This window comes from Sebastes umbrosus, chromosome 2 (genome assembly GCF_015220745.1).
Source record: "Sebastes umbrosus isolate fSebUmb1 chromosome 2, fSebUmb1.pri, whole genome shotgun sequence".
Lineage (NCBI taxonomy): Eukaryota > Metazoa > Chordata > Actinopteri > Perciformes > Sebastidae > Sebastes > Sebastes umbrosus.
In genome coordinates this window covers 31,152,647-31,224,735 of record NC_051270.1, presented here as the reverse complement: position 1 = coordinate 31,224,735, position 72,089 = coordinate 31,152,647, and the positions used below count along the sequence as shown (strand labels likewise).

At 43.0% G+C, this 72,089-nt stretch overlaps 1 protein-coding gene and 1 long non-coding RNA gene across 2 annotated transcripts; one reads left to right on the top strand and one right to left on the bottom strand.

Moving 5' to 3' along the window:
• Positions 1 to 11,864: 11,864 nt before the first annotated feature.
• On the bottom strand, positions 11,865 to 33,839 carry sema6dl (sema domain, transmembrane domain (TM), and cytoplasmic domain, (semaphorin) 6D, like). Its single transcript, XM_037749818.1, is given in 21 exon segments — positions 11,865 to 14,139; positions 14,240 to 14,481; positions 16,228 to 16,410; positions 16,930 to 16,986; positions 17,549 to 17,607; positions 17,720 to 17,797; positions 18,009 to 18,149; positions 18,493 to 18,666; positions 18,926 to 19,081; positions 19,683 to 19,814; positions 19,904 to 20,121; positions 20,883 to 20,971; positions 22,526 to 22,645; positions 22,882 to 22,972; positions 24,270 to 24,371; positions 24,479 to 24,541; positions 24,752 to 24,812; positions 25,929 to 26,040; positions 26,568 to 26,609; positions 26,612 to 26,738; positions 33,490 to 33,839. Coding segments are annotated over 20 exon segments (3,333 nt in total). The 5' UTR covers positions 26,691 to 26,738; positions 33,490 to 33,839; the 3' UTR covers positions 11,865 to 13,005.
• A 31,345-nt stretch (positions 33,840 to 65,184) lies between these two features.
• Positions 65,185 to 69,093, top strand: LOC119482397. Its single transcript, XR_005205418.1, has 3 exons — positions 65,185 to 65,197; positions 68,442 to 68,443; positions 68,923 to 69,093. It is a non-coding gene; the product is annotated as an uncharacterized LOC119482397 (long non-coding RNA).
• The last annotated feature ends 2,996 nt before the right edge of the window (positions 69,094 to 72,089 follow it).

Below are 72,089 nucleotides of genomic sequence, written 5' to 3'. Positions count from 1 at the left end.
GGCGAGGGCACGTTTGTGTTTGTGTCTATATAGATGAAAAAGAGGGAAACAACATGAGAAAGTTGTGGCCTTGGTGTGTTGATCTGATTTCTTCTCAATGATAAACAAGGTTGGTTGGGGGATGGCTGTGGAGTAGAGGCAGAAAATTAGGCGGCTGATACAGCAGCGTGCTTGTGAAATCTCTCTGCGCTGATGTGTACGGACTATAAGCCCATTGATCTGTAGGGAGAATTAATTTGCTCTGGCACTAATGCAGGAGGGAGCTAACTTCATGTTGTTAGCCAACGTCAGATCCAAGCTATGTTCAATTAAGCCCAGTAACAAAAGGAGAGTGCTGCACTTACAACTGCCCCACATAATCTGATCCATGGGTAGGGGGATGCATCGGATCACAAAACTCACAGTTCGGATCGTATCACAGTTTTGAGTCACGGATCGGATCAGCAGAAAAAAAGGGAGCAAACTTTTAGAGATGCTCCGATCACATTTTTTGCCGCAGATACAGATTGCCGATCGTCGATGAGTCATATCGGCTGATACGGATCATTTTTGTTGTTGTTTTTAAATTAAAATGTGTTTTTTTAGGGGTGCCTCGATAGCTCACCTGGTAGAGCGGGCGCCCCATGTACCAAGGCTGAGTCCTTACCACAGTGGCCAGGGGTTTGAGTCTGAACTGTGGCCTTTTGCTGCATGTCATCCCCTCTCTCACCCCCTTTCATATCTATCACTGTCGTTATCCAATAAAGGCAAAAAAGAAAGAAAAAATGTTGTTTTTCAATGTTATAATCATATATAGTGTTGATTTGCATAAAAACACAATTCAAACGATTAGGAAATAAAAGATTGTATTTTTATTGATAAAAAAATATTGCCATTAGTAGTTCCAGGTCATTATTCCCTCTCTATTATCTATTTTATATTGCTGTAAAAACATCTCCTTCAAACAACTGGATTTTTTCAAGTTTCTCACCAAAAACTATATTTTACAAGATTACATTTTACCACATCATTATAACATTAGAATATAACAAATTGACTTTTGCCCAATACTCATTTTTGATGACTGAACGCACCATAATGTAACTCAATGGAACCTCCGTACGTCAGCTGCTCCGATGCTGCCAACGTGAACGAGCTCTCCTCCTGCTGATTTCAACATGGATTTGTTGTTCACAATGTTGCATCATCAGGGATCGGCGACTAAAGCGTTCATGCCGATCTCCCGATCGCATATTTTTACTGAATATTGTCCGATAACGATCGGCAGTAAAACGTCATTTCACACTATGATGGTTAAACTGTGTAATCAATCCACGGTTCACATGCGTGCTGAACCGTGGGTGGGGATTCCATACGGATCACGGATCAACTATGGTCCGTTACACCACTTGTGATTCATTGTCTTCGTGCAGGTGTGCTCTGATCGGTAATTTCTGTCTGATTGTATTATTCTGATCTGAGCAGCAATTAAAAGGGCTTTATTATGTGAAGAAATATTGCTGCACATGGCGCAAGCTTTTTATCATTATTACAGCATCCTGCTCATTCAGCTCCAGTATTTGCCCGAGGGTAGTACATCTACGCAACGGCTGCTTCTTATGTGCTGTTTGTATATGTTTGTGCATCGGGGGCTTTCCCAGGCACAGGGTTTTAGCAGGTGATGAGGGCCCCGTCGGCTGTGATGTGTACGTTCTCGTCAACCCTCGGGGATAGGGTGTGTGTGTATGTCGGGGTCTGTCTGGGAACATGTGATTTCTTCATGACAAAGCACCGTAATAGCAGGCTAGGCTTTAGTCATAAAGCAATTGGGATAATCCACTGGTTTACCAACAAAGCTCCCAGAACACCCACACTGTAAAGGGCCTGAGTCAGGCTTCAGGGGGTGGGGCGGATAAAGAGAGTGGAAAAAAACAAAGAAAAAAAGAGAAATAAAATAATTGTTTATTTCCACATAGACAAAGCAGGTTGAGGGTTACATAACTATCAGATGCTTTGTTGTGATGATCCTTAACCTGAACGCGAGATACCCTCGCAACAAGAATTAGACTGTTTACAGTCTCAGTTAGTGAATATGCGCTGATAGGCTTGCTGCAACTTGCCCAACTCACCCACCCCTTCTCCAAAACACTCTTTTTACTCACACACACACACTCACACACACACGGCCCGGTGAGCAGATGAAACCTGACAGATAAGCACCTTTACTTGCAGGTGCTGGAGCGTGGTCCGTGCATCTTAAAGAACCACATTGGACAGATATTATCGCACTCTCTCCTGCTGCTCTTAACACTGTTCTCTATCTGTGTCTCTTGACTCTTTCTCTCAGACAGGCCTGTATCAGCGGGTTGATGCTATGCATGGTAATACTGCGTGCCACTCTTATTTCACATAGGACTGCCTGTTACCAAGTTTAGAGGGAAAGTTTATTTTCCGACATATTTCCAGCAGTGGGTGGTTTCTTCGAAGGTATCCGTGATATCATAGATGTGTGCAGACTAGCAGGAATGATCAAATGTTTGCCTGGGGAAAACTTTAGTTTGTGCCAAATTTTGTATTAACGTTCAATAACTACAATCGTAAAGGTGCTAAATGCGAGATAGGGAAGCTGATTGTGTGACAAAGGAATTGTGCCGCTGTAATGATGAGTCTATGCTGACTACTAACTGAAAAATTGAAGCGCTCCTCCGGTCACGGCGGTCCCGTGCCCCTCCACACCACTTGCCCCACCCCGGCCGAAGCTTAGAATATTCCCTGTTGATTACTACCGAAGCTCCGGGGCCCAAATTAACGTATTCGGGACAGCCCTATTGGTGTGTTCAAGTGCTTGTGATAAAAGATAGAAGATAGAAAATTCATTATTCTAAGAGTGCACATTATGTGTTAACTTGAGGCAACAGAGCTAGTGTGTTCAGACGGCAAGAGAAAAAAACTGATGAGTAACACCGATGTCGATGTTCTATTTTTTTTGTTAAAGTCATTTCTGGACTTCATTGCATAATATAATGCATTGCCTTTGTGGACTCAGCATAATTATTTCCATATGTCTCCCATTCCATTTTCCTCCTTAACAATAATGTCTCGTGATAAAACACAGGTGGCAGTGCAGATGCAGGCATAAAAAGAGGTTGTCCTGTCATTTTCCTGGAGGTTATCTTGGAACACAGCAGCCATTCACTGCAGGGAAATCTTAGCAGCCATTATATAATATACCGATGAATTAAAATGTCTGCAGCCTAGTTCTTTCCCTCCCAGCCGTCTCTCTCGCTGTCTCTCTCTGTGTTGTCAAAGTAGCTGATAGTAGAGCGTGGCTGGAACTCAGTTAGGGTGAACTGGGAAAACTCTCTGTACTGTATGTGCTCTTTTCTCTCATTAAGCTGTTTTGTTTATAGTTTATCCACAAACCAAATGTCTGAATGTGCTCATAAAGGCTACTAGTCCCTTCCTGTCTTCACTTCCATTCCTCATATCTCAACAATCCCTTTCTCTTCCTTGCTTCTACTTGCCTGCCTTTTAAGTCACTTTTCAAAGCAATGTGTGCCATTAACCAACTGTCAACGTAAGGGTACTTGGCACATGGATTAGACTTTGATGGCTTTTCCCGACTGTAGACTGTGCTGCAAAAGCACACTACAAAACTTTTTTTTTCTCCAATCCAACTCAATTTCGGCTTCTTCCCTGTCATTTAATTCCGCTTTCAAATGAAGCATTACCCGGACACTCTGTCAGATTTTTAATGCATCAGAGAGAGCACATATACTTGAAAAAAGCCCACAAAGAAACCCTCTCAGCACCTTTCCATGACCGAGGCTTGTAAATGTAATTGCTGGTTTCACCTCCAGGCTTTTAAGAAAAGACGACAGGAAGGAGTACAGATGGATGATTTTCAGTCTAATCGCTGTCCTTAAATTTCTAAAGAGATGCTGCAGAGGAAGCTGAGCAGAGCGCAGAGAAATGGACCAAATCACTCTCTCTGTGTTAGTATGTATTAGTATCGTGTGTGTGTGTGTGTTTATGTATTTTCTGCTTGCAAGTGTTGCCGTTTCAAAGCAAAAAATCTGTACTTTCAATTTAAAGGGATAGTTTGGGTTTTTTGAAGTGGGGTTGTATGAGGTATTTACCCATAGTAGGTGTATTACCTACAGTAGATGACGGTCGACACGCCCCCAGCGTGGAGAAACATATAGACCCCTTTTCTGTTAGTAAACATGGTGAAGTATTTTGTGGGCGGAGCTTTAAGTGGAGGTAAATTAATTATCTGAACACGTTAGTTAACACTGGCCAGCAAGTATTGTTGGCTTGTTTTGTTTTTTTTACAATGGCAGAATAAAATTCTCCAGGATAGTGAGTGTTAGTTGAGAAAGTTAACGCTGGCAGACTACTTCCGGAGGAGTAAACGGCTGGCTAACGTTAGATAGCTAGCTAGATTGTGTGTCTCCAGAACTGGCTAGTTAGCTAGAAAAAAGAGAGTCGTACAATATTGGCGAAGCGTTTCAGAAATTAAATGATTGCTAATAGTTTAGCCGTGAGCCACTGTGTGGTTAGCAGAAGGCTAAATATTAGCAACATTTACTCTCCATCTCTGAAACGTTTCACTGATATCGTAGCTCACTAGAGCCTCCAATCACAGTTCTTCATCTCAAATGTATGTGATATCTCGATTCTGGCACCAAGCAACACAGCAAGATGACATTTTCGATGTGTAACTTTAACCCACTGCTAGTGTTAGCCTCCAGTCTTTCCTTTGTTTTGCCTCCAGCTAACACCATGACGTAATCATGACCTCAACACAAAAAAGGGTCAAAGCAATAAACTGCTGTGGAAGGAGATAGCAGAAAAACTTATTTTAGCCATTTAAAAGAAAAGCCCACCTAATAAAATGGATATTTATTTAACTGTACGCTATATTTAGAATATTTTCAGACGCAAACTGAACTGTAAGTGAAATGTATCTATACTGTTTTTTGTCATCTGAGCCTGCTGGCTTTGGAGAGAGCAGAGATAAGTTTCACTTTCAGTTCACTTCCCCGTTGGAAAGGAGAAGGAAAGGGCTGTCTGAGATAAAGCAGTGAAAATAATCTAAATATAGCGTTAGGTGGCTAAAATGTGTTTTTCTGCCCTTCCTGTCAATACAGCACTGTATTTTGCTTTGCTCCGGTGTCGGTACTCCTGTCTGCTTCTCCAAGCTTGGGGCGTGCCGACCGCCATCTACTGTAGGTAATACACCTACTATGGACAAGTACCTCATACAACCCCACTTCAAAACACCCAAACTATCCCTTTAAGAAATGTACTTTCATCTTCCTGTTTCTAGATGAGTGACCTTGCAGTGTTCCACTTAACTAAGAGATGTGGGTTTTTTTAGCATCTGCTTCCTCTATCCCTTGTGAAGTGAAATAAACACACACACATGTGCACAGACACACACAGACACGTTTGTATGACAAGAAACGAATGCTTTTTGTCCGGGAACAGTCGGTGCTACTAGTAATGAGGCTAAGTGTGGCCAGGCGGAGGGACAAGTGAATGAAACAGCTACAGAATCACTAGATGTGTTTGATTTGCCTCCACTAATTCAAAGAGACCATCTGATAAATTGAGAGGATGGGATGTACATCAGAATAGCAAGAGGCGCCTCTTTGTTGTTCCCCATTCCCAACCAAATCACACCCCAACCCCCGTCAGAACACCCCGAGGGGAGAATGTTTCCCTTGTGTGTGTGTGTGTGTGTGTGTGTGTGTGTGTGTGTGTGTGTGTGTGTGTGTGTGTGTGTGTGTGTGTGTGTGTGTGTGTGTGTGTGTGTGTGTGTGTGTGTGTGTGTGTGTGTGTGTGCGCGTGTGTGCGCGTGTGTGCGCGTGTGTGCGTGTGTGTGTGTGTGAGAGCCGGGTTGCTAGGAGGTGCGAGTTTTCAGGAGGTCCTGCTGAAAGCAAATGAAGGAGCACTTGTGTCAACATTCTGACGGCAGCGATGAGCCACAAAGCCTCCTGGCCAAACAGCCAAAGGGCTGCATAACCTCCCTGCAGAAAAGCAGGAGGCGTGCTCTCTGAGCCCCGCTGCACTTATTCTTTATGTGCAGATCAGTGAGATGAAAATAACCTTTTGCTGTCAATCTCAATATTTGACTGTAAAGGGGGGTCCATTATTTGTTTTTTCTTTAGGTTTTTATATCTTTCTGTAGCTTTTGTTCCTTATGTATTCAAATCTGAATCTTTGGTCAAAGTATGTATGTTTTAGCATCAAATTGCTGTTTTCCCAAGCCCTCCTAAAAACTTTTTCCCACATGACCTGAGGTAAGTTTCTGCATGATGACGCTGCTACATGTACAGTATATATACATCCTTAGGCTGCGTTCACACAAGATCAGGCGTTGCAGCGATTCAAGTACTAATAGCCCAATGAACTGCGACGATAAACATCTTTGGTTCCCACATGTCTGGGTTGTACAGCTCTGGATTGCTGGTTACGTGATTGGCCACCGCAGCGTGACATCAGGTTGCGTTTCTCCAAAAGTTGATTCTGTTTCTACTTTTCCGCTGCAGGCCGCTGCGTTTTTTCGGCATCCCCTGCCGCAGCCCATACGCACTACCCCCATTGAAAATGAAAGTGCGTTTTCGCTGCACCGTCTGATCTTGTGTGAATGCCGCCTTATAGTCAATGTATTAACATTACATACAGTAACTTAGATGGCGGTCGGCTTGCTCCCAGTTTGGAGAAGCAGACAGGAGTACCGTACTGGCACGCAAGCTAAGAAATGTACTGCTGTGGATGCCACGTTAGTTCGGATCCTAAAATCACACAATAACACAAAGAAACTAACAGATCGATGCAGCGGTAGACCAGCAACTCTTGTGTTCTGCGAGGTAAAATTATATGTTTTTGTGAATGGAGTCTGGTCTGGTGGCTTTGAAGACAGCGATGTAACGTCTTCAGTTCCTTGTCGGAAAGGGCTGTCTGATGGCGAGGTAAAGCTGTGAAAATATTCTAAGTATAGCGTACACTTAGATTGACATTGATTTTTTTAAGTGGCTAAAATTATATTTAAATATATTATATGAAGTTATATCGCTCTCTTCAAAGCCACCAGACTACATTCACAAAGGCAGTAATTTACTCGCAGAACGTGAGAGTATACATACAACCCCACCTCAAAAAATCGGAACCAACCCTTTCAGTTATTTCCAAACTTAGCCCAGCTGACTTTAACTCAGCTAGTGCTAGCGTTCATATTATTCATAACCTTATTGATTAGCTTACTTTGGTAACCTACGTCACTGCTTTTTTGCCATGGCTGAGTGGGCGTTTCCATTTAAAAAAACAAAACAAAAAAACAAAACAGAGAACACAGATGGACCTGCCCTTTAAATGTTTTCCGCTGTTGTTGACTTGAGCTTCGGCAAAAAGTTAGCATTTCAAATTATGATTATATATGATGGTCAAAAGTTGTTTGTGATGCTTTTTAAGATCATGTTTTGTTTTCATTTTTTGCTTGATTTGATAGTAAACAGTGAAGAGGCGTACAGGAAATGTTGCAATGATGCAACAAAGGTCCCCGGCTGGATTGAAACCGGGGATGCTTCTGTTATGTGGTATGCGTTTTTAGACCGCTAAGCCACCGTGACATCCCGTCTTTGTGATATGGACATCTGCTTTCCTATTGTCATGTTTTGACACTAAATCCTGTTTATATGATATACTATTCTGCATGTTTCTGTGTGAACTTTATAAATGCCTATCAGAAGTTCAGTACTACAGCATGTGCATGCATTTGTCTTTTTGATAGAGGGGTGAGTGGTCATTCTTCAATGGGCAATTTAATTACTCTCCACTCTGCAAATTGGAAACACATGAAAAATGAGTCTCCTTCATCCAACCATTACTCCTTTATTCTTTGTTGTTGACAGCTAATCTTATCACAAGACTATCTGTGCGTAACATCATTGGATGTTTATGCTGCACGCATCTAAATGTATTCATGTGCTAGTGTGTGTGCATTCTTCCACAGCTCATTGGTGGCTCAGATCTTATGCCTTGAAGCAGTAGTTAGTCCAGATGTTTGGTGTCCAAAGGAACATACTACTTTGGAAACTTTCCCACATGCTATCTGGTGTGGTTGACTCCGCGCTGGCCCCAAACTTCAAAACAACCCAGCTCTAAAAATAGTCTGAAGCTCTTAATCATTCTGCAGACTCCTCATGTCTCTGATAGTCAGCTCACAGAACTAGGACACATACAGTATTACCCACCCAGGTCATGCTGTAAGTACCGAATGCATCTCATGGCTTTTAGGCTGAGTTCACAAGACACTAAGCATTTGATTGCTAACTCTTTGCAGCTCTCGTCATGCTCTCTCACACCAGAAACACATGACATAACATAGCCGACTTATGAAACCCAACAAGGCTAAATTCTAGAGGTGGGAATCACCAGAGGCCCCACAATACAATATTATCCCTATACGATCTTACTGCAATTTTAAACATTTTGCAATATGCTGAGTTTTGTGATAAGATATACTGCGATTTATGACCTTTTTTCAACCGCAAATTATGCTTTTTGTCAACATCTGTTTTATCTAATAAGATACAGTTTTCACTCTGTTCATCTCAGAGTTTTCATTCACATATCTTGAGGTCAGAGGTCAAGGGACCCCTTTGAAAATGGTTTTAATGTCAGTCATTTCTTTAATGCAACTTGCAATTTTTAGGGTGTAGCGGAATCACTTTTAAAGCTAGAGTGAAGATACAGATATCATATATAAGCTAGAAGAACCTAAGGAATCCACTGGTACCAACCATGTCATACTAGCTTGTCGAGAAGGAGCCTGAATAACACTCCAAACTTGTGCTAAATTTTGGTGAGGAAAAACTGTCATGGCCATTTTCATAGGGGTCCCTTTACCTCTGACCTCAAGATATGTGAATGAAAATGGGTTCTATGGGTACCCACGAGTCTCGCCTTTACAGACATGCCCACTTCATGATAATCACATGCAGTTTAGGTCAAGTCATAGTCAAGTCAGCACACTGACACACTGACAGCTGTTGTTGCCTGTTGGGATTGAGTTTGTCATGTTATGATTTAAGCATATTTTTCATGCTAAATGCAGTACCTGTGAGGGTTTCTGGACAATATCTGTCATTGTTTTGTGTTGTTAGTTGATTTCCAATAATAAATATATACATACGTTTGCATAGAGCAAGCATATTTGCCCACTCCCACGTTGATAAGAATATTAAATACTTGACAAATCTCCCTTTAAGATACATTTTGAACAGATAAAAAATGTACGATTAATTTACAATTAATTGTGATTAACTATGGACAATCGTGCGATTAATCGCGATTAAATCTTTTAGTCGATTGACAGCCCTAGTTAAAAGTTTATGTGGGAAAAGATCAATACATGACGTCTGTGTATCAATACAATATTGCCACGCAAAATATTGCGATACTATGTTGTATCGATTTTTTTCCCCCACCTATACTAAATTCCATGTTTTTCACATGAAAATACCCCAAAACCACTCTTTCTGTGCCATAATGTTTTATTTCAACTATACATGCCGTGTTAAAAAAATCAACAAAAAATATCATGAAACAAAGACCATCATTATTATTTACACATTCACAGTACAACTTTACAACATATTTACACGCTGAAATACTCTGGAGATCATATATACAGCTGGCCTGGCATCACCATGTTGCACAGTATTTAAATCAAAATTACATGACAAAATCCGGTTCATCTGCACGTACACAGAGCTCAGACTGAAATATAAAGGCTTCAATTTAGATTGCAACAGAAAGACCCAGTTCATATTGCAATGTACAAGGCAGTTGAGCAGTGTATGTCGAGTGTATGTTTGTGATGTCAGTGTGCATGTGTGGAGTAGAAAAGAGAGCCCAAACACTGGTTAGATGACAGGCAGAAAGTCTTTACATACAATCATCACTTGTAAACAAAATGTGGCTTTGGGCTAAACAGGCAACTGACACTCGGATAGGATTCACCCAAATAATGTACCCAAGAGAAAAATGATCCCTCAGTCGTCATTACTGGCCAATAGAAACAATTCCTGTCACTGCAATCCTGGGGAATTACGGACTCTGTGTGACCACCGCCCGTGCCAACAGACGGCTTTCATGTGAACACTGTGTTAATACGTTGGCTGTGGGGCAGGATGTGCTGCGTTGAGCCGACTGCTCCACAGTGCAAGATCTCACCAGCCTACATCCCACTGTCAAGGAAATACATTCACTGCATGGCACCTCTATGTGGTGGATTAACACCATTCGTTTCAACACCGGCAGTAAAGGACAAAAATTGATTGATACCCCAAATAAATGTTGTTGACTGCCCTTTAATGCCTAGTTCACACTACACAACTTTAGCCCTGATTTCCAGCTCCCAGACAGTTTTTGGAGCTCCATGATCGGAGGCAAATCGGCGTTGGCTGGCCGCTCGTACATCAGCACTCAAGCGTCGTATGTGAGCTGCTCAAAGATGCAAGCCAAGAGGCTCACCAACGCTCGCAGACACATTCCAGATGTCTAGCATGATAATTATTTGGACCTGTCGGGGACTCCGGCCACGACCTACAGCCAATGAGAGCGCGAGACACGGGTTGAGGGGAAACCTGGTTGACTGTATGTGTTGCATTTGCAACACGGAGCAAAGTTGTTGTTGCACCTAGAGGAATAAATAGTAAAAAATAGTGTGGAAACCGGTGGAAAACAGGCTATTTTGTGAACATGTGCCAACGACAACATCAGCAATGTGTCTCGCGTATGGTATCACGCCATTTACCGTGTATTTCTCACATGTTGTCAAGACATAAAAAGTAAGTTTGGAAACCTTATCGGGGATTCCTCCAGATGAAAGACCTTGTAGTGTGTGACATCCTGTCTCCAGTCAGTCATAGTGTGAAAACCACAACGACTTAAAGACTCCTGATTACAAGACAGCAAGTTGTGTAGTGTGAACAGCACAGCGATCTGACGACTTTGAAAGTTGTGTAGTGCGAACTTAAGTCAGAAACTTAAACTTTAAAGTTAAATTTAAGACTAGCATTCATAAGTTCAATGTATATCAATTTCTTTTCCACTTCTTTTCCCTTCAGTTTGGATTAGGTTGTGATTTTTCAACACATCCTGCTGATTTTCAAATAAAAACTTGTTTATATAGTATAATATGACAATAACATACAGAGGACCAATTGACATTGCCAATAGTATATACTGTAGTAGTTCATTTTGTGAATAAGGCACACAATGCACAGATTCAGGTTCACTTGCCTAAAAATATTTATACTCCTTATTTATAGTATTTAAGTATATATACAGGACCTTGTCATTCCCAGCATGACTCATTTGGACACATTGGTAAATTGTTGTGTTGATTGTACACTGGCCACTCGCAGGGAAGCTGCACAGGGATCACGGGCTGCAGAACCAGCACGGCAGATGACAGAGGTGTTACATCCATGTATTGTTCTAGGGTCAGTTTAATATACCTTTTTAATAGGATTAATGTAGAAGGAAAAGACTAGTCTTGTTCTATTAGGGGACACACAAGTTTAACGGAACAGAAGTGCCCTGAAATGTTGAATTCATATACATGGGCTAAACCATTGGTGTTGCTTTAGTTTCATATGGTAAATTCTTTAAATAACACAGTAAAACATTATAAAGGCAAATCATTTTTGTTTCAAAATTCATTTATAGAATGAGATGAGAAATGTATGTTTTGTTCTTAATACCATTGCTACATAAAGAAAGAAGTCTCCTGAACCACCAGTATAAATCCTACAAAGGGGCAGTGGAGGCTAGGGGAGGTTTCTGTTCTGGAGAGAAGCGTTTTTTTCCCCCCATGTATCAGTTTTAACAGTGCGTTTGGTTGCTGAAAACTTCTTGGCCTCTGTCTGCGATATAACACACACACACACACACACACACACACACTCACAAGCAGATATGCACACACATATCAAGGGCTATCTCGGTTTGGTAGAGAAAACAATGCACCAAAGACAAACGTCTGTGTATAAAACCAATAGCAGCAAATACTATGTAAAATTTCCCAGTGAGTTACAGAGTTCCTGTCCCAGTATACACCCAGCATGACCAACTTCACCTCATCCTAACGTAATTACCAAAAAGAATGACACAAATTTATGGTTAAGACTTGGTTCAGATGGGTTCAAACAAGACCAAAGAAGAGATAATATTATTGAAATGAGAGACAGTGATTTAGGTCTTAAGACAGGTCTTAAGGTGCATCCTCTGGCAAGTGGCCACTCTTGATGAACAAGTGTGAAGGCCTAATATCTGCTTCTCCAATCAACCAACACACACACACACACACACTCACGCACACATTCATTTGCACTCTTTTCCTCTGTTTGCTTGCTGCTTGATTCAGCTGCTCGCGGTCATATACATCTTAAGCAACACGCACACTTATGATGTTTGAGTTTCCTCTCTGCTGCCCCCAGCCATCTTACAAACAAAGGCGTGGCCTACCTCTCCTCTTTGTTCAGTTCACATTAGTGGGAAGACAGTGCTCAAGGGCAGTGACAAATGAGACCCATTCTTCAAGTATTCCACGGTTTTTAAACCTGGCACCACACGCCAAAAGGCCGTAGCGGCCCCGGCTGGCGTCCTAAACCTCGTACCTAATATGGGAACGGGTGACACCCAAGCCCAGATATAACGGGGAGCAGCAGATTCACCACTGTTCCACTCTTCCTATCCTGTGGCTACCGTGACAAGGGAGGGAGATGGAGATGTAGGGAGCGAAAAAGCCCCAAGGAGTATCTTTGGCCACGTGTGATTTTCCCTTTTTAGTGTGAGTGAATGTGCATATCATTTAAAGGGGGAACACACCTCAAATCGATACACAAACACACACTAGGCCCCACCCCATCCGTAGCCGCCCCCCAAGCCCTCAGGGCTCAAAGCTCTACAGTCAAGGCCAAGAGCTCACTCAGAAGTGTCCATGCTCTTTTAATAACTGTACTTATTGACCACTCGCATCTGTGGAGTCTGTGGTGAAAACCCATTGGGTTTAGGGGGCACATCTGGCTTTAGCGATGGGGTCCGTTTAAGCCCTGTGCGAGGGAGTGAGCCATACCCACTGTAGCTGCTCTGTCGGGATGCAGAGGATGAGTGGGATGAGTGGGATGAGTGCATACCTGCCCCCATCACTCCACCTTGGGAGTCAAGTCTGGAGGGGGGTATTGGGGGCATGTATCCCCCTCTGTTCATACTGTGTTGGCGAGACACAGACACCCCCATGGTTACCCCATTTGGCGAGGTGGATAAGGAGTGCCTGTGAGAGGCACTCCGGTGGAGTTGATACCCTCCTCTTTGCCTCTCCAGGGTGCCCCCCATGCTCAGGCTTCCCGTTGGTGTCGTGGGAGTGCTGGGCATGGGCACATCAACCCTCTTGGTGGGGCTGTGCCTCGGCAGGGAGGAGGAGGGAGAGTACAGGGAAGCCTCACGGCTGGGCACCTTGGGCGGTAATTCAGTCAATTCCTCCATGGGCTCCAGTGTGAGATGTTGCCTTGGGCGAGGCCCTGATCCCTCTTGAAGAATGGCCTTGGGGTTGGCCACTGAGTCATTTAGGTGTTTTAAAAGGTCATTTAGGGTATTTCTGGCATCCACAGACCTTTTCTGCTCTTTCCTACTTCCTTTAGAGTCAGGGTTCCTCTGCTTCCTTTCAGACGAATGTGGCAGTGTATCATCTCCATTGTCAAAGCTGGAGTGGTCATGTGTGGCATTGGGCAGGACAACCGCACTAGGGATGTGGGAGTGCCCCAAGGCAAGGTGAGGGTGGTTGGCGCTAGGAGGAGCAGGAGAAGAAAGAAGGAACTGAGGACTCTTGGCTGATGAGTTGGACTCCTTACGAGGCCCACTGGCCTTTCCGTGAGCCCTTTCCCACTGGTTCTTGATGGGCTGCAGGCTCTTCTGCTGAAGCACAGGGGTGGACTCCGGTGTGGGTAGGGCAGCCAGCTCAGGGGGCTGACAGTTGTCCCGCAGGATCATGGTCTTGGTGTCTCCGTTGGGTGAATTCAGGTCTTTGCCGTTGCTCAGCAGATTGGTGTACAGTTTGGGAGAATCAACGTCGGTCTGGTACTCCTACGAATGTCACAATAAAAATCAAAAGATTACATCTTGTTCAATCACTCATCTCCGCAAAAGACTAATGTAGCATCGGAGCTGTTTTTATTGGCTGTACCTTTACAGGGCTGTCAAAGAGGCCGTTGAGCTTGACAAAGCTTCCAGTGGAGTCGGAGCAGGACGGTGCAGACTCTGCATCCTTATGGACATGTCTCGGCTTACGGAGGAATGAGTCTCGGTAGCAGAAAACAATCAAACCAGCCAGGAGAGCGCCCATGAGAAAAGCGGCAAACACACAGGTGATGAGGATGTTCATGTGGACCATCTGGTTGGTCTCACCTGCTTGGATATCCCACACACCTACAAAACATTGACACATTGGTTAACCCCCTGGTGAAACGAGTCAAAGTGCTCAGTGAAGCGTCCCTCCCCATTCAATAGCAGAAATGTGCATGTTTGTGTGAGAACACAACCATGCATGAGTTTCTGGTTTAACACCTCCCCCCATACAAGGCAGCCAGTCAACCACAACCAAATAGACAAATTCATATTGATCTAAACCCAGATGAAGAAGAAATATGGTGAGAGTTGTCAGAAGCTGTTAGGTACCCACATCCATTTCACCATCTATAAGAAGCAGTGCTATGTTAGTACAGAAGGGAAGACTCAAAGTGTTGCCTTGATCCACGTTCCACTAGTGAATTTTTGTCATGCATTTAACTGGTACCAAAGGGTTAGGAGTGCACTGTTATCTGAGATGGAGAGCCAAATCAATCTTATCGCACAAGAGATCAACCAGCAGGATGTTGTTCAGAGGAAAGAGAAACTTGTCTCCCAGGCGTTGAGATAGCTGCTGCTCTACTGGAAGTTTGTTAGTAACCACAGACATTGAAAGAGTTAGTCATCCACCGTGCGGCCACAATAGTGATGTGGCAGAGCAGGCCCAGTCAATGATCTACCAGCCAGGGTAAACTGTTACTAGAGCTCAAGTTAAAAAACCTATACTGGCAGAGACAGAAGCTACTGTAAATCCAAACAAAAGAAACAATGTGAGAACAGTGAGTGCGAGGTTTAATGATTAGAAAACTAGGAAGAAAAAGAAAAAGAAAGAAAGAAAGAAATACCACAAGAAAATAACAATTTTAACGAAAGAAAACAATGGTAACATAAAAATGTAATATGTATAGACCCTTTTTGTGTCAGCGGCACGATTACGTCACAGTGTTAGCTGGAGGCAAAATAAAGGAAAGACTGGAGGCTAACACTAGCAGTGGGCTAAAGTTGCACAACGAAAATGTCATCTTGCTGTGTTGTTGGGTGCCAGAATCCAGATATCACATACATTTGAGATGACAAAACTGTGATTCGAGGCTCTAGCGAGCTACAATATTGGCGAAGCGTTTCAGAGATGGAGAGAAAATGTTGCTAATAGTTTAGCCTTCTGCTAACCACAGCCGTGAGCCATTGGCTGTGGTTAGCAGAAGTTAAAAACTATTAGCAACATTTTCTCTCCATCTCTGAAATGCTTCGCCGATATTATATGACTCTCTTTTTGACCAACTTTACTGAAGGATATATAAACTAAAGTTATCCAAAGATTTATACACTCTCAATTTGTCTTTACAGCGCTGCTGCTGGCCACGGACGGCTGGCTACTTAGCTAACTTTCTCAACTAACACTCGTGGTCCCAAACAATGAGTGACTGAACATATTGAGAGACACTCTTATTTCCATTGTTAAAAAAACAAGCCAACAAAACTAGCTAGCCAGCATTAACTAACGTGTTCAGAGAATTATTCTGCCTCCACTTAACGCTCCGCCCACAAAATATGTCATCATGTCTACTAACAGAAAAGGGGTCTATAGCAAAATAAATTATGTATGAAAATGTATATTTGAGAAAAAAAAAAAGAGACTAAATTACAATCTGCCATGATATCTAATGGAAACCCTAAATAGCTGCCAATGTGTGCACATGTGTGTGTTTGCATACAGTATGTGAGCCTATGTGTGTGGATTCACATAAGTGTGGCTTAGTGCGAGTTGTTGGCAGCTATCAGATCAGACTCATTGCAGCATGCTGGCTGCCTCCCTGTGGGCCTTACCCTCTTGGCCCCCTGGGATAGTGTCTAAAGAATGGGAGGTGGCTGGGTCATCCTGCAGCACAAAGCCTGAGCCGTAGAGCTCTGGACCAGGCCCAGAGCTGGGGCTCTGAGTGGGTATGAGTACTGGGGGGTGTATGGGCCCACTGGGGTGGACAGTGACTGGCGATGATGAAAACTCCATGTCTGTGGTGACAAACAAATTGTTAACAAACTGTGCAGACGTGGGTAAAGCATACTGTTATCATCCCAGTTAGTAGGCATGGGGCAATGGGTCATTTTTTAAGGTTAGTGTCTGACAAAATAGTGAATAAACCTTGTCACAGTTCACATTCACAGACCAATTAAAGTACATATTGGTTTAGACAATTTGGAAGGGGTAAAAGGAGAGGATACTGAGGTGTCTAAAGAGGAGTCGGTACACAACAGTAAGGGATGCCAAGGGATGGTGGGTGGGCATGCAAGAGAAGGGGGTGGAAACAGGAAGTGATGAGTGAAAAGGAGGAAGTGAATCTGTGCTGAGATAGAGCACCGATGTCGCCTATGAATGTGTCGTTTTTTTGACGATGAAAATGAAGCAGGTGACATTAGCATTCAGGAGGTGTTTGGTAAGAAAAGATGAATGGTGGTGGTGGTGGTGGAAAGACAGGGTTGGAGATGCTGAACTCAAGGAAAGAAACCATTTGAGTAAAAGATCAAACTAACCAGAGGTAGGGTCGCCAAATGATTTGTAATCTGGCGCTGATGTAGTGCCCAAAAACGCTAAAAGAATTAAAAAGGACAAGAAATCAGTATAAAGGAATTCAGAAGTAAAAAAAAACTAAAATTCCTCTAAGAGTGCAGTTTGATTTAATAATACAGATATAAAGCACCCGCTAGCAGTGTCCTTTTCTCACTGGAGGCCCTCTGGTTCTGATCAATACTGAGGTTCAGCCCGGGGTCATGTTTAGCTGGTACAAATGAAGGGGACGGGAGTTTTACAGTAAAATCAGCAAAGGCACATTTTCTGGCCAACAGATATCTTTTTAAGACCTCTACCATTTGCACCGGCTGAACATGACCCATAATTGTACATGTCCATGTTTTCTGCCTCACAGGTGGCATAAGTTACAGGTGGCCATGTACTGTATGCAGATGTGTGTGTTAATACTGTACATAGAGACTCATGTAGGGGCAAGTTACTGGAGTGGTTACTGGTGTGAGTGTGCAGGCTCATGAGTGTGTGTGGAGATGAGTTTGTCTGTATGTGTGTGTCAGTGTATGTGTATCTGTGTGTGTATGTGTCTCAGGATTAGACGGCATGGCATGGAGATGAGATTCGTACCATGACAGTCTCCCAGGTGGGCGGTGTTTCCAGATTCAACATCCTGCTCATATCCAGTCCTAAAAAGAGAGCAAAGAAGAGATAGAGAGATTCATCAAAGAGTTGCAAAAAATTCTCATTTTCTCATCTATAATATTTACACTTTATATCACAGCTGAGGCTTGAACTCACAAAACACCAGGCTCTATCCTCTCACAGGCCCCATGAGGCGTCCAGCCACAGTAGGGATCCCTTGATGCAATGCAGGACCTGGAGACACACAAACAGGGTTTAATCATTCTGGGAAAAGCACTATAATCATTTGTGACTGTGTGAACATTAACCAAAAGGCAAAACATGAAGCCGTTATCATTCCCTTTTATGGCATTTACTGAAACACAAAACAATAAAGTCACAAACCTATGACCGACCGCACGGAGCACATTTAAACCCGCTACGTGCGCATTAGCGCGTCACTTACTTGTGGCAGGAAGAATGCCTTTCACAGCGACTCAGGGGAATACGGATGACGCAGCTTGAAAAGGCGACATACAGGCTGTGCGCGTCTTTGTCCACGTGCAGCGAGAGGACACGCTTGTCATCCTCGTGGTTAGACAGGCACCTGGGGAAGGGAAGAGAGAAACCTGATCAGAGGTTTATCAGATAAGTCTGTCTACTGTTTCAGTCTCAGTAGATTTAATCACTTGTTAGGTGGAGAAGTCACATAAAGCTTTCTCTCACAGTTTAACAGGATTTTAACCTCTAACACGCCGCTGGGTGCGCGTTCGCATCCACGAAAAACAATCAGACACATACTGTGCATGCACAGAAAGCAGGCAAGACACCGCCATCTGCGCCAGGATGCTTCATTTTAAGAGTTGCTGACTCCTCGGCCAGAAAAGGGGAAGAGAAAAAGAGAAGAGAGGCAGAAAGAGAGACAGGGTGAAAAGTGTGTGCATCCCTACTTGGCTCTGTTGAAGACATCTATCTCCTCTAGAAGCAGGCTGTCATTCAGAGACACAGAGGAGGTCTTGGCCAAAACCTTGAGGACAACTCCTGACTCAGCCCCGATGAACACCACTGTGTAGTTCTTGTGAGGTCCTGCTTCGTTGTCCACAGCCAGCGATGTCAGTCGGTACCTTCACACACAGCAGAGAGACATGTGTTACTCACAGTAGGGGTTATCACGTTCAAAACAGGAGAGGCAATTTTGAATACATAAATCGCTTCGGCTCTCGGTTAATTTTACACTATTTTATTCAGGCAAGTTCTCGGAGAGCTGCTTGTGATAAGACAGCATTAAACATGATGCCATGAGAGAAGTTTAGCATATTGTGGTGGAACATAAAAATGACTTTGTTCTAAAAACGAAGGTATTTAATATGCTTCCTCGTTTACCTGACGCGAGTCTTGGTGAACCAGGGCTCATCACCAATAGAAGGCACAGCTGTGTCCATGAGTGGGTGGGACTTGATGAACTGCAGGGTATCGTCCGGGAACTCGATGGAGCTCTTCAAGGACGCAGCTGGACCATGACCTGCACAGCACCCAGGTCTAGGATGGAGGATGCACACAAACAAGAGGGCTAAAGGTCAAAGATCAGCCTATACGATCACACACCAGGGAGTCATAATAGCGTGGTTGAAAAGTGCAACGAGAGGGGGGGGGGAGAGCAGGTGCTTATTAGGATCACAAAAAGGCCTCAGCTGGAAACATAAAATATACATATGCATGGTTATCCTCCATTAATGATTTACAGGGGTAATGAGGTGCTTGGTGGACTTTGTGTTTTGGACTCAGGGTAGGGCTGCAAATATACGTGCTGACTGTAAACAGGTTAAATATGCAACGCGTCTAATTAAGCCAAATTAATTATTTAATCATCAGCAGATGGTGAATGTGTGTGCTGGGTCAAAGCTAATAACTAGTGGAAAAGATTTCATTGGGTTTAACCCGGACAAAGAAGGGTTACAAAAATGGGAAACAATGTCAGGTGGTAAACAGCTGCTGAGTCGAGCCCCACCTGCTCCAGAAAAGCAAGTTTAAAATCTTTTTTTTTAACATTACTTTTTGGGTTTTGCCTTCTTGGCTCAGTGGGCTTTGGAAGGTTTAGAATTTGGAAATTATTTTGGGGAAAGAAAAGTTTCATCCTTACCGTGGTTTGGGCAGCTTCTCCTCTGGAAAAGGAGTCCACACAGAGTCAGGAGTCTTCTGCTCTTTGAACCGACCCCAGAATACTTTCTCTATGTCGGCCATGGAGAAGGCACACACCGCTGACCCTGGGATACTGTGGAGAAAGAAATACATCAATGTAACATCCATGTATGACTCGTAAATGTCTCATTTCTGGGTTGTTGGGTTACTTTAACAACAAACCTGTTCATCTGTGTGGTGAACACTCCCACCACCGAGGGGACCCCGTTGATGTTGATGATGTCAGTGATGGACTGAAGCACGTCGAAGTAGAAGAAGGACTCCCCTGGCACCGAGCAGTTCAGCCTCGCCTTCACAAAAGATGTCCAGTGCTTCTCCAGCACCCGCTGTGACCCGCCGACGTCATTCTTACAGATCCGGGCCACACGAGAATACACAACCTTTAAAGAGAAGCGGGTGGAAGAGGAAGGCAGCCGAGTGAACGTCACTAAAACCCTTCAACACGCTGAATAATGCATCTCCATCCTGTAGCAACTCGGGACAGACGACTTAACAAACACGCGCTCTCATCTTTAACTTCGTGCGCAGAGATTGTTCACCCTGACTGGAGCAAACGTTTAAAAGAGGAACACACCGGATGGCATCGACTCGCCCACCGTGTGGATGCGTGTTTGATTGCTCTTATTACCGAGGATTGAGTATAAATGAAGTGTGTGAAGCAGTTGGCTTTGACAGTTTTAATTATTTACCAGTGCAAACCTCCATCAGAGGCCAGGTGTCACCCAAGCATTAGTAGGGTTGAAATATTTATTGGCTGGCGACTGATGGAGGATGCTGGCTTCCTGCGGCTTGGCCAGACCCGCTCAGGATGAGGCATGGTCAAATCTGAGGTTGGCCTCAAACACAGAACATCCTTATGCCCTCTGCATGTGTCATAGGTAGAGCGCACATCTCCAGGAGACAAATCCTCTGTCTGTGTAATGGTTTTACATTAGTAGATCATCCCCGGCAAACACTGGCTTTCGAAATTCCTCGTGTACTCTAATGCGATGTACTGTCACCGCCTGAATGGGCCCCATTACCACTGGGGCCATTTGTGGCATGCACTGAGGGAGGTGTAAGCCTTTTTTGGATAAAGGCCCGCACACTGTATCTGTGCGGAATATGTAATGCGTTATAAACGGCAGGTGCGCTGTCTTACCTTGCCCAGATTGCTGTGCTCCACTGCAATCTCCCGGTAGAAAAAGTACACATAATTCCCATACTCTGCTGCGTGCAGGAAATGAGGTTCTGAGGGAGAGACAGAAGCAGAGAGTTGAAGTGTATTTCTGCACCGTCACCACCACTGTGCATGTTGAATATTTCAGGGATTTGTACAAGGCTGTGTATGACTGGGGGTGACCTAGATTTCCTGGGAGGGAACGGGCCATATCCCCATGGAGCTTGGCGAGGCAAGAGAGCTCTCTATCACTCCAAAAACGACTCTGACAGCCACGTACATACGTACGCCATGCAAAGGCACCATGGGTATTCAGCCAGCTGGCAGGTAGGCCCTGTTCAGACCTGGCATTAACATGTGTCCTGAAGACGCATTGACCTCCGATCGCTCAGACGACATTCGGAGTTGGTGTGAATGTGTCCTGGGCCACATTTTAGGGCCGCCTACTCATCAAGAGAGTTAATCTACAACAGCTTGTATAGCCGAGGGTTACGTTGTGCCTATATTTTATGAAGGTAATAAAATAACGGCAAACACTTTATTACTCCCACATTGTCAACATCAGCGCATAACCGCTATACTCATTCTATTCTGACCTTTCACAATAAAAGTCCTACACTGCATCAAGAGACAACTCAACAAAAAGCTTAATATATAGTAGGGCTGTCAATCAATTCAAATATTTAATCGTAATTAATCGCATGATTGTCCATAGTTAAATCGTGATTAATCACACATTTTTATCAGTTCAAAATGTACCTTAAAGGTAGATAGGAGATTTTTCAAGTATTTAATACTCTTATCAACATGGGAGTGGACAAATATGCTGCTTTATGCAAATGTATGTATATATTTATTATTGGAAATCAATTACCAACACAAAACAATGACAAATATTGTCCAGAAACCCTCACAGGTACTGCATTTAACATAAAAAATATGTTCAAATCATAACATGGCAAACTGAAACCCAACAGGCAACAACAGCTGTCAGTGTGTCAGTGTGCTGACTTGACTATGACTTGCCCCAAAACTGCATGTGATTATCATAAAGTGGGCATATCTGTAAAGGGGAGACTCGTGGGTACCCATAGAACCCATTTTCATTCACATACCTTGAGGGCAGAGGTCAAGGGACCCATTTGAATATTGCCATGTCAGTTTTTCCCGCTACAACCTTTGAAAGATTGAATAGCGGCCGGGCCAAATCTCAAGTTGCATTAATACGTTAAAGAAATTAGTGACGTTAAAAGGAATTTGCATTTAATGCATTATTATCACGTCAACTTTGACAGCCCTAATATACAGTATAGTTATATAGCTTATTGACTTGTCGGTGATGGGTCTGTGCGTTTCAGGCCCACCCGCCCGATGCTCTCATCCTTGGCTCTCTGAAGCTCTGTGTGCCGTTAAAAACAACTACGCATTTGGTCTTTGTAAATGGAAGTGATGGGGTACGTGTATATTTGTGGGGAAGTGAGATCCGATCACAAGTGGTCATTCCAGGCGCTTGTGGAAACGCATTCTAATGCCAGGTCTGAAAAGGGCCGTAGACACGTGTATCTCCAAGAAAGCGGGGGGAGAGAGAAATAAAGAGTGAGAGTGATGAAGAGGCAATCGCTTACCTTTCAGCCATTTGGAGTCATATTTGATGGTCCTCAGGGCTGATCCATCACCCATACTGCGATAGATGACAGCATCACTGGCCTGGAAGTCAGCTACAGTAGCCGAATACAGCTTCCCTTCTGAAAAACAAAACAACAAAGAGTACAGTCACTAAAAGCCGGGATACATTGCTCTTCAACGCTTTGTTGTTTCTCTTCTCTTAAAAGGCTTGATTAGCTGCGTTGTTATCGCTGCAGGCACAGTTTTACCGTGGCAAAGACACAGAGGTGATAATGAGAGCATAAGTAGGAACCCATTAGTTCTTGTACAGCAGGACTAACTATGTGTGTGTGTGGGCGGGTGTGTGACCCCTTACCAGCAAAAAGGGCAACGTTGGTTTGCTTGGAGTCAAATGGGCATCGTGCCAGTCCATTGATCTCCTCCCCATCAAACTCGAGGTTATCCAGCTGAAGGGAACACAATCACCCACACATAAAGAAAAGATTCATCATGGGACACAGTGAAAACACATAGAAACACTGGCACACACATGAATCAGTCAAACGAGTCCAGTCAAGTTTATTTAACGAGAGATTAAAATGAAGGGTGTGTTGCCCAAAACACTTTAAAGGGGACATATCAGGCTCATTTTCAGGTTCATACTTGTATTTTGAGTTTCTACTAGAACAGGTTTATATACTTTATTGTTCAAAAAAAACATTATATAACTCTTACTGTCTGTCTGAATATACCTGTATTCACCCTCTGTTTGAAACACTTTTAGCGCCTGTCTCTTTAAGACCCCTCCCGGAAAAGCCCAGTCTGCTTGGGAGAAAAATTTGCTGCACCTTCGCAAAGGTAGTTTTCTATAATCTAATGAGCCTGCATGTGACATAGGAAGGGGAGCCAAATCTGAATGGCTTGTTGAATCACATAGGTTGTGTCTGAAATCATTAACGACTCCCTACTCACTATCCAGGGAGTTCTATGTAGAGGACTTTACAGTATAGTGAGCTCATCTGCAAAAGGAAAAACACTTTCGGACACTACTCAGGTCATTTTCTCAGCGCCGATTATAACGCCATTGCTGTTGCACAATTAAAACGTGCCAAATCAACGTCCATACTAAATACAGACATGTATTTTTGTGTGTTATAACTACATATGTAAGCTATTTTTCACGTTCCCTTAGTAAGCAGTGATGCAGCGTATATGTCTATGGGCTTTTATTGTGAAAGGTAAGTAAAAATGAATGTTGTGAATGTGGGGGCAATAAGTGTATTTTTACCGAAATTAATAACCACAAAGTACTTTGTGGCTGTTTATGTCGTGATGCACTGCTCTGCTCACATTAAATACATTATTTTCACGCCACAACTCATGGATTTGTCTCAGTCGAGCTGCTCTCTCCTCTCGTCCGTCTGCCATTTTTTCCTTCAGCGTAATGCATGATGGTATATAGTGCTCTAATAAGTATAAAAAGTCTCACTAATTGGTCCACTATATAGTGAGTAGTGAGTGATTTTGGACACAACAATGTTTTCTGATCTAGGCAGCCCACAAAAAACTGTTGTCTTATTTCACAGTTTGTGGTTTGGTAGACACTCCAGATACCTAAATGTATGAACACAAGCACTGAGAAAGTGAGTTTTTCATGATGTGTCCCCTTTAAGAGCATTTTCACAACACTAATCCAGATTTTGTGTGTGTGTGCCTTTGCGCACATCCGAGCCTGCAGGGCCCTGGCACTGACTGGATACTGACCCTGTAGTATCTGCACATGGGGTTGAAGCCGTTGGTACCGCAGATGAACACCAGGTCGTCGTTTCTGGGAACCAGCACTTTGATGAAGTTGTGGCACTCGTCCTGAAAACAAAAACACGGGACAGCGTGTTTAGAGGCAGCGTCTCTGGTCACGTTTTAAACCTCTATCACGGACAAAAGGTGCGAGGTGAATGGCTTTTTGTACGTACTCGGCGTTTTCCCTTGACGGCACACATGTCTCTGTCAGCTTGGCCCGATCGCCATGTTAGCTTCTGTGAAAGGCAACATGGAGCATTAAACACGAGCACGGCACACTGAAGGACACACATGCGCTCGCTCATGCACAAGCACACACACAGTCCTCCCTTTTCCACTCTCTCATTTTACAACCTGTCCAGTTTGTGATGAATGGCTCTGTATTTTCTATGGAGCCCTTTTTAGTGTTTGTGGATTGAGAGAGCAGCTCGTGGTGAAAATCTTACCCTGTAAGGAATGATCTCATTCCTGTAGGATTCTCTCAGACTGACCAGGTACACCTGATCTCTGTGGACAGACGGCAACAAAACACACAGCTCAGTGACACTGCAGCACAACCAGGAATCATTCTCATTTTTTATGTTTTAAAACAGTTTTAAACATTTAAACAGCTTTAACAGTGTTGATTATTAATTTTAATAAGAGCGAAAAAGTCTGATTAAAAATGAATTCAGCTCTCAATTAAAAGAAATACCATTTTTAACACATCCACTAGTCATTTCTTGTTTTTCACATTCTTCGAGGGACTCTGCCTGGTGCATAATCAGCAACTCATTTGCATTGTTTTCCCGATTTTGCTATTTATTCTCCATTATGATAAAATTTTTCTGAACGGCACTTGTCATTAGAGGATCTCATCTACTTTGAACTGTGTTTTCAGCCTCTTCTCGCGGCAGGAAACACAACTTGTTGGTTCGCAGTGATAGAAAATCTGAGGGAAATAAGTTTAAACCAATTTCTCTGGGTAGTTTTCTGTTAATAATGACACTATAGTTCATTCAAATGTCTGCATTGTGAGAATTGATGCATAGCGAATTCTGGTTTTTATGCAACTGCCTCATAATATCCTCTCTGCCATACCATTTTACATGACAACCACGTATTGTTTTGATTATGTGTCGGTTATAAAAAATGTAATGAAACAATGGGGAACACATTTTATCAACCCCTGTAAAGAAAACAACATGTTAGCTTCACTTTTAGTGAAAACATGTGAACACCCAAAAACTGGCACAAGGAGGATCCACCTGACAGCAGTGATACATGTGGAGGTGATTACAGTCACTCCAGAGTCGGGAGTTTTATACTGTAGATGTCGAACTGATTTCCTGCTACAATATTAGTGCTGGCGCTCAGATTAATCCCAGTGCCCATAAATACCAAAAAGACATGTAAAGATGCCAAGAAATCCCTGACAGGACGTCAGGCCGGCATGATAGACGCCTTTCCTGGATCAATACTGCCCATATACATCAAATGCAGGCCTAGAAGCCACAGATCCAATAACACTAAGAGCTTTTTTTTCCCCCTTTTACGCCACTGTTTACCTGCCAAGGAGTGACTGAGTGTATTGGTGTGGGGGGGATGTGTGAAAGAGAGACAGAGATGGTGTGTTGAGTTTACCTGCCAGCGATGAACAGAGTGTCCTGTATCTTGGTCATCAGCTGAAAGTCAAGGCGGTGCTGTGACTCGTTGCCAGAGGGCCTGCCTCTGAACACTGGGTACCTCCGTGAAACTGTGAAGACATCACACACGCTGGTAATGGGAAACTCAGGGGCAGAAGCTTGCGCGGATAAACCACACTCACCTCTTGCTACTGTACTAATTAGAAAGAAATACGCTGTGTGTGTGCTTTATACAAATCCCCCTGTAATTAAGGTAGAGTACAAAGATCTACAGTATATTCTATATAATTATATCTGTGTGTCATTGTTTGTGCCTACGTCAGCACATCTCTCTGTTCTCTCATCACGGAGATGAAAATGAAATCCACTTAAACTGACCATACAGCAGATTGATTTTATTACTGTGAATATGGCGTGCCAGTGTGTGAACTGCTGACACGGCTAAAAGGAGGAGGCTGCCGGTATTTGTCTTTATTCCATGTGCGACTACTGGAGTGAGCGAAAAGTGTACATTAAAGGATGGCTGTTGACTTTTTCAGTGACGTTGCAGTAATTGTAATCTCTACTCTATCCCCCCCCCCGCCCCCCGTCTCTGCCCCCCGTCTCTGCCGAGCCCGTTTTGCGTGCGTGTACTCACAGTGTGCGTCAACGACATCTATGGGCACGGTGTCCTCTGGAAGCTGACTGCGAGGAGAGTGCGTGAGGCTGTCAGCAGCAGCAGCAGCAGCTCACTGAGCAGAAGCGCAGCTCTCTGGCCCATGGCTGCTCACAGACGACACTTCCTGTTTCACTCTGGTGGAGATGTTACCTGGAAACACACACAAAAAAAGCATGCGTTTGTTGCTTGACATGTCATGTTATATTTAACCTTTGGCTGCAAACTGTGGTCTTATGAGCCAAATCCCAGTGGTGGAAAGTAGGTTTACTCAAGTACTGTACTTAAGTACAATGCTATGGTACTTGTACTTTACTTTACTTCCATTTTCTGCTACTTTATACTTCTACTCCACTACATCTCAGAGGCAAATAATGTACTTTTTACACCACTACATTTATTTGACAAATTTAGTCACTTTGCAGATTAAGATTATTAAAACAAAATATAATCGACCAAAAATGATGATGTATTATTATAGGTAAAGACTTTACTGGTGAAATTATCATGCTATTAGTCAGTATATATAGGGAAAATGATCTCAATGTTTAAAGTGATGGACAAATTAATACATCAATAATTATAATATAATTTATTACACTGCTTTGTTGAATACGATTCTGATTGGTCAATCACGGCACTCTACGGTCTTTTACTTCTTATAGCAGACCGTTGCTATGTATAACAGACCGTTGCTATGGGCGCAGATCTGATTTCGGAGTCTGGAGGGCCATTTTTGTGTCAAATAATTGATTTCTTAAGTAAGTAGTCGTTTAATAAGTGGGGATAATGTACAGCTAGCGGGTCATTGTTGTGAAATAAACCCTTTACCTCCTTTAAATAATATTATTCTACATAATGAGTACTTTTACTTTCAGTACTTTACGTATGTTCTGATACCAATCCTTTTCTACTTAAGCAACTTTTTGAATGCAGGACTTTTACTTGTAACCGAGTATTTCTACACTGTGGTATTACTACTTTTACTTAAGTAAAAGATCTGAGTACTTCTTCCACTACTGCCAAATCCTAACCCTTAGTTAAACTCAGAACAATGAAAAAAAAAGAAGAATTTCCACAGTGAAGTTCTTCTTTCCTCGTCGATGCCCAGTATGTTAACATAAGGCACACATTATGCCCTCTCATGCTTATTGATGGCTGCGCTCTCAGCGGCAGTGCTTGGCGTTTCCCCTCTTTCTTTCTCGCTGCATCTGCTGTTTAAGGGAAGGTCAGCCAAGTGACCGGTGGGGTGTCTCCGTGTGTGTTGGATACAGCGGAAGTCCACTCTGTCAGAAACGTGGCGGGCCTGCTGTCTCTGTACATCTGTGCTCCGATTGGTTCGTCCCGGGCTCAACACTAATCAGCACGTTGCAGCTTCATCACCATCACCAGTGCGGCCTCTGCTCTGACCTTAACCGACTTCTATTAGCGCTCTGCTGGCTGTTATTGCTCCAGCCCTTCCTGAGGGGCGGGTGCGCTTTATTGCAGTGCAGTGATTCACTCAGCTTTGTCTTGGGAGGATCAAGTCATACAGTTGTTTTGACATAGTAGTCATTTTTGTGGATAATAGTTTGTACTGATTGTAGACATGATACACCAGCAGCTACATTGGTAATAATTCATTGTGGGAGTGGCAGGAGTTTAGTGTGTATGTTAGCACATGAAGGGGTGCTTCAGAGACAGACTGTGTCTGTGCATATTAATGATCGGTGTACATTCAAATATTTATAAGGCAAACAAATTATTCATGCAGGCAAAGCCTGAACGGATATAAACAATTTACCGGGAGACGTCATACAGGCGGAGGGATGGATTAGCTGGGAGCACACTGGGACACACACACACACACACACACTCGGCTGCACATACATAATCACTCTTTCAAATGGTGTAACGCAAAGACTGATGCATGTGCACGCACACACAGACACACACAGTATTGACTCATTTTTCAATTAGCCCCAAAGCACACCTGCTCCAGTGCTGTCTGTGGGCTCTTCCTGCCAAGCCATTAGTGCTGTGATTGATCCACACAGGAAGCATGGCAGAGCCGCAGAAAAAAAGGCAATCTATGGACTGTACCATATCGCTGGAGCCATGTGAGAACTTTGTGACTCAAAATCTGGTCACTTTCATCCTGTGAAAGGCTGGAAATCTTTGAGATAAAAAATTAAATAAAAAAGAATTAACTGTAATACACATGGTTGTCAAGTAGGGCTGGGCAATATATCAATATTATATTGATATGGACTTTATCAATATAGATTTTGGATATCATAATACTGTAATATGGCATAGGTGTTTTCCTGATTTTAAAGGCTGCATTACAGTTAGGGATGCACGGATACCGGATCGGACATCGAGCCGATAACTGACTCAAATAGCTGGCTCAGGTATCGATGACACTGGGACTGATCTATTAAATTCCATTCTATGTTTATATAACACATACATTATATACTGAAATTCCTGTTTAAGTTTGGACCAATTTGTTGCTGCATTAAAAAGGTTTACAGTTCAATTGTAATTCCTGTTAATTTTTCAAGATTTTTTACCAAGTTGCTGCTGTATAATTCATTATTTTAATAATAAAGAACAATTAAATAAATTTATATCTATCTATTTATTTGTTACATTTTGTTTTTCAAAGTTAAGAAAGTGATGTTTAAGTCGAGCCTGATGTTGTCTGACACAAAAAAAAATGATCCTAGTCACTTCCACAGTGAGGCATACAGCTTATTAATTAAACACTGGTATCAGATCGGTACTCGGCATCGGCCGATAATTAAGCCCAGGTATTGCTGTCGGTGTCGGGACTGAAAAAGTCGGATCGGTGCATCCCTAATTACAGTAAAGTGATGTATTTTTCTGAACTTATTAGACTGTTCTAGCACTTAACTCATTATATCCACATTACTGATGACTATTTATCAAAACTCTTATTGTGTAAACATCGCAATATCGATATCAAGGTATTTGGTCCAAAATATTGTGATATTTGATTTTCTCCCTTTCGCTCAGCCCTATTGTCAAGAAAAAAATTAGGCAGCATGAGGTGTTTACCTGACAACATCAAATTACATCAGCATGTCTGCCTTTACATAATACACAAATTGGCTGCACTACCTAAAAGCCTACATGTTGATAAAAAGCGCACAGCGTGTTTTCCAGACACTAATTATCCAATTTTCTGAACAGTTCCTATACGACGGTGCGTCACTACAAAGAATGGAAGCGGTGGCGACGGAAGCGGAGTAATGCCAGCGTGTTTTAGTCATCAACAGTGTGTAATCACGGCTATTCAGCACTCTGTGGGATACTGAGGCCTTTGAAAGAGCAATGTCATTATGACTAAGTAATGCAAGGCCTGGACGAGGCAACGCTTCATCTCAATTAGTCCACTTAATAGTGAAATTACGGGTTTGATGTTTTGTCAAAATAGACTGAATGAATGAGGGTCTGAATCTCCATAGAACTGCAAACATCAATGATGCTGGAGCAGTCTAATCTAGATACAAATGATCCACAGATCTATGCACACAGGGCTCCCAGATCTATACAGAAGATGTCAGCAACTTAATCTAAACGAGAAATGATGACACTGCTCCGCGAAGAGAGACAGTGGTGTTCCTTAAAAGCATAGCAGCTTCTTTTTTTTTACTGCCTGGTTCAGACGCTCTCACACCACGAAGCGTGCTGTTTTAAAAACCCTAGCAATAAATTGCTGAGTTTCCAGGAGAAACCAGGGACAGGAATAGATACCAAACGTACAACAATAGAGAAAAAAAAGAGGTTGCTATGAAAGGTAAATAAACCAAGCTGCACATTTCAATTGTATAGTGCTATCATACAGGCTGCAGGCTGTGCTTCCAGTCCACACTGTTCACAGGTAAATCATTTCCTCGCTTGTCACAATTTAGAGTCGCTCTCTGTATCCCCTCTTCGAGAGCGCCTCTTTTTTTTTTTCTGCCATTCTCCCTGGCTAAACAATTCAACGAGAGGCAGCTCCGATCTCCCATGATTCCTTGCACGGTAAAAGCCACGCTGCGGAGGCGAAGGCTTTCCTCGGAAACTTTAATGTAAAACAGAAACAGAAGACATCCAGAGGTCAGCGATCTAAAATTACTCCTCAATCTCTAGTGAGCCCAGCGTGTTTTCTATTGACTATTCCTTTGCGCTCTCCGGTTCCTGCCCTCAAGTGTGTGTTAGTGTGTGTGTGTGTGAGTGTGTGCATACACATATATAGGCCTCAACAAGCCTAGAGATGCTGGGCTTGTCACGCAACTCGGTGCCATTCAGCCTTGCCTCTCTCTACCTCTGTTATTACAGGCTTTTCAATGTCCTACAACCACGCACTTTCCCCACTGATGTTGTTGGCTCGGGCCCACGGTGTTAAACACGGGAAGAGGAGGAGGGGGAAGGGGGTCTGGTGGATTGCTATTTCTACTGATGGCGGGTCTGTAGCCCAATTCTGGTAGTTACAGCAGAAGATTTAGTGCTCCGAGCTTAAAAATGACAGATTAACACATATTCTCCTTTTAGCTGTGCTTTCACTGGCATATGTCAGCCTTAACCTCTCCCCCCCCCCCCCACTCTAACACTGAATCCTATTGGGAGGAATTGGGGCTAATAAAAGGAAGACAAACAACAGGGGTGCGTGAGGTTTTTGTAAGTTGTGTGCGAGTGTGATGGGTGGATGTAATCCCAGCAGAACAATGGCTGCTGCTGCCGTTGCTGCTCGGCTTGTTGTCACCTTGCACCGTACTGATCTGTAAACCTAACAGCACGGGAAATCAGATAGCTCAGGAGTTCAGTTTCAGGCATTTCACTCTTCACACTCGGTGCTATGTACGTCTAAAACTGGATACGTCCTATAACACGGTTGTCTCAACTGCTCTGAGAAAGTAATCAAGGAGCAGCCACACAGGAACGTGAGTCAGCCAGATGATTAGAGCAGCCACCACACAGGGCCCAGAAATGATTACTGCTCCTTCTCCCACTTCAGAAATAACCACAGCCCCCCCCTAATCGCGTCCTATTTACCTAAGGATCACTTCAGGAGGGGCTTGGTCGGACTTGTTGCTTCAGAGATTTGGCAGAAGGAGAGGGCCGTGCCACCCTAAACCGAGCTTCCCTCCCTTTCTTCTCTACCTTTGGAGAGAGGCGGAGTGAAACAGGAGAAAGGCTGTTCTCAGCAGTAGTTCTGCTATAGTCATGCACAAAAGGGGGCTGATCTGCAGGTGTGACCAGGAAACAAAGGGGGCTTTGGGCAAGTCAACACAATAGAGCCCCACCCCCGATCAGTGGACCTACGTTTGAGAGAGAGCCGTTCTGGGGGCTCCTGAAAGGGGGGGTTCAAAGCAAACAGATTGACTCCAAACGCAAACTTTTATCACTCAACCACTTTAGTGTTGAATCTGGTGCCCCAAAGCAGCAGTTGCATGGTGTAAAGGGTTAACGCTGATCACTGTATGGTTCAATGGTGGTTGTTCCGGGGTTACGGCCGGCTGTAGTGGAGGTTAACGGTGATCGTTCTGGTCGCTGAGTTCTGACCCCGTAACCGGTGAGGCGAAGTGCCAGCCAGCTGTGCTGTCAGCTAACCCCGCGGCTGGTTCTGATGTTTGAACCCGGCCGGAGTGGGTTTGCTCCTGCCAATATCAAGTTTTGTAGCTTCAGTACCTCTAAGCTGGGGTTCTCCTCTTTCTCTCTGGCGCTCCAGAGGTTCAGGGAAATGAACACATCTGGAAACAGATCTGCTGTTTTTATTTCTGTCAAATGACTGCACTGGTTTGAGAGAATAGCACCAATCATTTTGACCACAGACAAGCTCAAATTAAATATGAGTGTACACTTTTTTTTTTATAGCACACCAGACAACTTCAGAATAAGCCCTTATATGTGGTTCATCTCCTTTTTGCTCATTTTACTTCATTTGGCCAAATAAATGTCCCTGCAATAATGACACACAGAACAATTGCTCAAACTACTCCAACCTTGCCTCCAAACAAATGAACCCTCCTTATTCCTTTCTCTCTTTCTCTTGTTATTCTTCTGTTTCTCTTTCCTTCAATCGTTGGTCATTTTTCAAGTTTTGCGTGGGGATCTTCTCGCTCCTCTTTTACGCACACACTCCGTGCAGCAGCCCCGGCTCTAATGCGAGCATTGTGCGGACCGGCGCGTAAAGGCATTCAAGTTTTTACCCGTGGTAAATCTTTTCAGACTCCCTCTAGCCCACATGTAGGACTCATACAAAAGACAACAAAGACTTGAGGGACAGCGGTGGAGTGACAACTGTGATGGATCTGGCTGCCTCCACAGGGCTGGGCTCTCTCCTCTCTCTGCTTCGCCTCCAGAAAGGTTACGAGCGCTTCTCCAATTTATTACCCAATATGAGAATACCATAATGAAAATGCATTAAATAGATTAAAGGCATCATCAGTGGGTGAGCAGGCAACACAACCTTCCAGTCAAACTGCCCGTCCTGCTCTCTCTCTCTCTCGCCTTGTATTGTTTCATGTTGTGGCCACAGCATGCTCCGTACAGTCATGAGCAGGTTAAGTTGATTTTTAAGTCGAAAATACGCCAGAAAATACTTTGATTTACGCCTTGGGCTATTTTAACACAACTCGAGAACAATGCCCAGCAGAAGAGATGAGCTATTGTGAGTGAAATACGGGACACTTCATCAGCGGGATGGATCTGTTAAAGGCTGGCTCCGATTCTACTCTCGATAAATCATTATCTATGCGTACATCTAACATGATTTCACTTTGGAATCGAATTCAATTGGATAGATTCTGTTCACAAAGTAGCTCTCCACATAGAATAGAGGCGTGTGTCCTTTTATTAAATCCACCTTAACAACAGATCCTATAGAAATAGCAATAATTAAAAACCATCCTACCTTCTGTGTCCGAATTCACTCATGAATGTGGCAATCCGACTGAACATCATATTCCTTTGGTAATCCATTTAAAGAGAAAACACACCAGCATGTAATATTCCGGTTATTTTAAAGCTCCAATCCGGACCCCACTTCTTTTTTCTCTCTTTTTTTCTCATCCAGTTGCGCGCAGATTTCAGCTCCGCTCAACACATCCGAGCATCTAGTGACCGATGAAGTGTGATGACTGATCTTCAAAAGCTCTGCTCTGCCACGGAGCCACAGAGACCCCTCCTCCATCATAACACCCATACATACATACATACATACACAACCAGCCCCCCTTCACGTCCGTCCACTACTATTAACTTTGGAAAGCAGAGGGAAAAGACATAACCATTAACGAGGCGCTCTCTTCATGTGCAATCATTGATTTAATGCTGATCTAACAGAACACAGGGCGTGTGGACGCACCGGAATAATAACACTAATCAATACACTCAAAACTATGTTTCTGTGCTTGTTTACCCAACTCACTTAGCTTTAGATTCACCATACATAATGTAATGACTTTAAATAGAATCAAGGTTTCTGACAGCTTCAATAGGAGTGTAGAAACAAATAAAGAGGTGACTTTAGATGTGCTTTATTCCCTTGTTACGCGCTGGAGAGACGCGTTCCGGGCAGGACACATAAAGGAATGAATGGAGAGTACATCTGACTAGTATAAATAGTCCGGACCTGACTTATTTGTGTCCTGCAACCATTAGTTTTTTGCAGAGCAGCATAGGTCGCTATGGTGGAGAGGAGAAGCAACATTTCGTATATCCCAGCCCGGACTTCTCCTCTCCTCTCTCCCTACTTCTCCTCCTCCACTTTCACTGCGTAATGCGGCGCAACAAAGTGAATCCACGCAGAAAAACTCACCTCATCTGTAATGATTATTTTGTATCCTTTTTTTTTTTTGCGTTTGCTGTAATCCTCCAAAAAAAAAGAAAGAATATCGTGCGCGTCGTATAGTGAATGAACTTCTTCTTTCTCCTGGCTGAGGAGAGGAGAAAAACAAACTAATGCACGGCAAATGGTGTAATTCGAGCCGTGTTAAGTCAATCCATCCAGAGAGAGAGAGAGAGAGGAGCAGCCTACCAATGAGCAGAGCTCCTGATCCTGATCCTGCTCCAGGTCCCTCCCACCACCACCACCAGCACCAGCACCATCCAGCTCTACTCTCTACGCACTGGGTCTCTGGCTTCCTTCCTTTCTTTCCTAGAGCCTGGAGAGAGAAAGAGAAGAGCGACCCCCTCCCTCCCACTTCTCCTCCTGTGTGACCCCGTATTGCACCCCCCCCCCACCTCCTCCTCCTGTTAAACCCCATCCCCCAACTCTCCAAGTCAGCAAGAGCGCCTAGTAAAAATCATTTCAGCTCTGAGTTGTGGCTGCTTAGTAAAACACAGCTTTAGAAATGTTTGGATTTAAGAGGAGGGAGATGGTTGAAGCAGCTCAAATCTCCCTTTTCTGCTGCAGCAAAGCATCATGCAACTGATTCTTCTTCTCAAAGTGGAGAGAAATATGAATGAATAGTGGAGAGTAAAAGTTTTACATTTATGACAAATAACTCGATAAACCGATGCATTATCTATTTTAGCGAGCTATTTTGCAATAATACATTCAGTACTTTGCTAACCTTGACTTTGTACTTTGTACTACTAACTTTTTTTACTGCCTTTTTATTAACATGTTTTGCACTATGGAACTGTGATGCCGGAAACTCGAATATCCCTTGAGATCAATAAAGTTACTATCTATCTATCTATCTATCTATCTATCTATCTACTCTATCTACTCTATCTACTCTATCTATCTATCTATCTATCTATCTACTCTATCTACTCTATCTACTCTATCTATCTATCTATCTATCTATCTATCTACTCTATCTACTCTATCTATCTATCTATCTATCTATCTATCTATCTATCTACTCTATCTACTCTATCTATCCTCCCTGAGAAAAAAATGAGCTTCAGAGACTTTGTTTCCTGCATTCTGGTGACTTTTAAAGGAACATATAAAAGTTTTTTTAACTGTTTTTTTATTGCCAATGTGTGAACAGGTTGTAACCTAACCTAAAAAATTAGACCTTCCGCGACTTTCTGGGTTTCCTCTATCAGCCTGTAGACTGCTTTTAATGCGAAGAACCCGGGCCTGTTTTGTTTTTTTTCTCGGTAAAATTCACCGGATGTGACGTTATGCACGCTCTCGAGTGCCTTTTCTCTCTTCAGCTCTGCTTACAGGGCTAACAGTGTGCAACCATAGCTAACATTCAGTTAGAAATGGAGTCCGCGTGTTTTTATTTAGGTAAAACAAATAATGTTACATTACTACAAACATTATTGTGCACTATAAATTAGGGTTGGGCAATATGACGATATATATCGTCAAAATGATATAAAAATGACTATTGTATATATTTTTCTATATTGTTTCTATCGCGATACAGCTAGGCCTATATTTATTTATTTTTTCTCTATACTTTCAATTAAAACTGTTACGTTCATTTTGCCCTTAAGTTCTTAAAATGAGAAAAATACTTAAGTATTTAATTCACACAGGAGTATACAAAAATAGGCTTTACCATCTTTCTTATAGTTTATTTATTAAATTACCGGAAAACATACTATATCATAAGGCTGGGAAATATGAAAAAAACAAACAAATATCACCATATTTTTGATCAAATACCTTAATATCAATATTGCGACGATATTTTAGGGTTCACTATTGGTGCTTTCACAAAATATTTAAACAATGAGATTTTGATAAATAACCATCAGTAATGTGGATATAATGACTAAGTGGATAAAGGTAAATAATTTAACAGCTACAACAGTCTGGTAAGTTCGGACTTACCAGACTCACTTTACTGTAATGCAGCTTTTAAAACCACGAAAAGACGTAATTTGTGCCATATTAGGATATCCAAAATCTAAGACTATATCTAGTTTCATATCACAATATCAATATAATATCGATTTATTGCCCAGCCCTACTATATTGTCACGTATACCGAGATATGAAATGACCTATATCGTGATAGAAGACCATATCGCCCGGCCCTAATACGAATTACAAATGATCGTCGTCCTCTTCTTTGTTTGAGCTGCTTCTATACATATATGCATTAGGCTGCCTACACGTGTATGCAAACATCAGTGTGAGTGTGTGCTCCCGTATTCATGTGAAGCTGAAGTCGTCATTGAACGTGTCGGGTTGTTCCGACCAGGTCTGCGAGGCCTCACAATGGAGGCCCATTTGCACCCCATTAGAAAAGCAGGTTAGCAGATGTGTGAGAATCTGTCCCGAGCGAACATCCTCACCCACTCACACACTCACACTCACACTCACACACACACTTCTGACAGCCCCCATTATGAGCTGAGAAAGTGGGATCTGCATCTCAATACTCACACAGGAAACACTAGTTTGCACTGCTGATCTGCCTGATCCCGGTTTGGCACTTCTTGCATGTCTTTGTCCCTGCTTGTCCCTCACTTGTCCCTCTTGTCCCACCCTCTTCCTCTTTTTTTTTGGGGAGTTCCTACATCTCGATATCCCGTCTCTTCATTTGACAGAACCTTTCTTTTTCCTCAGGCCCCCTATAGTTCTCCATTTTTTCTTCCAATCTCACCAAGGTTATCTCATCTGATAGAGTTTAGTCTGTCATTTATTTGACTTTCGGTCCCTTTCTTCTGGCTTCTCAGGCTTCAATCTCGCCTCTCAATGTGTCTGTCAGTCCCAGGTTACTTATGTGTGACTTCTCTGTATCCCGTGGGGACTGAATCAGCACCAGCATCTGTTATGGTGAGAGAGGGGGAAGATGGATAGATCAATGTGTCGAAGGTTTGCGCAGACGCAGGTACTGAGTGTCAGGGTGGGTGAACAAACGTATGGATCTGTGGGCGTCTGGTGATTGGTGGGTGTATTGATTGGTCGTTTTTTCCAGTGAATTGGCAGTTTTATCATGGGTGTAATGGCAACGTGATACCGTTTCAGTGGGTTTTAATGGCTTTTGGTGCACAATTGTTGGCTTTGACGATTCTCAATCTGCCTGCGGTGTAATTATTTTGCTACTAACATGAATTGTGACCATCCCAGGGTTAGTACAAGGATAATTCATGTTTTTATTGCTGCAATGATTAATCGAGTAGTTGTCGACTATTAAATTAATCACCAACTATTTTGATAATTGATTATTCAGTTTGAGGAAGATAGGATAGAAGGATAGCAATTCTCTGATTCCAGCTTCTTAAATGTGAATATTTTCTGGTTTCTTTACTCCTCTATGACAGTAAACTGAATATCTTTGAGTTGAGGACAAAAGACATTTAAGGACGTCATCTTGGGTTTTGGGAAGCACTGATTGACATTTTTCACCATTTTCTGACATTGTATAGACCAAACAACTAATCGATTAATCGAGAAAACAATCAACAGATTAATCGACAATGAAAATAATCGTTAGTTGCAGCCCTAAGTGATTTTACTGTGACTCAAGATGATCAAAATTATCCAATTTTCTGGTGTAGTGATAATTACTTAAGGAAGAAAACAAAAATGAAGAGTTGCACTGATGAGGTTGAGGCAGTATTTTGATTACCCAAAGACATTTTTCTTTTTTTCTTTCTTACATTAAAAATTTCAATGCAAAACATGATTTTTCTTGAGCTAATTACATATTGGGAGGATAGATTGAGCAACCCGATATCACACCAAAGCGTAGAATACACTTTTCCACCAGAGGATAGAGTGTCAGTGTCACGTTTTGCTGGCGTGAATATTACTCGCTTGTATTAAGCTGCAGTACCAACAGGAGGCAACAAAACCACTTAGCTAGGTTTAGGAAAAACATCATGGTTGGCCTTAAAATACAACATAACATCGCCACAGGAAACGTGACAAACGTCACTAACGCAAGTTGCAAAACAAAGTAGTGGACCCATCCACCTCCCCTCCCGCCCACCATTAGCTGTCTTTCTTCCCTTTTGCTTTATGTCATTACATTGCAGTCAGTACACACTACATGGCGTGAAAATGGCACGCCTAAAGCAAGAATGGCGCTCTTATTACATGCCTTTGCCTTGCAAATTACCTTATTGTGCGGCGGGGCTGAATTGAAACATATTTACAAACATAGCAGTGATGTAAGTGGAGCAGATGGGTGAATGACAAAGGTCTTTGAGACTGAGAGTATGTTTGTATTGATAGTTGGGATGGACAGATGAATGTATTGATGTTGGGAGATGAAGGGGTGGATGGTGATGGTGATGGTGATGGTGGGAGAGTAGAGTGATATGCGTGGCGGGTGGGGGGTGGACAGAGGACAGAAGGCCTGATATGCTCCCTTGGGGACGTTGCAGTGTGGAGGTCAACCCCAGGGGGTGTGTGAGGGTGGGCCCGGGGTGCAGAGGAGAATGTGAGGGCTTGGCCTTCGGTTGGATCATCCAGAGAGTGCACTACCCTCCACTCCCTTATTTACTGCCTGAAATGCCAGTACAGATGGCCATGTGTCAAGGATGGGCCGAGAGGCCAAAGATTGAGAGAACCAAAGGGTCAGATGTTTTACTACAACATCACCATTTCCCACCAGCTAATCAGAGCACTGGGACAAGTTAAATTAATTAAAATGATTAAAAGTGTTCCCGTTGAATTTAAAGTGTGGGTCCATTATTATTATTTTTTTGTGAGTTTTTTTTGTCATTCTGTAGCTTCCCAGTGGTGGTCCTTATGTATTAAAATCCAAACATTCATATTTTACCGATACAGCGGTAGACCAGCAACTCCTGTGTTCTGTGACTTAAAATGACTGTTTTTGTGAATGGAGTCTGGTGGCTTTGAAGACAGAGATATAACGGCTTCAGTTCCCCGTTGGAAAGGGCTGTCTGATGACGAGGTAAAGCGGGGAAAATATTCTAAATATAGCGTACACTTAAACTGATATTGATTTTTTTAGGTGGCTAAAATATTTTTTTCTGCTGCTCCAATCTACAGCTGCTTTACCTCTCTGTCAGACAGCCCTTTCTGACCGGGAACTGAAGCCGTTATATCACTCTCTCCAAAGCCACCAGACTACAGTCACAAAAGCAGTAATTTTACCTCGCAGAACGCAGGAGTATACATACAACCCCACTTCAAAAAATCCAAACTAACCCTTTCAGTTATTTCCAAAATTAGCACAGCTAACGTTGACTCAGCTAGTCCCAGCATTCACATTATTCATAACTATTGATTAGCTTCGATTAGCTTACTTTGGTAACCTACGTCACTGCTTTTTGCAACGGCTGGGTGAGCATTTCCATTTGGAGATGACCCTTTAAACATAAAGACAACTCAATTGACTTAATGTTACTGTAATAATTTACAAGCAAAAGAAAGACAAAGACATCTCTGCTGTGAGTGGTCCAGTTCTCAGAACTGATGAGTCGACATTAGCGGCAGCAGTGATTTGCTAACTAGGAGAAAAGGTTGTGTGCTTTGCGGCTTGGCACTGAGCGTTCTATCAGATGGCTGCCTCTCAGGATGAAGGCAGTCTGGACTGAGCCTCCATGGTGACCTCTGATTGATTAAGAGGCCATTCCTGGCACTTGGCTGGCCCGGGGCACCATTTGTCACCTGACTGTGCAGTCCTGTTGAGAAGCTTCGTCTCCTCCAATCTACACTCAAGACCTTTTTTCTAAATCCTCAGCTCAGCCGGACCCACTAAGGGCCACCCATGTCAAAAATCTGTTCACCCATTCTGGTGCCTTTTGGATTAGAGTAAACACCAAATGGCATGTTAAAACATAACAAAATATTTAACACTTGAAACACTTTCTCTCTAAGTGATACCTTACTACATTTGTCTCAGGCTGCTGATTGGTTTTTTTTAATATATAAAAAGCTGATTTAAAGTCAAACTGAAACACATTTGTGTCAGGAAATCAGTATATAGGCTATATCATTGGTGTTTTGACTTATTTGGTCAAAATTGTAATTATACATTTTTCTGCTGTGATAGCAAGAGATTCTGTATGTTAGTTCCTCTGTGTTGTGATTTGAATTACAGGTACAACCCTGTCTCCTACAAAATACATTCCCATACAACTAAACTGCATTGTCAATGACATTTCGAGGGAAACATATTTTCTCCCGGATTAAGGCCTTTACACACCGGGGCTGTTTTCCCGTGCAATTTATTTGCACGTCAATATATTTTTTCAAACTGTTGTTTTCGTCATGAATACTTTCACACCGAACGTAAATATTACGCGGTGAAAAAGCGACATATTTTTCCTCGGAATAAGGTAGATTTTCTGAGCTCTCACACCGTGAATAAAGGCATCAACCAATCACGTTGTGCAGAGTTGGTCCTATATTTATGATACAACAACACGGAGGCTTCGCAGTTCGAACCAGGATATCAAACTTTATTCCTCCTTTCAACCTTACGTGAACCTTTTCCAGAAGAAAACAAACGACATCTGTTGTGTTTTCCACCGCATTGAACACTTTATACTCATGTGTTACTTTCAGTATCCGCTTCCCCTCATCGTCGGTCCAAGCAAAGAAGTCTTTGGTCTTACTTTTTGCCATTGCGGTTCTTCATTCGTAGTATTTTCTGATACTGAACAACCAACCGTGCTGCTTCCTGTTTACGTGTTTACATACAATGGTCATGTGTCATGCGTTTTCAGGCGCGGTAGTATGGACGGAGATTAATTCTGAAACGGCCCTAAAACGCTCGTCAAACACCACCCTGACGTCTTCCCTATGTGGACATCTGCAGACTATCATTACAAACGTATTTGTGATACGTCAAAAAAACAAACGTAACCCGTGACAAAATACATCATTTTTAGCAGACAGGGCTGACAGGTAACATACAGAGTGCTGAGGTTACACGACTACTCATTGCTGTGAGTTTTGCGAGTTCATTTGGAGGTCAGAAAGTGACAGAAGCTGTTTCCACAAATATGTCCAAAAACGGTTTTATCCCCTTTTAGAAAAATGTGAAAAAATGCAGAACAGCTCTAATATTATTATCATTTATATTTACTTACATGTTGGCTTTAAAGAACAGTTCATAATGGTTTGGATCCACACATCAAAGTTGTGTTATTACTGCTCTTTAGGTGAGCTACATGTCACAGATTGTAGGTTTGACAAATATGCCGACGTCCACTTTACTTCATCTGCTACTTTTACAGAAAATTCATCCTAACCAAAGGTCAGAGAAAGGTGACAAGTTTTATAGCCAACACTTAAATGCGCCGACTGGAGGCAGGACTGAAACATATATCTGTAATTTGCAGTGAAATGACCTGTGCTCTGTTTGCACATATTGCTCCTCCAGCTTTCTTTTTTTATGAGATTATTTTGCAGATGAGGTACCGAGGGAAGCAAATCTATTTTGTCACAACTTGTTTCCTGCTCCAAATTTAAGGAAATTACAGTATCTAGTTTGCTTTGATGCGATCCTGATGATTTTACATTTACTCAAGGAAATGCGCGGAAAGGTATGAAATAAATTCTGATATAATGTAATTGTGTTTATTAGAGTTTTCTCTGGGAAAATGAGAATGCTAATCATATTCATAGCCAGGGCTGTGGGTAATTTGCAGCCTGCGATAAGATGCCATATCAATGTGAACTGCCGATGATTGAGTGACACACGTGACATTTGCGACTCATTATTTATTGATCCCATTGCAGTTCCCATCTAAATGTTTTAATCTGCGTGGCTGTCGCTATTCGCTCACATAGGAGAGCGGTATGAAATGTTCCTGGATTTGAGTTGATGGAGACACAGTTCTCTGTCTCATGTATGAAATGAATGACGACGTGGCTATAAGGCAATGCCACCTTGACACCATTAGGACAACGCTTCCACCAATTAAGGATAGTACTCCTGGCCCAAGCATAGCACTAACATTCACTTGGTGTGGGAGTGGAGGCCATTGTTAGGGGGCAAAAGTTTTATTACTTCTGATAATGATAATAAATGCTTCCTCCCACACACTCTGCCCTTCATTACAGCATTGATCCCATAACATCTCTGCTAAAATCCATCACTGTAGCTCAGTTAATGAATGCTCCAAACATAGCAGTCAACCGCACGGATGATCCAAGACCTTGTCACGTTCCCTGTAATGACGTTAATGAGCTAACGGAGGAGTCGACATTTTGGGGAAGGAAGGATACGACTTTATTTAGGGTGGAAGAGGATAGAAGCGGGATTTAGCAGGCTGAGGCTGAAGTGTGAACAGGAAAGGAAGAGACGCAGAGGTTGCTCCGTTCACACGCTCCGGAGTACGGGTCTATTCCTGTGTGTGTGATCTGGCTGGCACACATACATAGACAGACATGTGCATCGACACACACATGCAGACAGGTGCTGTGTGTGCTACTGACTGTATGGTGAACAGCTGTGTGTGGGAGCTTGTGCTGGGCGCGCTGGGAGGTAGCTGTTGCATTCTCCGACCTTACCACCGGACGCAGCGTTTGTCGCAGACAGACAGACGGACACAGAAGGCAGCTGCAAGGTGCCATTCAAGGGCCGGAAAGCCAACTGCACCCGCCCACACATAGCTCACTGTCTCCAGCATGATAGTTAACGTTTGACCTTACAGCAAGATGACCCTGCCTCTGCTGCACATCCCAACACCTGCAGCTGTATATGTGTAACTGCTCAGGCTGTTGTCATATACCGTTCATAGTTATACCTACGAAAAGTTAATTAACTGTAATTTGTGTAATATCCACAAAATAAATTCTTATCTAATCCATGTAATCGTGAACCAGGAAGTATAAAGAGCAACAAACGCCACGTAGGGAGGATGTCGGGATGGATTGGTGTGTCAAAAAACACAGGAGGTGTTCGTACCCCGTGTGAACCCTGAATTCAGCGTTGATTTATTTGTCATGTAAAGTCCGTACGTAAGTTATGCCACTTCCGGTGTTATTTTAACCCAAACCACGATCTTTTCCTAAACCTAACTAAGTAGTTTTTGTCACGGAACTTCTGTATTTAAGTACGGAAAACTACTTAGTTAGGTTTAGGAAAAGATCGTGGTTTGGGTTAAAATAACACCGCAAGTGCCGTTACTTCCGGTGTTATTTTTAACCAAACCACGATCTTTTGAGCTAATGCCGGACACACACTACACCAAGAACAATCAAGCCAATTTTGGGCCTGATTCCCCCCTCCTGACGATGGTCAGCAAAGCCCTCATTTTTTGATGGTTCTAAAGGTTATCTTTCTAGATATTCTTGTGGTGTGAGGTATTTAAAGAGTGTTTTTTACATCCTCGATCTGCTCAGAAGTCCAACCTGGCCACACTGGATATCCTGTTGTGTGTGGGGAACCCAGAGGATAGCCGATGATGCAGTCACGTGGGAAAGAACAATTGAGAACCAAGCTGAATGAAGAAGGAAGGACAATAACCGCCGTCAAGGCGACCGTGACTAATGCATGAGCTAATGCAAACACAAAGCATGAAGGTGTAGTAAGATGGACCTCAGAAATGGAGGACCAACTTGTTGATCTGTGGCAACAACACAAGTGTTTATTTAACGTGTCTCCATGACTTCTTCCATCAATCCTTCGTGAATATTCAGTACAAAGTAGTGCAATTGCTAATTCTTCCTGCCCGTTGTCTGCCGTGTTTGTTTATACTAAAGTCACGTTTGATCGCGAGATATTTTGCGAGATTTCCATTTTTTTTAGTCGGGACTCTTGTTGTTCATGAATGGGATCTATTAATGTGTGGTGTGCTGTTTAGGCCAAATCGTTGCTCACCACACACTATAGGAACAAAATTGTTAAATTGAATACATGTTGTTAAGCCTGGGGTCTCTCACATTTTCAAAATCCGTTAAGATTTGAAAAATCTTTCCGTGTGGGCCAGCCTTTATTAGTTTTTGTCACGTAACTTCTGTACTTAAGTACGGAAAACTACTTCGTGAGGTTTAGGAAAAGTTTGTGGTTTGGCTTAAAATGACATAAGACAAGATATTACTTGTGTGTTCTTTTTACCTAAACCTAACCAAGTCGATGTTTTCCTAAACCTCACCAAGTAGTTTTGTTGACTAAACATAAGTTGTTTCCTGTGAAGACGGAAGTTTATTTTGAATGACTGTATGCATGTTACAAGCGGAAATTGACACGTGTTGCTGGACATTCGTAGGAAAATGCATGAAAAATGAGGAATACCTTTTTGTAAGATATCACTGTTGTATGAGGATACGTTGAACTGCTCCGCCACTCTGACTCCAACCAGACCCCCAACCTGCCAGAGGGAGCACTTAAACCACAACTGCTGGCCCAAATATTTACCTACCCCCTTACCCAGTCATAAGCTCCGACGTCAAACCCTGTCCCACCTCCCTTCCTGGCTGTCAGTCGCCAGCTAAGTCCTCCTTGGAGCTCGGAGGCTATCAGGGGTTTAAGGGAAAAGCCTTTTATCCAGGGACTTTCTCTACGGGCTGGGGTGAGCAAATGTCTCATGTCAGCAAAACACCGTAAATGCTGCAAATGGCATCTTTTCTGCCTCTCAGAGGTGGCAAACAAACTTTTCTGAGCGAGCAAACACATGGTGTATATTATTATGAGTGAAATGAATCACTGGAAGGACTGTCAAGCGGGTGCTTGATTTATTTATTTTTATTCCACATCTGTGTTTGTAAGCACACATTTTCCTATCCAAGCAGGCGTTTGTACTTGAGTGGGTGTACATAAAGGTTGCGCTGGTGGGATGTGATGCTACATGCTGATTAACCCTTAGGTGGATTGTATTGGCTAATCTGTGGGGAATTAAACTCCCAGCCTTCAGGAATGCTTTAGGCTTCAGACCAGGTGTCCAGTCAGCTGGGGGCCAGGGTGTGTGAGAGAGGAAATGACAAGAATCCTGCTCCATGTCCAGTTGGTTGTGACACTCCTTATTACCAAATGGCCCAATTGTTGATGAGTGAGAGATAGAGCCAGCGTCATCTGTCCCTTTAATAAAGGTGGCATTAGTAGAGGCAACAGGGAGGAGAGCAGCTGGAGGAGGTAATCCCGTCTCTCCAGGTCATCCACCAGACAAGCTGCAGCAGGCCCCACTAACTCCAGCCTAATTAACATACACCAACAGGGAAATCTTCCCTTTTCAGACCCGCACACCCAGTTCTCCAGCCAGCCGTTGCAGGGTTAATGCTTTCCAGGCTCCACACTTGGGGCTTTTGACCGGCTCCAACATGCTTCGTCTGTTGCTTCCCTGCTTCTGTGTCACACCTCCTCAGGGGATCAAGGGATAGATGAGTGGATGGGATTAGATGGGAGGCGGAACCATGCAAGATTGAGTTTTTCTGTGAAATTTCCTTGGAAATGCCAGCGTTTTTACGTCTGTCCTGTTGCGTCAGAGCCAGAGTGAATTCTTTCACGTACGGGGGTGGGCAAAAATGATAAATAAAGCTAGTTCTGAGGAAACAATTGGGAGAGCTGCACTTAGTCAGATAACAACAAAAAAACAGTGACTGTCCAGCTTACTTTGGAAGGAAGTCTTTCGTTTCGGATGACAGTCTGGAAAACATCCGAGGCACTCTGATTGTGAAATAAAAATCCTTTATTAAAGGACCAGTGTGTAACAATTAGGGGATCTATTGGCAGAAATGGAATATAATAATAATAAGTATGTTTTCTTTAGTGTATAATCACCCGATAATAAGAATTGTTGTGTTTTCGTTACCTTAGAATGAGACGTTTATATCTACATAGGGAGCAGGTCCTCTCCACAGAGTCCACAGTATAGCCCAGAACAGACAAACCAAACACTGTTAACTTTTCCTGCTTGGGCAGAGTCGATAACGTTACTCGCGCCCGTCGCCGCCGCTCTCTCTCTCTTGCTTCACCACTCACTTCCCACGTACACACACACTCTACTCACTGGCTCTACTCCAAATGACTCTGGAGAGGGTGATTTGCGTTTTCGAGTCGGCAACCGTATCTCTCCAACACGCTTGGCACACTGGAGAGGCTTCAGTTGGTTGCAAACTCCTCACCTCACTGCTAGATACCACCAGATCCTACATACTGGACCTTAAAGACGTGGATAACACCAACGAGTTTTCGTCAGCACACTGACACACTGACAGCTGTTGTTGCCTGTTGGGCTTGAGTTTGCCATGTTATGATTTGAGGATATGTTTTTATGCTAAATGCAGTACCTGTGACGGTTTCTGGACAATATTTGTCATTGTTTTGTGTTAATTTATTTCCAATAATAAATATATACATACATTTGCATAAAACAAGCATATTTGCCCACTCCCATGTTGATAAGAGTGTTAAATACTTGACAAATCTCCCTTTAAGGTACATTTTGAACAATGAAAAATGTGTGATTAATTGACGATTAATCATGATTAACTATAGACAATCATGCCATTAATAGCGATTAACAATTTTAACTGATTGACAGCACTTATTTTTCTACAACTTTCTACAACTATAACTTTCTTATTTTTAATAGTTCTGGCCCTCATTTCTGTCGGTCATGATAGCATTGTATTCACCAATCTGAGAACACACACAACAAAGTCCAATGAGGTGAGAATTGAGTTGTCCCACCAAGACCATACAGGTTGTAAACAAGCCAACACTTCAGTTAAACCAGAGAGTCAGTCTGTAAGCTGTGCTGGATGTTTACAACAGATAGTTTGGGTAATGATTGTACCATTTGTCTTCATTTTGTCTCCCGAATAACAACGTCTAAACTGGGATTTTGTTTGAAACCGACTGTGTTTCTTGCTGCGTCAGACTACTTTTCAGCATTTTCACTGCGTTCCCAGATCTCAGCATCTAACTTTGTGAGTACAGTGTTATATTTATTGATAGGAATGATGGCCAAAACTACAAAAGACAAGACTCAGGTTGTAATAATAAAAAATAACTATCCTGGTCTGTCTCTGAGGTCTGTGAAAACAAAGTTATGAAATCTATCACTGACGCTATACGCTTTCAGACAGCTCCGCATTGACACTCACCACTTGACTGCTGCTAAAGATTTGGAATATGTGTAAGACTTTCACTGCGACTGTCAGCGACCAGGTGGAATGTGAAACTCACGCTGCCACAAACACTCGGAGACAGTCGTGTGTGGTGGCGGGACAGAGATGTGCAACTCTGGCGCCTGACCCCTCGCACACTCCTCCACAACACCACTCATCCATTTCTCATCCCCCTCCCACGCATGCCCTTCTTCAAGTGTGTCTCCAGCTGAGTGGTGGGAAGGGGGGTGTCAGGGAGGGGGGTGTCAGGGAGGGGGGCGTTAGGGTATCAGGTGTCATTTAAAAAAGCAGTTGTCAGGACTGGCTGAAAATGGAGCATGACTTTATTCAGTCTAAACTGTAGTCTGGTGAAAACAGCGTGGCCTCTCGGTGCCCTCCTGCAGTGGAGTGGCCATTTCTGTTCGGCTCTTAGAGTCGCTTTAATGGAACTCTATTAAGTGCTCTGTTTTTATGGGATTGATTTCTCCTTCCTGTTGCGCCAAATGAATATTTCGATAGATTTCTCTGCTCCTGCTGGATGCTAGCTGTCATTGAATAAAAATAACGTCTTATGTCTGCCATAGGTGGATTCTATTTAATTTAAGTAAACCTAACTCATTTCTCCGGGAAGTCGTCTGGCTTTAGCTGCATCACACGGCTCTACACACACACACACACACACTGACTTCAGCTATTTTTTCTCTCTATTAGCCTCACACACATAAGTGCATGTCCGCACACACAGCTGGTGGGGATTAGAGGAGAGGAAGCGGAGTGAACACACAGGGTTTCAGAGTCAAAACAACGGAGCTGGACTTGACCTTTGACCTGCGTGGCCATTCGTCTGTTGATAACATCAGTCAGTTCCATACGACAGATCCAGAGTGTGTACAGGCCATTAAGTGTGCCCCGGACAGACAGACAGACTTATTACAGAGAATAAAAACCCCATCTTTGACAATACACACTCCCTTCCAAAGGATTTAACTTAGCGATGACTGCAAAGTATAAGGGTATATGATAATTAATGGCTTCCATTAGAGGGAAAACCCTTTCTCTGCACTTTTCCTGCTGGATGGAGTGCCGAAGTAGCTTAGCTGTGTGTTTCTGTCCTACCTGGGGCTATAGACAAGTGGTATCCTGCATGTTAAATAAAGTCTTTCCCCCTCTCTGAGCCTCTCCTCTGTAGTCTCCATTCCTCAAGTTAAATCAAGTCCCATCGCTGCCTGCCCTTCTTTCTGCAGCCAGGCATTGTTAATGGGATCATTTCTTATATTAGAATATCCCAGTGATCTACACCATATTACATTTCCTCCCAGGTGGTTGAGTAAAGGGGTGGAAAGGGATTAGTTAATATTTCCTCTGATGAGGACTGAATTAGGGCTGCACGATTTTGAAAAAATATCTTATTGCGATTATTTTGACTGATATTGCAATTGCGATATGATTTGCGATATTAGAGGGTATGATAAGTTTTACATCATTATCCTCATTTTCATTGAAAAACATGTTAAATGATTATGGTGTGATTTTTGCGGGGCTCTGTGCCAAACAAAGATGTTTTCTTTAAGTCTGTAGAATATGATGTGTAGACCAGGACATCTCTGCAGCACCACAATATTTAATTTAAAATGCTATTTAGACACATTTCACCTTTAATACATACTGCCATTTCCTCCTCATTCTGCCATTTCAAACTTGCAGTAGGCCTTATACACCCTTTTTGTGTCGACATCATGATGACGTCACGGTGTTAGCTGGAGGCAAAACAAAGGAAAGACCGGAGGCAAACACTAGCAGTGGGCTAAAGTTACACATTGAAAATGTCCTCTTGCTGTGTTGTTGGGTGCCAGAATCAAGATATCACATACATTTTAGATGACAAACTGTGATTCGAGGCTCTAGCGAGGCACAATATCGCCAAAAGAGTAAATGTTGCTAATAGTTAGCCTTCTGCTAACTGCAGTTTTGAGCCATTAGCAGAAGACTAAACTATAAGCAGCCCTTTCTCTCCATCTCTGAAACACCTATAGTTAACTATAGGCATCCAAAGATTTATACGCCTTTAATTTAACTTTACAGCGCTGCCGTTGGACACCAGCCCGCTGGTCGGACGGCTGGCTACTTAGCTAACTGAGCTTGCTAATTCTGCCATGCTGTCATGCAACACAGAAAATAAGCTGAGCAAAGTTGTCACTCATCTGATGATAGCACTGTGTTTTCCTACGCTGTGACAAGAGTGTGTGGATGAAGCATTAAGTTGTTCAATTTTACTCCTAAGGAAAATGAGCCCGACAGCGGACAGCGCTGGGTCACGGTCCTTCTGTCTCACTCCTTGCTGCAAGGACACTACTTCGCCGGGAGGAGAGCAGGCGTTAGCTAGCTAGGTTGTCAGTCTCCGGACAAACTAGCTAGCTAACTAGCCAGTTCTGGAGACAGACAATCTAGTTAGCTAACTAACGTTAGCCAGCCGTTTACTCCTCGCGAAATAGTCTGCCAGCTGCGTAGGGGTCGGCTAATCTGGTCCCATTGGTTAATGTTAACTTTCTCAGCTAACACTCGTGATCCTGGAGAGTGAGTGACCGTACATATTGAGAGAAACTAGTATTTTCTTCAGCCAATGTTAAAAAAAACAAGCCAACAATACTTGCTAGCCAGCGTTAACTAATGAGTTCAGAGAGTTATTCTGCCTCCACTTAACGCTCCGTCCACAAAATAATGTCATCATGTTAACTAACAGAAAAGGGGTCTATTGCGATTTTGAGAAAAATTTGTATTAATTGTGCAGCCCTAGCCTGAGTAATGAATATTGTCACCTTGTGTTTTGGTCGTGCGTCTTTATCTCTGCAGAGACACTTAAGAGTGCATGTGTGTATCAGTGTGCTGGCGTTGTTGTGGGATGTTAATTTTATCTCCCATCGGGCTGGAGGCCGTGTCGTGGACTAAGTAGAGTCATTTACCAAAGGTTACAGCTGCAGTCATGGATACCAGCAGATGATAAGTCATACCAATGAGCCTTATCCAGAGTAATTGCACTTTATACTCTCTCCATTTCTGACGTACTTCTTTTGTCTGTCTGCATTTTTTACCTCAGTCTCTCCCCCTGTCTTTTATCTCCCTTATGCTTTTCTTTATAGAGAGGAACTAACAGCATGTAGCCGTCAGAGGGTTATTATACAGTCTGGCATTTTCAGTGGATCATGGTATCCACACTACTATATCATGTCCACTGCGTATGGAGATATGGAAATGAGACAGCGGCTCTCAACAGGGGCTCTCAAAACAATTATCTATAGTTCATAGGCAGCAATGCTGCTGGGCCAGTGGCCAGTGCCCTGGGCTTTCTCATTTCTCTAAGAGCTAAATGTTGCTGACTTGCCTGCTTTCTCACAGCATCAGCCTTGCCCTTGTTACAAAGAGAGCTGAATGGAAGCCTTTTTGTTTTTTTGCTATAGCTTGTCCTTGTGTTTGCAGCCAAATGGCAGAGACAACAGGTATTATGTGACGGTGAGGTTAGAGGGGTTTTAGAGTTGGTTTAACAGAGCGGCACAGAGGAGAGCTCGGAGAGGAGCAGAATGTCTGTCAGGTTGTGAAATTTAATTGCCACTTATAATCACCAGACTCATATCTTCGAGTCTGAATGCATGTAATAAACTTGTTTTTGACGCCGATAGTTTTTTGTTTTTTTTAAATTAGCAGATATGTTTTTGGCAAGGATACGTGTCACTATATTTAAATACTTAAAGGTGCTTATTAACTGCGAGATTGGGAGTTTTTCTATTTAAAGGAAATGCTACTGCGCCTGCTCTATATGCCCAAAGGATGCAGAAGTTCGCCGGATGAACATGCACCAAAAGCATGCGCATCCGGTATGTCAACAAATCATGGAGAAACTCAGATTCCAACACACACAGAGGGAGAGTGACTTTATTCTCTGCTGAAGTGGACATTACTCCTATATATCTGTACATAGACAATAGTTGTTTGCTGCTATATTAATGGTCTGGATATCGTATAGAGAACCTTTACAAAATGTCTCATCTGGAAAAATCACTTCATCTCAATCCCTTTTCCCTTTTTCACACACGCATACTGCAGCTAAATTGTAATTGCATTTAAGTAAAAGCAAAGCATTTTTCTTTGGACAGAACATTATTGACATTTCCTAATTGTTTTTTATCAGAAATTCATCATTTAAACAGCTTTAGTTGCTCTTCGTGAAGTTTCTTCCACTTTTTTTCTGTGTGTAAATTTTTCCTCATCCTATGCTGTACAAATTGTAAAGCACCCTGAACACAGTTTATTCATGTTGCAATTACTGTCTGCCACAAATTTTATTTTATATGCTATATTTTAACATTTTAACTTCTGCATTTCTCTACAAATTCCCAAATTTGTGACACAACCCCAAATTGCCAGTGTTTTCTAATTATAAATTTAAAAAGCTACATCTTAAGGTTTTATATGCGCTCTTGCCAGCTTTATTACTGCAGGCTCTTTGAGCTAGGTGCCAGAGTTTTGAAAAGCGAAAACACTTTCAAATACGTATTTTATTTGTAGTATATCAGTACGAGGGAGCATGTCGAAACTTGGCCTCCTCAGCGCTCTCCTAATGTCTTGGGTGTGTCCTTAAAAGACCTGCGGGGTCTTGATAAGTTAATGCATCACACAGATATTGCTCAGCCCATGTGAACATCAGCAGTAATTCCGTAATCAGCAGTCTTCGTGCGTCTGTATTTGTGTTTGTTTCTGTGTTTGCCCGCCGGTCTGAGCCTGTGTGTACACGTAGGGCCATGACTGATGCACGGCCAATCCCTAGACCTCGGGAAGATGTATGTGGGTGAAAAGTGAACTCTCTAATGAGCACTCTCTGAGCATGTGTATGAGAGAGTTTCTGACTGTACGCTGGCGAATCGGTCTCTTCTCGCCTCAGGGGGATTGGGCTGTGGTTTCAAGCTTTTGAACAGAAAGAGTGATTAGACAGGAGAGGCAGACGCATGTGTGTGTCAGAAGCATGACTCGCTGTGTGTGAGTTTGGGATGAATGTTTTGTGGTGGCTGGAGTTCCCCCTGGATCAAGCGCACACTGTTTTCAGATGACTGTTTTTAGCTGCAGCTGTCAGCTAGCGCTACGGACATGAAAGACTAAAAATGAAGGCAAGAAGGGCGAAACAAATAAGCAGCACAAAGAGACTTCAAGTCATTCAAGCCATCCCGTTCAGCATTGGCACTGTTGATTATCTGGGTAGAGCCGATATTGCTGCCTGAGCATGCCAATGCTTTGGGCTGTAACACACTGACACACCTGGCTGAGTCAGCTGAGTCAGGTCACGCTCTGCTGGGGACATGTGGGTGTGAACATTTTTATTTAATAGGTGTGGGAAAAACATTGATTCACTTATGTATCGCAATTTTTTTTTTTTCTCGCGATTTTGAAATTGATTTTTTAATGCCCGAATCGATATATTTGCTTCATTTGAGTCTATTCGGAGGTAGAAAGAAGTTACCACTTTTATTGTTGTAGTCAGAGTAACGTGACGTCATATCTGTTCTCAAAACAAACCGCAGCCGGCCAAACTGAAACGATGGAGCAGAAAACAGCGGAGGGTCCGCGTGGATACGACTGGCATCCTCATATGTTAAATCCAAAGTGGTAACGCTACACATATAGTAAAGTGTGGAAACACTTTGGGTTTCACACATTACCAGGAAAAGCAGAGCTAGACATCATGGCCAGAGCTGCATGCTAACTCTGTCATGGACAGGAAACGTTATTGTATTGCGGTAACGTGCGGTCAAGCCAGCCGTCACTCGCATCTCCGTGGTCAAATCGGCTAACGCTACAACTGTAGAGCACCCATATACTGACATTTATGTTAAATGTGTTCAAACGGCCCCGATGGAGCTGACCATGGATGTTTAAAGAGAACGGAGCTGATGGGAGAGTTAGAGAAGGACTTGGCGAAGTTAGTGTGTAGTATGCACGTGTGACTACGTCCAGTTTTCAAAATAAGGCATTAACAAAGGGAACTGTATCTACAAAATACTGTATATATACTGTATGTAAATAAGATTGACGGATTATATTCACCAGAAGTATAAAACATGCTACATGTCCCTTATAAATTAAGAAGAAAATACCACTAATTTGTGAGGGAAATGTTTTTATTCTTTGATTTTTGGGTTGCTGGAAAAGATTAAATAAATAATAGCTGACAATGACTGATATATTTGACTTCAGGACATCTCTGACTACATACAGTACATGCTGAATATCAAACATTTTAATGTATTAGTTTAGATATTTTTCAAAGTAAAAGTCCCTAGAAGTGTATGATTTAACTTTTTCCCCATGGCCTAGTGTTAAAAATGTTAACAAAAATCGTAATAAATTGTAATATCGAATCACAATACTTAAAGAGACTATTTGTAACTTTCAGAATTGCTTGTTAACAGCGACACCTGTGGCCGTGAAGTCAACGAAAGTCAGCGTCGGGCTCGCGCTTGCTTGCTCTAAATATACCTGAACGAGCATCGCTCAAAACAGTGAGGCGACACACGTCAGCTAAAACCACAATATCACTCTATATTTCAGCTGCTTAGCAGTAATGTTAGCTGATCAGACGAAAGTCTCTCCATGAATCACTGATGATCCTAGTGTTGTCTTTTCCTGCCTCAGCAAAAGCGGGTCGGTGCCAGGGCTGAAGCAGGAAGTGGAACGTTATCGCCTCCCGACTGCGCCCGCAGGGAGACACCGGCACCCGGTCGGAGGCGATAACGTTTTCTCGCTGCGGAGCCCCGTCACTTCACAAGACACGGGAAACCTCTGTTGGTCTGGAGGAGCTGCAGCAGTTATTCTGCACAAACGTCCACTGTATATTCACTTCAAATGTCGTGATAGTATTGAATCGGGAGATGGTGTATCGTCCCCGCCCTATTATTTACAGGAGGAATATGGGCTCAAAAGACTGTTCTCCTTGCTCCCACTATCTTTCCTCCCCTCTCGGTTGTTGCTATCATTCCTTCCCTCCTCCTCAGGTTGTAATGTGCTTCTTAGGGCTCTGTGGGAGGAGATCAGACCTCCTGTCCTCTCTGTTTTTGTCCTAACAGCCCCATCCTGATCTACACAACTTGCTGGCCACAGGCAGCTAAGGGAGTGCAGCACTAATTGTGCAGGTCACCGGGGTTACGCAGCCTCTCTCCGAGTCTTTCTACTCGTTCTGCCTCCGCCTCCCTCTCTTAGATGTGGTTCAGCCTCCGCTCTCCACTTCAGTTACTGTATAATAATGCATGACATCACAGTTTACATTGCCATGACAAATAAATACTGCACTCTGAAACTGGAAACTTAAAATGCACCGCTGCTGCCGTAGTTTACTTTCTTGTTCGCCTGAGAGGTTAATCATGTTAGGGAATCCTTGAAAGCTTCCACATTTTTCCAGCACAACCTCCGCTCATCTAAAATCATTTAGCGCTTGTTTTGTTTCCTCTCCTTTTTCCCCCTTGCTGTGTGTGATGTAGGAAATGTAGGAGATGTCTGCCTTTTCAGGCGGGTTCCGTCGTCTTTTGTGCGTCTTGTCTGAAACAGCATGTCAGCCAGGCGGGGCGGCTCTGGGAGGATGTGTGTGTGAGAAAAAGAAGAGTGTGTGTGCTGAATGAAATGTAAAAAGCAGCACGCCTGCCTGCACACACACACAACAGCCTTTGGCCTAATGGGAGCTGACACTCTGACAGGCTCTCTGAGCTCTTTATCTGGGCCTCTCGCCTCAGAGTGTGTGTGCATGTTTGCGCCTGTGCATTTGTGTGTTTCTGCTTTGCTTGTGTGTGCGTGCATGTGCGTGTGTGACCCCAGCGGTGGTAGTCGCCAGGCCCCTAGAGAGTTCTTTAACCCCCTAACAGAGTCAGACTCATTTACATTGAAATGGGAGAGTGGCAGGGCCTCTTTATGGACTGTTTGCTTTCGCTCTATAGAAAAGCCTCAACTCCACCTCCCTCTGTCACGCACAAGTTCATGCATGCGTACACGCACACGCACACACACATGCAGAGTCACTCTAGGTACATGGGAATTTGCTCTGCTGCAGGTCACACAGTTGGTTTTCCAAACTGTTGCCCTCTTTAAGGATCTGGATTGTGTGTGTGTGGATGCATGAGTTATGAGGGGTCAGGGCTGTGTGACTGAGGCCATGTGGTTGTTAGCTGAGTGTTTTTCCACCTCTCACTACAGCTCGCCTGCCTTCCTAATGACTGCTGTCCAGAGCTGATCTGGAGTCCCCCAGGTTCCCATCAGCTAGCTGGTCCCACACTCCACATAAACGCTGCCTGAGGCATGAGGCATGAGATACTAGATCAGAGATCCTTCCTCAAAGAACTTCCTCATCCTCTAGAGGGGCGAGCTCTGAATCTGACCCCAGACCAGTGTCTGTGCCGGCTCAAGGCATAGAGGGCTCCCGAAGTTGGTGGCGGCTGCCAGAGAGAGCACAGGTCTAATTATAACAAGCAGGAAGTGAGTGGGAAGGAACCCTTTGATGGTCCATATAGTTATATTTCAGTCTGGGTAGTAGTGTGGCTGAGGAGGGGAGCATCTCTCCTCCTCCTCTTTGTCAAGTCTATTTCACTGCCTATTACATATAGTTAGGATTTCTGCCCTCGTTGCAAAGCTTAATGTACTGTTTCCCCCACTATCTCCCTTCTTATCGCTTAGTGAGGGCGTTCTATAAAAAAAGGAGAGCAGAGTACGCTGTTTGAAGTCAAGTGGCTGCGTAGAGAGCAAATAGAGTCGATGTTTTCCACCTGTCTTCTTCTCTCTTCTCTAATTTCTTCCTGATGAATGTTCACTTATACCAGCTATGTCCCTCTCCGTGGCTGCAACACCACCGTCTGAGCAGAGACAAATGTTTTTGTTAGCGATCACAAAAGGATCTATATTTAGCCACTTTCTGTTTGTGTTGTGCATGCACGTGTACATGTAAGTAGGTATGCATGCTGTGTCTATAATGTAGTGTCTATAGACTGGTGAACATACAGTAAGAGCAAAGCTGCATACATTGTTTTAGATAAGGTTTTCTCTTACAAATATACAGTAGTCTTTCATTAGAATATATGAGATTGTTTATATGCTAGAGCCAGTATACATCTGACCGGCACATACAGGTAGTTCGCAAAAAGTCAAGGCCGCCCCCGCCGTTTTGGGGAAAGAAAACCGAAGATCCCTCAGACTTCAATGCAATTTGATGTATGTTTGGATTGTAATTTTGACAAGTTTGTACACATCTTGTTGATCAAACAGTTGTTTCATACACATGTCTAATAATTATTTTGCGACCTTGCCTGAACTGGAGCGTTTGCGATACTTTAATAAATGAAGGTTGATCGCCGCCATGTCCCTTCAGTCTTCTCCCGTCCAACACAGTGGCCTGATATTTCTTATCCAGACATCTATATATGATTGAATCTAATTAGGCTTAAGTGTTGTCTGTAAATAACCAACTGTTTGATCTATAGGCTGAGATTTATTTGGAGACGACAGTCTGATGCTGCTATAACGGTAATGTATTACTGCAGCAGCCTCACACTCAAGCTATTGTTAGCTAGCCATGCCAGTCACTGTCACCAGCATCATTTATCCACTTAACCACACTGACAGTGAATATTCACGTCACTCTTCATACACCTTTTTTGGCATTTTCTCTGCTGTGACAGCGAGTTTATTTCCCTCAAACGGCAGCGCAGCCTCTGCGATGATGCGATGCTGGTCTGGTCTATAGCTTGGAGCCATAAAGCCCCTCTATTATATATTTTTTAGGACACGGCAGAGGAACAAATCGGAGAGCAGACGTTTTTGGATTTATTGTACGTGCAACCAGCAACACAGCAACTCTACGGTGGCATTATTACTCTTAATGGTTTGTTTAAAGCAGAAGTTTGGAGACATGTTTCACCTTCTTTTCTTTATGCTGTTACCGTCTATGAGGGACACAAGATTGTTTTCCCCCAAAAGGGGGCGTGGTCATGAGAGCCTACTCTGGATGACGGATGTATAAGAGGTGGTTAATACATAGCCGGGTTGCTACAGAGCCATTGGATCTCATGGTTTCAGCTAGCGTGTGGTGGACTTTGGGGATAAAAGTGTGTTTCCTTCCGAGTTTTTTAAATCTTTGCCATAACTGACATGTTCCACAAATCTTTAATGATGATTAGCGTAGATGTAATGCCAGAGGGCGAAAGGAAAGAAGGTTGAAGGATGTAGTGAGACAGTAAAATAGGGACGAGAAAGCTCACAACTTGCCCGAGAAAGATCGAGAAAAGAAATCTAATTTTTCTATCTTTTCCCTTAGCTGCAGATTTTTGGCGGTCTTCTTCCAGCCTAGAGCTAACACATAATTATTATTCATTTTAATTACAACGACGACACAGTGTAAATGTTCCTATCACGGAAGAATGAATGAAGCACTTGTGTGCAGTGGTGTGGGGGTCGTCAATGAGGTGGGCGTACTACTAAGGCTAGGTAGATGGGTCGTAGGTTACTGAGGAGGAAGTGGGTATACTCTTCTTTATATTCCAATGGCTTTTGGCTGATAGGTGGATATATACTGTAAACTGACAGAAAAAGAGGTGGATATACCCCGTATACCTGTGTGTACCCTCCACTACACCAATGCCATGCATGTCACACAATGGCAGGCACGCTGTATATCATTGGGGCCCTACAGAGAAACGTCCATGCGTGGTTAGCTTGACTTTTAAACTATGTTTTTAGGATGCAACAATTCATTTTAGCTACATTTATATATGTTTTAGCTGCACACCACTTCCCTTTCCTGTCGAGGATGAGTCATCGTGTGAGTGTGTATATGTATGTGTGTGTGTGTGTGTGTGTGGTGAGTTCAGTCACCGCACTAAGAGCGAGCCACTCACTGCCTCCCTGTGATGAGATCCAGATGGAAATTTTCAGTGGATTGCCCACTCTGCTAACCATTATGGTTCCTAAAATGTTCCCAAAATGTTTTTTTTTTCTTCTTTCTCCTAAAGTCTCTGTGCTCTAAGATAGTTTTATACGGCAGTGGACACTTTTAGGCTTGCAATTCATGTGCTGTTACTACTGCTGCAGTGAAAAAGTTCAATCCACTACATCAAAGGGTTTGTTTCACTTTGCTGTGTCAAGACCTCTAGTATGCTCCCATTATGCCTGAATTGTCAAGAGCACGGCAAACATTACCTGCACTCACATCAAGAGAAGAAGAGAACTGTTTCTGCCCCCTTTCAGAACCCTGGATGTTTCATTTGTACCGCCACAAACCAGATCAAGAGGATCCCTCTATATGCTCAATCTTTGGTTGTACGGAAACTCGTGCCAGGATCTTAGCATGCACACAAACACTCATTCACACACCCGTACTGTACGTCTAAACAGAGTCAAACAGAGCGTTGTGAGCTGTGACAAACAGACCCATCAGGGTCCAAGAAAGACGCCTTTCAAGTTTGGCCAAGTGGTCTACCACTCATCCCATCCATCAGCTCCCCTCTGGGTATGGGATACAGATCCAGGGTCAGCTTACTGTTCACAAAAACACACTCTCAAACCCGTACACAACACTAGCCTCAAGATGTTGTCCGATCGGTGCGGTGAAGGTTTCCTGCTGGTTTGTGTCTTGGTTTTTGGGATTTGGTATTTTTGACGCCAGTTTAGGAAGACGAATACAGGACGTCCTTCAACTGTGGCTGAATAAAAAAACAAAAACAAGGCGTGGGACAAGGAGTGGCATTCTCTCATCTGTCTGAACATGTTAATACTAGGAATGTCAATAGATTCAAATATTTAATCGTGATTAATCGCATGATTGTCCATAGTTAATCACAATTAACTAAATAAATCACATTTTTTTATCTGTTCAAAATGTACCTTAAAGGGAGATTTTATACTTATTTAATTTTATAGTATTTAATACTCTTATCAACATGGAAGTGGGCAAATAGCCTCACAGGTACTGCATTTAGCATTAAAAATATGCTCAAATCATAACATGGCAAACTGCAGCCCAACAGACAACAACAGCTGTCAGTGTGTCAGTGTGCTGACTTGACTATGACTTGCCCCAAACTGCATGTGATTATCATAAAGTGGGCATGTCTGTAAAGAGGAGACTCGTGGGTACCCATAGAACCCATTTTCATTCACATATCTTGAGGTCAGAGGTCAAGGGACCCCTTTGAAAATGGCCATGACAGCTTTTCCTAGCCAAAATTTAGTGTAAGTTTTGAGCGTTATTATTACATGGTTTGTACCAATGGATTTCTTAGGTTTCCTAGTTTCATATGATACCAGTATCTTCACTTTAGCTTGAGGTTGTGTTAATGTATTAAAGAAATTAGTGGTGCTCAAACAAATTTGCCTTATTGCGTTTACTTTGACTGCCCTAGTTAATATATTTGCATATGTGTGTGTGTGTAAGACAGAAAGGGATGAGAGACAGAAAGATAGCTTGTGTGAGTCTGTTTACAGATAAACATGTAAAGGCCCTGACACACCAAGCTGATGGATGTCGGCCAGTTTGGGCTGTAGTCTGCCCATGTTGGAGGATTTTCAGCCGATTCAGCATGTTGAATCGGCGACGGAGCCCATCGCGGAAAGAAATCACTCTGATTGGCTGTTCAGCTTAAACAAATCAGTGCACGAGAAGCTAAATGGATGTGAGGAAAGCAAGCCAACGAGTTAAGTCAAGAGGAAAAACACACAAGGCTCTTCTCATTTTTCATCTTCATCTCATCTGATCATTCCAAAACACTTCGCCACTCTAGATCCCAGCCGTCCTCCGAGAATACAGACTACCGCCTCCTGCTGGTAGGGAGAGTTATTTCCCCTCGCGTAGGCGTAGATTGGCCGTCAGCTGTAGTCTTTGTGGTGTGTTCAAGTGCAACCTTTTGGCCAAGACAAAGGTGACGTGAGGCAACAGTCGGCCTTCGTTGCCGCTAGGTCTCTGATGTCGGTTTGGTGTGTCTGGGCCTTAATGATTCATATCCAGTGTGTGTATATGTGAGTTAATGAGCCAGTAGTATTGTGTGGCGTGCTGTTTTTTGGGCACACTGCTTCATGTTTGCATAAAAGAAAGCTCATGCTGAGAAAATGCCAACAGCTGATGAATTCTTCCACAGCGCAGCAAGGTCAAGCAGTTACCCTGAGAGCACGCATCTCCCTCTACTGTTGTCCGTTTCTCTGAAGATGAAAATGAATTTTTTAAAATTGAACATTCATTGTTCCAGACAACACATGGGGTCTTAGGGTGGGTTTGTAAAGGGTTTTCATATCAACAGCATCACACGCAGCCACCAACGGTTAAATTCACTGAGAGCAAAGTGAGCCAAACCGAGAAAATGAAAACAAAACATGAATCTGCCTTTTATCTCTCTTTCACAGCCAGACTCACCTGCTTATCTCCAGCTCTGTTTCACCTCTCGCTGCCTTTTACTGCCTACTAAAAACTACAGCTGCAAACTTTGCTCAAAACCACTTTACAGCGATGACCTCAAATCTCAGCAGGCAGCCAGCCAGGCAGCGTACTTGAGTTGAGTTGTTGCGTAAATTTGTGTGTGTGTTTTTTTTGGTGAGACTTCACTTGTATTGAATAATTCACTGGAAGACCTATATATAGGGTTAAGACCACTGGGTTCTGTATTTTTAGCTAGCTCCAAGCTTTATGTAAGGCTCTTTATATAATCCCGAGGTTTAATGGTACAATTCGCTGTTAGGTCGCGCTCATGATGAGCAGATAGAGGCTCAGACGACTCATTATCCAGCACATACATACACATATACACACACAGCTCGGCCCTATTATGTTGTCAGATGTGTGCGAGGACATAATGAGCACAATCTTTTGCATAGGTGCATAATTTGCGCCAAATTTGTCTCCTTTAAAAATGTCACAAAAACCTTCCACCGCTTCCTTTCATTACGGGCTATATATACCAATCTACACACCACTGTAATATCACACCTCCGCCTGGCCTGCGCTGATGAGAATGAGTCACCAGCCAGCAGGCATTAAACAGCCTGAATGGAGGCTGTGAAAGAGTTATTAGTAAACACATTTATCTTCCCGATGTGCCCTCTGTGGAAAAAGGGACTTAAGTGTGCGTGTACCAGCATCCAGCGGTTTCTTATCTGGAGCTAAATGGAAGTCGTGGTGACAACCACAATTAGGCAGGACAGCACAGGATGGGAGAGGGTCACACACATGGTAATTACTCTGTCACTGCAGCGAGGCCAGCGACACTAAAATACTGGCTACAGATCAGCGAACACGCCACTGAGACAAATATACGCATCATTAAGACGAAGGCAAAATACACAGTTTCACATGTGTCATCATTGCGAGGGAGACGGGCATTGTTTGTGTCAGGCATCAGACACCGATCTTGTGTTTATTAAAGGGATTGAATGTAAGTTTTTACGCTTTACGTTTTTATTGCCAATGTGTGAACAGGTTGTAACCTAACCTAAACAATGAGGCCTTCCATGACTCTCTGGGTTTCCTCTCTCAGCCATTAGACTGCTTAATGACTTAATGTTCTTCACTTAATGTGAAGAATGTGGGACGTTTTTTTCTGGGAAAATCCAACGAGTGTGACGTCATGCGCGCTCGCGAGGGGCCTTTACGCTCTTCAGCTCGGTTTGAAATTTCATTCGGTTAGAAAGGAGTTTGCTAACACCAACAAACGACCGGCCCCCACCACAACACAAACTCCACGGAAGCACAAAAAAACAGTTATATCTAGTGAAGCCGTTCTTGCTAAACAGGAATGTGACCGACATCGGGGGAAAACTAGGATCAACATCGGCCGGGCCTTTGATTCATGGAGGGACCTTCGTTTGGTTTTGGGTATCAAAACGGACCCCGAGCTGGCAAAATTCTTATTGGACAGGTAAGCTAACATTACTGCCAAGCATGTGAAATATGTAGTAATATTGTGGTTTTAGCTGTCAATCACGTTCAGTCTCGTGTTTGCCCCTGTTCAGACCTGGTATTAACATGCGTCCTCAGTGATCGGATCCCAAGTGGACAGCTTTAAGTACGTCTGTTCACACCTGGCATTAGAATGTGTCTCCACATGCATCTTCAGTGACCACTTGTGATCCGATCTCACTTCCTTGCTCTATGTGCACGTAAACACGTAGTAAACACATGGCTAATACAGCAGACGCTGTGACGTAATATTACAGTAATGTCATTAGTAATATCCTATATATTTGTGAATTTGGGTAATAATAATATAAGGTTATTGTACCGGTGGACTTTTGTGCCGCTGGCACTGCTGCATTTGCCAGGCAACAGCGGGTATAGAGCTTCAGAGAGCTGGGGAGGAGAGAGAGCGAGCGGGCGGGCAGATGTCAGCTCCGTGCAGAGCATCGGAAAAAAAAACACCAACACATCTCTGACAGTATGATAATAAAGCACTTTGCGGGCCTAGTCTGATAGTCTGTAGATTATGTAGCCTATATTTAAGATACATTTTAATACAATACAGTTGTACCGACAGGATACAGTAGTGCACAGAGGCTGTTTCTATACTGCGAGGCATCTGCCTGTCTATTCACCTGAGGAGCGCAGAGACCCGCAGATACCAGCGGGACGTCAGTTAGGCGGTCCTTAATGTGGCCCAGGACACATTTGCATACACACTGCTAAAAGAATGTGGCCATATACAGCCCAGACCACCTCTGAATGTGGTCTGAGCGTTCGAATCTCAATGTGTCCTCAATGCGTCTTGAGTGCGTTCACACCTGTACTTTGAGCTAACCACTTGTGATCCGATCACTCAGGACGCATGTTAATACCAGGTCTGAACAGAGCCTGTGTCGCCTCACTGTTTTGACCGATGCTTGCAAGCTCAACGTAGCGCGAGCACAAGCTCGAGCAACAGGACGCTGACGGCCACAGGTGTCAATGTTAACGAGCTATTTCTGATTCTTGATGAATATGTACAACGTATTCAATCTGTACATTTTTCCTCAGCGAGCCGCAGAGCAGAGTTTAATGATCGGCTTCAGAAATACATCATGAATGACTTGAATTTAATTAAAACGAGGTCTGAACTCTTGACTTCCAGAGGAGCAGCGGACGGCCAGCGCGCCGTGATACCTTATACATGTCGGCTCCCTCATTTGTTTGCTATTCAACGGCGGAGGTGAAAATATTGAAAGTTATCTCAAGAGTGAGTTATTATTGCAGCATGGGTTCAGGCAGGTCCTCAGAGCCAAAACAACAGTGTTGGCTGGAACGTCCTTTGAAAACAAACCTGAACTCGCTCTGGCACAGGGCGTTTATTTATCCCACAGATACAGGCTCCGCTGCTCCGGGCTGCCTGACACAGCCATGCTCCATATTTCATATATTCACTATGGATAACAACACTGACTCTGACAAGTCCTACTCACACTGAAGTATGTCAAGATGTGTCTGTATACGCGTGTGTGCGAGAGTGTGCATGTACTGTACGTGTGTGATAAATGTTAAATCTGTGACAGAGCAGATCTGCCTACAGCACTCCTTGAGAAGCTGCTACTTTGTTCAATGATTGAACTGTCTGTTTTTCCATATCTGTATCTATCTGTCTCGGTCTCACCCTCTTCCTCGTCCTTATCCTTCGCAGTGGGGTTTGACTTTCTTCTTTTGTCGCCCTCCCCCTTGTTTGTCTGAGACGCTCAGATAGTAAATAAGAAGTACACTGTACCTGCTCAGACGTATTGATCACACACACATCAGTCAGAGGGCAAAAATAGATTGTGATTGATGGTGACTAAAGGACTGGATGCGTTTGATAGACTATGTGAGTGTCTGTGTGTGTGTTTCTGTGACGCGTGCACGCTTCCCCACTGGGCCCAATACGTTCTCCGGGATATTTACACCCTGATGTTGACTGATAACATAATTAAGGTCGCGTAGTGATCTGTGGCGGCTGCGTTCCCACTACACACGGCACCAAACTCGGTCAGTAAATAAAGCCCTGACCCAGGAGGCGATGCTGTGACACAACATATATTCAGCAGAGTTACACTCCCTCACACCCACACACACACACACACACACAAATAAATGAGGAATTCTACAGTCATGTCACAGAGCAGAGAGGTAGCTGTTAGCGGGCGCAATGTTGTTCTGGTGAGAGTACATTGGTGCTACTGTGTGATAAATCACAGCTGATAAAGACTGTTTATTTAACATTGCTCATCCTTGTTATAGCAGGAAGAGTTTTTTTTTCATTAGGCCGAAAAAGTCACAGTTTTATCAACATAGACTGTATATAAGAAGTGGACTTAGCATTTTGGTCATCGCCATCTTAGTTTTTGGTTGTCGCCACCTTGGTTATTTGCAACCAGAAGTGACACAAGAGGGTGGAGCTAAGTACAACCGAATGCTGAATGAGACATTTTTAGGTGACCAAAAAGGTTATAATTAACTTTCATGAACTGAAAACACAAGTGTGAAAGTAGAAGTTAAAGTTGTAAGACTCCCAGGCAGCCACGCCCTAAAGCATCCCCTGCTTTATGGTCTATTTAATTCTAAATGGGACCATAATTTACTAAATAAACATCATGCTGTATTGAAGAAGACTTGAAACTAGAGATTGAGACCATAAACTTTACAATGCTTACTGAGGTAGTAGTAGAAGTAGGGTCATTTTCTCATAGACTTCTATACAATCAGACTTCTTTTTGCAACCTGCTGGCTGTTAGAGAGAATGCAAGTTTAAAGCACTTCAGCATTGGCTTCATTGGTTGCCCACTGTTTACTTTATGACAGATGATAAATTATTCCCTCACGTACATTTCAGCCACATTAGCAATACAGCAGTCCGCTTTATCTCATCAAGCTCTCCATTAATAGTTTCACTTAATGATTAATGCTTTGAGGGACGTAAACAGGAAGTATAATGTTGCAATGGCATCATTAAAAGTTTGCCGAATTAACTATCACCAGTTGTTGTATGCCGTGTACACATGGATGTACAGACAACTATCTTCAGTATTACTTTGATACTGAAGAAAACTTAAAAAAGGTGGTGATTCTCAGGCAAGTTCTGATGTCATAAGGAGCATTTCTTTTAGATTCATTCACGATTTGACTGAGTTATGACCCTGAGAAGGAGTGGGATTTTGATTTTCAGCGTCAATTTATGCAATGGACTGTTTTGTCCTTGGTTTTAACATCATAAAACTCATCTTTATATCCAGGAACAATACAATAGCATCTCCTATTTTGTTTTCTTCTGTCCTGTGTCTCCTTAGTCTGCGTCTTTCACGATCTCTACCGTTGTATCTTTCTACTCAGCCTTGTGACGTCACAGGCTTGGGTACTGCAACATGGCGGCGCTCTTGCAACGAAAGATAAAACATAGCTTCTTTTTTTTTTCTAAAATGCTGACATTTGTCATGTTTGTTATGTAATAGTTAATTAGAGTGGAAATCCATTTAGTAAACCAGCTCATCTTGGTTGACTGCTTCATTTCCACTTTACCTTGTGTCAATATCAGTGAGTATTTGCATGCTCTTTAACTACTTTTCCTTTTTCTGTCTTTGGCTCTTTATTGCGTGTCATTTGTGAATTCATGTGTCAGTCTTTCTGTGTGTGTGGTTTCTCTTGAGACAGAAGATCATCCCTCTTCACATGTTACAGACTGACAGTTCCCTTCACTGGAATGTTAATAGCACAGGTCACTGCAGCTAATTGGGCTCTGTGTGTGTGTCAGACTGTATAAATAAGTGAAGACATCTAAACTTGGTTAACTGACGTAGAGTCTGAATTCACTCAACTTAAATGAGCTGCTTTTGAACTAAGACAGAGAAATATTCGCACTGACCATGTCTGCATCTCAATCAACAGATCAAAACACCATTCTATCATGCAAATGTATGTTTTATAGTGAAGCATATCTTTCCTTTAGAACAGCCTCTTTATGTACATTTCAACCGCCAACCTCTTTATGGTGTACTTACCATTAATCCACATCTATATCTTCAAAGAGGAACAAAGAGACCCTTCATCACATGATCAAGACTGACCAGCCAACTGCTTTCAGACTTGTGAGAGGATTAAAGACACTTTCAAACTCAAAACAAAACCTCCACATCTCCGCTATAGCTGACAGACAAGTAGGATGGGAGCGTGGGCCGAGCTCTGTGAAGAACTCTTGGCTGAGGATGCAAAGGGAAACTAGGCCAGAGAGGCCAGAGGGGTTGTGTGGTCCACTCTCCTTTGTTAACTCAAAGTGATGTTTTTTGCTTATGTGGGCAGTGACATGTCCAGAATGGATTTGTCTGCTTTCCACAAAGGTGTGGATACATAATGGGGTGCCACATAGTGCTGTTGTTACAGTTGTACTCACTGAAAGATGAGCTTTAGCTTACAAAAGCCTTCAAAGGAGAAAGGATTCAAAGCATATCAACAGAAAGGCGGATAAAACTGACAAAAACTGTTTACATGTAAAAAATGCCACAAAAGGATTTTCAGGTCATTTTCATAAATATCTCTCTCTTCTCTTTTGAGTGGCAAACAACAAAGAGAGTAAAGAGAGGGACAGACACAACCAATTCTGCTGAGTTTTAGCAGGTTTCTGTTTCTGTTTTTAGACAAATGAATGAGTATAAAGTAGTGATTCTAATTAGCATGGATATTACCTGTTAATTAGTTGTAACTGAGGTGTCACATAGAGTTTTGGAGGTGGCAGAAAGGTTTGTTCTTACAGTTACTACCACATAGCTGTTCTCGTACACCATTAGTAGCTACACCTTCAAAAATAACTGTAATTTATATCCCACAAAATCAATTTGTATGTAATCCACGTAATTGTGAACCATGAAGTATAAAGAGCGACAAACACCGCGTCGGGAGGAGAAAAGGGGTGGATGGGTGGGTCAGAAAACATTGGACTTTTGCCCATGAGACAGCTGTTAGTATCCCGTGTGAGTCACCTAAGTTCCGTATTTAAGTTATGTCACTTCCGTATTTTAACCCAAACGCGGACTTATTTGTCACGTTACTTCCGTACTTAAGTAACACCACGTCCAAGATTTTTACCTAAACCTAACCAAGTAGTTTTGTCGCCCAAAGCAATCCAAGTTGCTTCCTTTATTGCAAAAACTTGCTGCATGATGACCTATCATAACCTTAACCACTCAAGGTCTTTTGCAATTTGCGCATTACCTTCTAGACACGACCTCTGAGGCCTTTAGAATGTTGAGTGAATCCCTCTGCTGTTGAAGCAAATGGGGACGATGTTGTTGATTGTCATCTTCTGTAACCAATCAGATTTTGAGTTTGCCACGTTGGGCGTTTTCGTTGACACGCCGGAGCCTTCTAGCTTGCCTAACCGCCTACGTCAGCATTTTTCGTGTGTCGTGATCCAAGCGGATTCGAGGCGATCTGGATCTGAGGGCCAGTTAGCAACTGACTGAAGTATAACTAGCTAGCTAGCACATAACATAGCATTAATCCAAGTTCAAGTTTTGAGATTTATTTAATTTTAATTTGTGACGTTTAGATTTTTAGATGTAGTGCTTTAGTGTCTGTTTAGACTTTTACTTATCTCTGTTGTTTTTAATTCACAGGTTTGGTGGCAGATTTCCTGGCAAAAGAAAGGAGGATGGACTTTGTCTTGAAATGATGAGCAGCTTTGGTAAGTTGATTGAATTTTGATGTATCTTAATTAGCTATTGAATATTGCTTGCTTTAGATCGTTGCTGTGGCAGTGGCCTGGCTGTGCCTTTGAGTGTGCATTTTTGCACCGCCGCTGTTGCCTGTTGAATCATGAATGGGTTATTTGTGTTGTACATCATTTTTGCTTGCATGGTGGTCATACATGATAGGGCTCTGATATTTAGCACTATTAGAGCGCTAAATATTTGCAAAGAAACAGCGGTTGTGAGTGCGGCGCACACACAACAAGCCCACATCTCACTCATGCTGACACAACAGCTTGTCACTCTCTGAATGAGCTGCATTCATATTGTAATACACAGCCATGTTATTGACGTTTTTGATTGAATGTCTGTGCGGCTTTGTGTGTGGCAAGCAGGAGAGCAGTTTTTTGGCAGCAGTGAAACTGTTATTTTTGAAAGGCTTTGCGCCAACAAATATGGATTGAAGCAGAATGTATTGTTGGATAAAAACATGTTGTGAATTTTGGAAATGATAACATCTATCTCTTTCAAGAAAGTTTGTCTTTTGGTCTGAAGACAGAACATAATGTGCTGCAGGGATGAGGTATTTTTGGTAGGCCATCCAGGAAGTTAGAATCGCTCAGGTTCCCTCGACAAAAACCCAATGGTATGTTTTCATTGGGTTTTGGATTATTGCAGAAAATAAACTCTGTGGCAAACAAATGTTTATGTAAACAGCTAACGTTAGGCTATAAACGAACTACACCACGTTCACATGAGCACGAGTTTACACAACGAGGCCGTAAAGGCAGACGAGTCATGTGATGACGTTTAGTGGTCTCATTTAGCCACTTATTAGCAACCGCCTTTTTTAAGACACGTAAAAGCTTAAAAATTCACAAGCGCTATATTTATGGATTGTATTTTATATATCGTAGAACAAAACGTTAAAATCTCTTCAGCTTGTGTTAACCACAGACCTTATTTCAGGCATCTAACTAGAAACCCATTCAAAAAACGCATTGACTTCCAGACAAGGGAACCGAAAGTGCTAAAAAGCTAAAATGCAAACTCATTTCTGGTTTTTAGGACTCATTCCTGTAACACTCAATTAGGCTACAGAGATGAGAAATATATCACTTCATTCTACTCGATAAAGGTTACTGTCACTGTGAATAAGAGGTGGTTATATTAAGTGACAATAGCATATAGTCATACCTTTCCTTCAATTGTGTTTATCTTCACAGCAATACAAATCAAGAGAAAGAAGGGAAGTTAATCTGCAAAATAAATCTCACAAATAAATTGTATTTTAAAGTAGCACGCCAGTAACTCTACAACAACAACAACAGCAGCAGTGTTTGACATCAAGAACAGAGAGATATTAGCCTGGTTGCTCACCCCCTGTAGCAAAACATAACCTGCCAAGAAACAAGAAAACACAACCTAACTCAGCTACTTTTACCAGAGTGATGTCTGTAATAAGGACAGCTACAAAACTCACCCCTGGCAAAGGCACCAAACAAGTTGTTTGTGCATGAGACGGAGACTTTATGAGATCATTGAACCCAAAGCTCTCTCTTAAGTTTTAAGTAAATGTGCCTCTTTGTTAAGCACACTTAACTGAAATTTGAAATCTGAATCTTTCTGTCGTCAGTTTAACTCATCACAGCATGAAAAGGGGACAAAAGTTGAATTTGTAATCTCATTACAGCTTCAAACCTCCCAAATGAAGCCTTCAACTGATCCACAACAATACCACATATCCACTGCATTGTTGCCAATCAGAAGTCAAACGGCGGCTTTCTAAAGAAAGACAATAGGCCTGCCAATTGAAAGCAGTCATTCTGCGGCCTTGAAGGAGGCCCTGTGTTACCACATCTAGTTTTGTGAGACCTGTCTGGAGCTCAATTCACAGAGTCTGAGGGTCTTTCATCTCCCCGGGCCTATCACTCTAAGCTGGGAAACAGGAGCTAAGGGACCCTCAACTCGCAGTACCCCGGCCTGGCTTCCCTGCCCTCAAACCCCTCCTACTCCTGCCTGTCGTACTGGCCTCTCAAAGGAGTCTTTCAGTATTGTGTTGAGGCCCAGTTCCAGGTCAATGGGAGCCCAGAGATTTAGAGCTGGAGTCTGAGTGGGAACAAATGGTTTGTTTGGTGAGCGGTCTGAAGTAGCTTTAGAGCTTCCATCAGACTGAAGGTATTGCTGACTTAAGTATTTAGTATTACTGCAGCAGAGCTAATATGACTGTGATGACAGAGGCGCTGGCTCCTGCTTTAAATCCTATCGCTCGGTCACAGGCGGGGGTAGGGGCAAACAAAAGTTCATGTAATCTTTTATTTTTTTATTGATATCACAGAAGTTATTCAACGCATCTCAACAAAATGCCACAAAATGTCCGAGATAAATTAGAGCCGGTGACACCTGCTGTGGCATTTTCAGAAACACAATTATACTGACTTGCGAGGGACTGACATTTAAAAGAAACACATTTGCACCCATCAGTGGAATTACTGCAGCAAATCCGATTTAAGAGACATATGAATATATCCAGCATCGAGTAAAGAAACCAATTTAATTGCCGGCGGCAGCATCAGTCAGTACGTGTCCGTCAGTCTGCTCTTGTTCTGATCTGTGCCATCGGAGGAATGCTTCGGCGTGTGGAAGGTCGTATCCTTGTGCAGGGTGTGCTTTGTCTTGTCCCCCATGTGCCCTGAGTGGCAGCTCAGCATCATTTGGGAGACATCACCCCTGTACTCTATCTCTAGCTGTCTCTGCTCAGGCCTTTGTGTGAGTCCCAGCTGCTGATTGGGCTGTATAATGTGACTGATGTCCTCTGGGCAATCTGCTGTTGGGACAAGGACGTGCTCAGGTGATCCAGAGGCTGATTGGCGCCCGGCTAATGGAGAGGACGCCATGACCTCTGAGGCTGTCAGGTGCCAAACCGGCCTGTTAATTATGCATCCGGACACTCACCTGCCGCTGGAACCAGCCCGCCACCGCCTGCGTGGCGTCTAGACATGCAAACCCCTAAAAATTCACTATCATCACAGCCTCATCAGTCACCGGTTATGTGTTATGTGTGTGTGTGAGTGTGTGTGTGTGTGTGTGTGTGAGTTTTGAACCATCTGGTCTCAGGCTGAAGTGTCTCTCTGCGCTGTGTGAACATCAGAGCAGGGATACTTCACTACTACTCATAGGTGTGTGAAATGTCAATATTTCCCCCAGTTAGGATTTCATGGCTGAGCAATGTTGGACAGCTGACCATAACATTTTTCTCTCTGGCACTTCCCATCTTTTCTTCCTTCCTTCCTTCATCCTACCTTCCTACCTTCCTACCTACCTACCTTTCTTTCTCTCTTTCTTTCTGTCTCTTTGGTAGGGGTGTAAGAAAATATTGATACACATGAGTATTGCGATATTATGTTTTTTGTGATACTATATCGATTCTCCAAAACGCTGCATAGATTCTGAATTAACCTCTTAAAAATCCGCCGACCGCTTTTCTGTCTTTCGGAGGATGTAACGGGCTCAGTTTTAAAGCTAGAGTAGTAGTGGTAGTGAATGGGCTGGCATCATATGAAACTAGAAAAACCCAAGGAATCCATTGGTACCAATCATGTCATACTTGCATGTTGTGACGGAGACGAAATAACTCTCCAAAGTTAAGCTAAATTTTGGCGAGGAGAAACTGGCTTGGCCATTTTCAAAGGGGTCCCTTGCCAGGGATGTGATGGTGAGGAAATTTTCCCACCGGTTAATAAACTTGTGACAACACCGATGTTACCGATTACACCGGACATTTTACAAGAAAAGATGATGGTCAATATCTGTAGAGCACCTACTTTAATCTTTAACGTCGGGAGGCTGTGTGTCTGACCTCTTTAGTCGAGCTTTCACTGAGG